We start from the raw sequence: 71,640 nt of genomic DNA on the forward strand, positions 1-71,640 counted from the left end.
TTTAACCTCTTGGATTTTATACTTATTTATTGCATTTTATATCTGTAATTGTTTTTATAGATGTTACTTATTATTATAGTCTTGATTTTATTGTAAACCGCCCAGAGTCCTTTTGGGGGAGATGGGCGGTAGCAAAATTTGAATAAATAAAATAAATAAACAAACATGAAAGGGTAATACATCATTCATGTGGTACATTTGTATTCCTCGGGCTACACAATCTGGATGACAAGTAAATGGCAGCAGAGAGATACAGAAAATGCTAAGATTACCAGTGATAATTAGTAGGGCTGCTCAATACTGCCTTCTTGCCCATTCCATATGGGGGAGTCTTAAATAAAAGACCCCACATTGCTATGTAGCCAAGTTAGGAAGAAATAAGAATGCATTAGACAATCATCAAGAGAAACTAGCTAATTAACACCTTTTTTCACACTGCCTCCTTACTGCTGTGACACCCAACTTTTTAATCTCAAGTTGTGGCTTTTCTAAGGTTAAGCATGTTGTTCAAACAAAGAATATCATTTCCTGCCAGCAGTACTTGCAATAAATAGGCTTCAAGGTGCTACTTTGGAATGGTGGCCACTCTGTATTCAGACAGTTAATTTAATCACAGAAAAGCCACTAAATGTTGACAAGGAACCACACACAACAGTGGCAAGGAGATGGTGTGCTCATTCATTGTGACCACTAGAGTGGTTTAGCATACTGGACAAGCTTCAGCTGTGGCTTCAAAAAGAGCCTAAAGTTCAAAAAAAATCAGTCCAGACTTAAGTACACAATAGCACTTTTATTGCAACAATTGCTTCCGAGTTAAAATGTGGTTGGCAATTTTATGAGATACATAAAGACTTGCTTGTGTGGGAAGCAACTTTTGAAAGTCCAATATTTGGCTATGTGAATGTTCATCTTACAGATTAGACGTAAATTTCCAAATAGAATTGAGTAATGTAAGGGAAAGTATGAAAAGTGCAGCAAAGCAAACAAATTTTATACTGGAATACTGGATCTTAATGACTTGATCTTCTCTAACAGCAATGCTTTCTCATAAAAGACCAGTGTTAGGTGTCTTTTTAAATTGAAAAGCGATGCCCCATTTCAGATCCAGATTAAAAATGTAACATTTGGGCAATAGTCAGCAAGAAAGCCACACTGAGGACTATCTTGCTACCTACTGTAATGGGACTATCATTGCACAAATTCCATGTGCAGCACCTGAATCTGAAGTTCCTCTGTTCCAAAGAAGTCCGAATATAGTCTGTATTACAGTCAGAATACTTCCAGCAGTCAGAAACATTTCTTCCCGCTTAAAAAGAAAAACCAAAATTATAAAGTTAGGTCCTATCCTGTTTCATTAAAAAAAGAGTTTTTGGTGTGTATAGGTAGAAAAGGTAGTCTGTTCAACAATTTCACAGTCTTTTTATAAGTTAAAAACAAGAACCCCTTAAAAGATATTGTAGAACTATTTATACCTTACCTTTCTATATAAAATCACAAAATAAGAGTTTTTTAAAAAGCTGGTTTAAAGATTTTGCATTGGCCCAAATCTTAATCTGCACATCAGAGACAACCTATTTCACTGGAAGGTTTTACCACCACTTATTCTATCACTCGTCTATTCCAATATTTGATAACAGCCTCAGGCCAAACAAGACAGAAAAACTAAGAGACACTCATTTTTTTTTCCACCAAAAAAAGGGAGAAAGTAAAATAAGCAATGATTTCTTAGCTTCCCACTAAGCTTTAAGTCATAGTTTGCATTATTAAGCACTTGTTTTAGTAAACAAGTGTTTACTAGTATAAATATTAAGTAGCATAATCCTAACTGTTCTTAGAATTAGAGAACAAAAAAAAGGTGAAAACAAAAAATACCAGAGGAAGAATAGCTGTGGTCAGCTGAACTCAATTCACAAAATGAAGTCACACACTTGATCTGGGTTTTGTCTCAGGACAGGATGATACCACCTGTCCATCATGGTTAAATTACTCCCTGATTGCTTTTTGGCTTGCTGGTGCCACCAACAAGTCTGTGAATCCTGACAAAACGGGCAGCATTGGTACTGTTAGCATATCCACCTGGCCACAGATCCAGGTACTTCCTGCTTCGTTAGGGCCACCTGGGAGGTGACATGCACATGCTTTGCTAACTGCACTGGTACCAGTTCGCTTCCAGGTGCAATTCAAGGTGCTGACTGTCACATTTAAAGCCCTACATGGTCTATAGCCTAGTTGTTTGAGGGACTCTTTCTCTCCTATGGTTTCTGCCCATCCTGTAAGATCTGACAGAGTTGGCTTGTTCCAGATCCCTTTTTGTCTGTTGTTACCTCTGCTAGTGAGAGAGAGCCAGTTTGGTGTAGTGGTTAAGGCTCCAGGCTAGAAACCAGGAAACCGTGAGTTCTAGTCCCACCTTAGGCATGAAGCCAGCTGGGTGACCTTGGGCCAGTCACTCTCTCTCTGCCCTAGGAAGGAGGCAATGGCAAACCACTTCTGAAATCTTGCCAAGAAAACTGCAGGGACTTGTCCAGGCAGTCGCCAGGAGTCAAAAACTTACTTGAAGGCACACACACACAAACAGTGGGGGAGAGAGTTTTGTTATTGTTCCCTCCAGGTGACACTATATATTGGAGTTCTATTGATTTCATTGTCTGTGTACATATTAAGCTGCTCGGGATCACTGGAACCAGGCAGTCTAAAAAAAAATCTCATTAATAAATTTGTGTATTTCTTCCTAAACTAAATACGAGATAAATATACTTACCAAGATATATTATTATGCAAGAATCCTTGTTGTCTGTGCAGGTCACATTTCTGTCACAGTTAAAACCATCACACTTGTAACATACTAAAGTGCTTCCTAAATAAACAAGGAAAAAAAAGTTGCCTAAGCACAATTTTCCTTCCTGAAACAGAGTCCCTGTTAGAAAACAGGCTACAAGTAGTCCTTACTTACCGAGTGCCTCATTCAAAGTTTTAACAATGTTAAAAAAAAAAAGCTTTGGGACCAATCCTCCTATTTCCAACTGCTGCAGTGTCCCACAAACATGAAATCACCATTCACATGCTTCACAACTGGCTCCCAACAAGCAGAGTTAATGGAGAACACAGAAATGAAATCTCAAGTCACAGTCACATGATGTCTCACTTAATGACTGCAGTGATTACTTAATGACCAAAGCAGAAGTGAGGTTGTAAGCCCATCGTGGCCACGTGTTTTGCTTAGTGACCGTGGCACTTAGCAACCAGTTGGGACCTGCAGCTCTGTCGTTAAGCAAGGACTACCTGTACACTGTTAGTCTAGCAATAATAAAAAGATTACATTTAATTATTTCATCAGTTGTATTACCACCAGGTGTCACTAGTTTCATATAAACACACAATAATTATGCAGTCATCTGAAAGAGGCACCATACCATTCAGCTGAACAGAATCAAATGAGTAGGATTAGGACTGGTGCCGTCTCTCTTAACCCAGTGACGAGTTCTAACTTAATCTGAAAACTTAAGCCCAACTACCAGTGTTAGGAAAGGGGAAATAGTGAGCCTAGCCGTTGGCTACACCTCCAAAAGAGACGTAAGATGTTACAGCAATTCCTTGAGGCATCTGTGGTTGTATGACTATGAACGAGGGATCTGTTGCATTCTTCTGCATTGCTGCCAAGTTACTGTCAAGTGTTTATCCCAACGTTCTCAATATTAGAGCAGAAGTTAAAAACCAAGAGCCTATTGCACAAGTTAACGCAACAAGGATCCTGTGCCCTTACATTCTAATAGGAAAGTTCAAAGGCCCAGCACCACATTACAATGAATTTGCACTGCTGACAATACCCAGGTTGTTGCTATAGAACAGGAGACAGCCATTCCTAATTTTTACTTTCTGGCTTGAGCACTGTGTGAAACCCTGGTGGTGGCTGCCCATGAAAAAGCTGTGAATCTGCTGTAGAATGACACATTCCATAACACTGATAAAACATAGGAACCCCCTCCCCCATATTTAAATGAGCAGACGAACTAAGCAACAGTAGTTTTACAGCTACCTATCTGGCTTTGCAGAGACAACTATTCCCCAACTGAAAACTACCTTTAGAGTGGACCAAGGAACAAATTCCAGCCAATACTGAATTAGATGATCTGGATGGATTCCTGAAATCACTTGGGAAGCTTCAACCTAGCATTCTAACATGCTATCTTTCTCTGGCAAGAGCTCCTTCAGCTCCTTAATTCACCAGCAAATTGAAAGCAATTGAAGCAGGATAAACAACTGGAAGAACGCAGGTGGATTACCAGCAAAATGCAAACCAAGTTAATCAGCTCTTTTGTCAGCAAAGAGTTTTCCCAGAAGCTACAATCTGATGAGACCCAGCTTAGTGTAGTGGTTAAAGGCACTGGGCTACAAATGGGGAGATTGCCTTAGGCATGAAAACCAGCTGGGTGACCTTGGGCCAGTCACTCTCTCTCAGCCCTAAGGCAGCGGCAATGGCAAACCACTTCCAAAAATCTTGCCAAGAAAAATGCAGGGACTTATTCATGTAATCGCCAGGAGTCAAGACAGACTGAAAGACACACAGAAAATAAACTAAAAAGTCCTGTGAAGATGTAAATGCTGTGGACTTCAAACCTTGATAAGTACCTTATAGATAAGAATCTCATTAAAGGTACATTGCATAAACTGTTGTCTGAATTTGTGAGCATGTCTAGGTCTCTAATTCTAGATTCTTTCCTCATTTAGAGGTCCAAGAATGTCAACACATAGTCTTGAAAGGGTATCATATTTGCCTTTTCCTATCATAGAAATGAATCACAAAGAACTGGTTAAATAAAGGAAGTAATAAACATTTTCTTGCAAGAACATTTTACTCACATCACCTTAAAGCTGGATCTCTAGGAATGCTCCAGCAATTTGTCTGGTTATAAAAGACTTTCATAGAATTCCAACCAAGAATCTATCATTCATAGGGTATATTTTTTTATATCGTTTTATTCAGAACACCACCAATATAATTCTAAGCCATCAAACTCAAGTTAAAATTGAGCTGTTCAGTCACCCCTTTGAATTATGAGCCGGCTTCAAGTCCCTACTCTTCTGGCCTCTGCATTGCTCTCATTCTGTTGCCATTTACTGTTGTGTTCAGTTCACGCTTTATTACGGTCACAGACCAATACAATAGTATTATTCCATAAGAAACAGTCATGCTTAAAGTATTAAAAACATACAATAAAAGACACAGATTCAGGTAAAATACACTAATTATCTAACTCTATATGTAAAATTAACCGTAATAAAGCGTGAACTGTACTGTTGTGTTTACTTACCTGAATGCAGGAACAAAGCCAGAACAAAGGCAGTAACAACAGCAGTGACGAAATGTGATTTCATCTTGCTTGTGTCTCCTATTCAACCTACGGAACAAGAAAATAATTTGAGTCATATCAGATGTTCAGAAGTAAACACAGAGGTATTTGTATCACAAGCCTCAACTTCATTAAAAGACCAATTTTTATGCCATTATGCCAGCCTTATATAAAGCTTTTATGACTGCTAAATAGGAATATAATCTTTTCTGGGCATGTGACAAAGAATATTCATGGAAGACAATGATACTGAGACCAAGGCAAAGACCTGTTAAATTATTAGCCTCTAAACTGAAACTATTACAGTGAAATATTATTTCTACTAAACTTGAATGTACTTTTAGACTGCATGCCAAAAATTTGAAATTTATCACAATATGAAGAAAGTGTTATCTTTACCTACTTCATTCACCACTCCATCCCACTGTTTCCTAAAACCACCCTTGCTGGAGATCTCTCTCACCATTAGCTATAACGCTGTATCATTTAAATTGATTTTACAGTATAACCATGTGGGACTGTTGTCAGTCTGTAACACATCAGAATGATTGCAGGTGCTTTGTGATAAACCAACAGCAATTAAACGGCACACACAGTCACATCATTCTTGGGGTGGGGGGTAAACAACTAATGCAGAGTGCAGAAAAGAAAAGAAAAAAAATGAGAATAAAAACAGACAGCCAAAACTAGTTACCACCAACACTAATAACTATCCCTCTCCATACATTTCCATCCTTTTCGCTATCACATTCATATACTGCTTCACACATGGCTTGTTCTTGAAGCTTCTCACCTCTCTTGAGGGGATGCATTAACTCCTTCCAGACACAACACTCTCAATCCTCTCTATAGACATCCTTAAAGTGTTAACAGTAAATGGTACACGTAGCATGGGTCTGACTGAAGCTGGTAACCGAGCTGTCAGCTGTTCTACTTTATTAGAAAGCGTTACACGAAAGCAGTTAAAAGTACAGCATGTCTGCGCTACAGTACCAGATTTAGGCATAAGCTAAACAAGCTACAGCTTAGGGCCTCACAATCCACAGGGCCTCATAAAATCTCAGAATTGTTCTGCTTTTAGAATTTTATGTGGCTTTTTATGCACACTGTAGTTTTTAAAATCTTGTGTAGCAAATTTTTATGTGCAGTTTTCAAATAGCAATAAGCTGCACAGCATTTCATTTGAGCACATAATTCATGATTTTGTTTTTGAGAAATCAAGGAGGAAAATGTTTTAAGCTGTATCTGATATGTTTTCTGATTTTGCAAACGAGTTCATTCAGTTCCTATTTTTCCACTTTAAATACCTTGCTAATAATTAAAAGGCATATATATTTTTTCAATTTTTTGTGGCAACCCATCCTGTTTTGGTACACAGCTTTGTGAGACTCCTGGTGTAATTTAGGGGCCTCACCAGGTCTAAATCCAGCACAGCTGTCCTATCTTTGTTCTATTTTTTTTTGTTTTGTTTCATTTATGACTTTGAGTTTTTGACCCCTGGCAACTACCTGGACAAGTCCCTGCAGTTTTCTTGGCAAGATTTTCCTAAGTGGGTTGCCCTTCCTCCCTCTTCCTGGTGCTGAGAGAGAGTGCATGGCCCAAGATCCCCCAGCTGGCTTCATGCCCAAAGAGCAGGACTAGAACTCACAGTCTCCCCTTTCTAGCCTGATGCCTTAGCCCAGTCTTTCTAAACCTTCTGGCCCTGGAGGAACCCCTGAAATACATCAAATATAGGCCAGAAGCTACAACATTATATTCGTTTCATATGTAGGCCTGTATATATGCATTCAGTGTTCTTAAACTAAAAATAAAGAATGAAACTTAGCTCTTAAAAGAAGTTGCCCAAATCTGAATTTTTTTTAATAAATCGTGATCTCCCAGGGACCCCCTAGTGACTTTTCCTGGAACCCTAGGCTTCCACGGAACCTTGCCTGAGAAACCCTGCCTTAACCACTACACCAAACTGGCTCTTCTATTTCGTCTAGTGTTCATATATTCCGTTGTACACCACCCTAATTTTTTTTAACAGTCGCTGCTGCTACTGCAGTCTGAATTAACGAAGACGTGCAAACAGCTCCGTCAACAGAGTGTTCAAAATACCTACGCTATCTTAATTGAGAACCACCAGTAGCGAGGTGCCGGCCCCAACCGCATCGCGCATCAAAAGATAACTTGGACGGGGTTTAACCAGAGTTCCAGGACAGAGAAAACCGCACTTCCGAAGGCTTATCTAGCTGCCAGAGCCTCCTACACCTACATACCTCCAGCGATCAAAGCCCTGACTACATGATCACAGCCACGATACAACCGTGGACCGCACGTGGCGATAGGGCGTTACCACGAAAAAGACGGAGCTGCTTTAAAGAGCTGAATACAGCTGTTGGGTTCGCGCGTCCCTTAATACAGCCAAAGCTGGCTGGGGAATTCTGGGAGTTGAAGTCCGCACAGCTTAGAGTTGCCAAGGTTGAGGAACCCTGCCTTTTTTGGATCCGGGTCCAAAATATTGCACGCTTCTACCCTTCAGCTTTGGCTTGGAGGAGGCCACCCACTTTCCCTAACTTTCTGCAGTAATTGACGGAAGCGGGAACTGGAGAGAAGAGACCCTTACCCCGAGGAGAAAGATTAAATTTGGATTTCTAACGAAAATAAAGCAAACTAGACAACGCCAATCCAACGCAAACCTAAGTGTGTGTGTGCGCGCATATATATATATATTTGCCTCGTCCACCATTCCCTTTGGGCCTCCTTTTAGCCAATCCCTCCCTAAATCGCAAGCTAAGACCAGAGAACAGCTGGGTTCACGCTCCAAGCTCCCTCCCCGTCGCTGAGCGTGCTGCGTCAAGCTAGCGGATAAAAAAAGAAAGCGCTTAAAGAAACCAAATAAAAAGCAAAAGCCTCATTTTCAAACGAGAGAAAACAGCGAAGACTTATAAGGCAAGGCTTATACAACACAGAAACCAAAAAACAGGAAAAGACGACTCACCACCACGTACCTCCACACCCAGCACTCCCGTTTCGGGGAGTCACAGTACGATATATGGAATCAGGGGAGGCGGGGCCAAGCATATGTTAATTTTCATTGGTCAATTACAGGCTTGCCGATCCCTGATTGGCTGCAGGTCATCGAGGCCGACGGCTAGACAGATCTGTAAGTCAGTTCTTTGCTGTCAGTAAAGAGCCAAGTGGGGCTTTTGTAAGATTAATCACAAAGACGGAGGCGAGTAAGCGATCGTAGGAATATCGGCTTGAGGCGGGGGGGCGGTATATTTCAATACATTTTAACTGCTTTATTGCAGGCTGTGCATGCACGACAGTTAGAGTATAGCACTAGAAATTGGAGCTCAAGATTCTTGCTCGTTTGTGCGGCCCTCGAAGGTACTTGGTAATCGCCAGTTCGTGATCCGGAAGCCATCCCGTGAAATGCTCCAGCACCGCACTGGGGGCGCCCAAGTGCTTGAGTAAACTATATATTTAAGAGGCGTGTAGAACATATAGCGGACTCGGGCCACATCCTGAAGTAGGCTTATCGATATGTGTCTGATCAGATGCAGTACTGATGACCCAAACAGAAATGAGCCATACACACCAATTTTTTTCAAGATACTTTATTTTGCATACAATGAATGTGAATTAGACAATGGGAAATGTGAATTTCCAGTACTGCTTTAAGTAGGAACATTTTAACCTCAAATGTCACAGCATATGCTGCATAAAACTTAAAAGGTATAAAAACACTGTTAAAGAAGAGTTTTCAAGTAGCAAAAAAGTATGTTTAGCATACTGTATTTCCACTTTCTATCTTGGATCCACCTAATGCCAGAAATCACAAACATTATTTAAAGGGAGAAAGCAGCAGCGTAAACTATTAATTGAACTTAATAGCATGTTGTGGTATGAAAGAATAGCACCATTATGCAAAACTGCAAGCAAAAAAGAACTATATTCCTTTCTATTTGTTAACTGGATAATGTTCAGCTTTGTATCAATCAAAGCTTTGTATCTCCAATAAATGAACCACATTTTAATTAATTTATTTATTTATCAAATTTATCATTGCCCATCTCCCCCACAAGGAGACTCTGGGTGGTTCACAATAAAAACACAATATAATATAAATAACATACAATAATATCAATAACATAAAAATATAAATATGTTAAAATATAATAAAATCCAGATGGCTAAGATAGTCTTTCTGTCCACAAGCAAAACAGGGCAATGCTACCAAGCTAACCATCCCCAAGAGAAACTATTTTCTTTGCCACCCCAGGCATGTTGACAGACCCAGGTTTTTAATTTTTTTCAGAAGTCCAGGAGCAAGAGGACCTGCCTCAACTCTGGGGGGAGAATGTTCCAAAGGGCAGGCGCTATTGCAGAGAAGGCCCACTTCCACGATCCCGCCAAATGAAACTCTTTAACAGATGGGATCCGTAGCATGCCCTCTCTGCATGCCCAGGTGGGACGGGTCAATGTGATGGTGACAAGATGGAAGAGGTGAATGCCTTGTTTACATGCCACCATAATCCATGATTTAACCAGGATTTACTGAATTAATCCAGTTGGCATTTTACCCAATGCACACTGAACCCTAAAGTAGCCAAACACATTGTAGCCTATCAAGCTATAGAAACTCAGCCCCATATATACCCTTTGGTATTTCATAATTAAAGGTATCATTTGCCAGATTCACACCTTACGCTAACTCGGGTCTATTTTAAGCTTCTGTGTTTTGATCATTAATTTGTAACCTTAATAATCTTGTATTTCCTTGGTGCTTGATTATAAACACACACAGTTTGAATGAAAACTTCTACCTGTTAAGTTCTACCTTAAGGACTAAAGAAAACAATGGCTGGTTGGCACACTATAGCAGGGTAAAATATGATTGCTTACTTTGTGACTCAGGTCAGGGTGTGAACTCAGCCAGGATAGTTGTATGTTTTCAATGTGTCATGTATATCTAAGCAACTGGGTTAAATCAGTACAGACACAAGAACAGTTCTTTTCTTTTTAATTTCTCAGCAAGTGTCCCTATTCTTTCCCGATTCAGGGTCATTGCATTCACATATGGTGCTAATCTGTTTAACAAGCCCCAATCATTGGGTTGATTCAATAACTATTGAATAGTATTTGTTGCAGAAAATTAGATTTCTGTTTTCTTTTGGGTTTCTCTGTCAGTTCTAAATGAGTGTGCATACAGATTCTACTAATCGCTTTATTTAATCAGTGGGGAAAAGTGAATAATCTTTGCCCATCAGCTTTGCCTTCTTGGGCCATGTTAGTTCCCACTGAAATAAATTACAATACTGTTATAGGCTGTTAATCTTAAGATACAAAGTCATAGGACTTATATATACCAAAGCAAAGCCAGGGCTCTCTCAGGAGCCTTTATACATATCGTGTAAGTAGAATGCATTGCATATAGTTGTTCTAATACTTTTAAGATACCAACTGTTCTAGACATGTGGGAAAATCTGCAAAACAATGTTAACAATTGGCCATATATAGTATACTCTTAAAATGGCATGCTGTGGCTTATCATAGGAAGGACACTGTTAAGTAATGCTTTTTTAGAGTTTCTCTATTGGATAAAGTCTTCCCAGAACAGTGTAATGAAAAAGGGGAAGGCCAACATTTATTAGATTGCACTTTTAAATTAAGCTCCATTGATACAAAGATCTGTGAGTAAATGTGCTAGGGATTCAGAAATAAGGGTTGGAAGAGCAAGACTGTGTAGTTACTCAGTGTACCGCAAAAAGTGCCACATACAGTATATATGAGTTCTCTGCAGATCAGTTAGCTTAACACCTGGATAATTGGTCAAGATTGGTATAATGTTATAAAACAGATAGGACAAATCTGGCAATGGAGGACTAAAGATGGTGGGATCCTGCAACCATTTGTCTTGGTAACCTCTTAAACTTATTTATAATGAGCTTGAGTTATAACTCACTTATACAAGTGAGTTGTAGAATAAAATAGCCATGTTTGCTGATAACATGCTGCTGTTGATGGTGATAAAGAAAAAAAAAGAATCAGCTTTGGTACAAAACAGTTTAAACAATTTCTCTCCCATGAATACAGATTAACCAGAGATTAAATATTAAGGAGTAGGCTCAATTGTCAAAGAGCATCGACATGCACTGAGTGAGAATACTATCTTTTAAGGATATATTTTCCCATTTTTTTCTGGCTTAGCTTTAACTCTCTTCTGGTCAAAAACAAGCTGCTTCTTCAAATAGCTTTAGTTGTTGCAGTAATGTGCTTGTATGTCTGGGGAGAATAGGGATATGCAGAGAAGATATTACTTCAAATCTCCATGTTACGAGGACATCATCCAAACCACAATCACTGCAGAAATACCAAGGAGAGCTGTACTGACGAGGAGGCTTGAACTCTTATTGCAGAAATCTCTTTGGCAGCAAAGGTGTCTAAAACTGTCAACACTAAACTCCCGGGCTACAACATCTTTGCTGCATTTTGACATTTTCCAGCACTTGTAAGTTCTCAAATGTACTGCAAACAAAATCAAAACATAAATCAAAATTCTTATAATGGAGATCTATATTATTTCTGATTAAATTCAAGCAAGAGCCGCATTTTAAATGACCACGCTAAGCAAAATCAGCTATTTTGCCACTTAAAAATATAACATGGAACATTGTTTAAAATGGCAGTTTAAAAAACCAATCATTTTTCCTTGTTTTGCATTATCTTCCCTTTGCAATATTTGCCTTATCATATGTAGATCCAGAGAATATCATACTTCTCAGAGAAGTCCATAAATGTTTCTCAGAAGGGCTGCAATCCAGTAGAGGCTGCTATAGGAAGAAGAGGTCAGAGGCAATTTTCATTGCCACTTATACCACTTTCCTTACTGTTCTGGAAGGTTTCAAAGTGCTCTGGGCAGATCTTGAGGAAAAAAGAGGAATCAGTAATAGTAACTTTTTTCTTTCCCCCAGTCTTTCTCCAGTGGAGGCATCTCATAAAAATGTGTCTTGCTCTGGATCTAAGTCAGAAGACTATGATGATCTATGCATTATGATACAAAATCCATAGTTGGATAATGCCTCTGCTGTACTGGAACCACTCAAAATGACTTGCTGGTTATATAATATCTTTTGCTTTTAAAGCACAAGTGTAAAAAGTTACTATCTCTGCTGCTCGAGTTAGGAACTCTGCACAAAGTAGATGCCTCTAACTTTAGTGCTTGGCTATAAACCTTGACTAATTGCAAGAAGGGCATTTTAACTTTATTATCCATAGATTGAGAAAACGCTGTGTGGAGCACTGGCATATACAGTACATGCATTATAGGGCTGGTCATGCTTCAAAAAGGATTCAGAAGGACTTCAGACCTCAAATGAGCATAATGCTTCTCTGATATTCATTAAATCAGCCTGTCTTCTGTGTAAGCTTGAAAAGAGTTGCAGCTCCTTTAAGAATTACATTATGAGTCAACTACAACTTCTTCCAAATAAAAATACTCTTACAAATCATTTTCAGAACAAGCACAGCCAAAATATGTTTTTGTTTTTGCATTTTCTGTAATTTATAGTTTTAAGCTATTTGTTCCTTTTAGACCACAAATCTATGCTTACAGGTTCAAGACAGAGGAAGGAAGGAAGGTCCTTGAATGTCATGATTGAGGGTTTCTTTGAAACTGGCTAGGCTGGCAAATCTTAAAGGAGAAAAAAAGGTGACCAAGGCTAGGAAAGAGCCTGATAGAGCAAATCCTGTTCAGAGTGCTAGAAGCTCTATAGTTGCGGCTTTTCCCAATTCCCCAAAAAGACCAGAAATAATTTTGAGTAAACTTTCAGAGAGTTTTTCTAGGCAGGAAACTCTAGGAAGCAGTTCTCAATAAAACTGCTATAGCTAATCCTAGAGAAAAACCAGCCGACTGATTCTTTAAAAACTACAGTAATGTAGAAGGAGCTACCTTTGATCGTGTGTGTGACAAACTCCAAAGCTGCCAGTCAGGGCTGAAGGTACATGAGGAAAAAGGCCTCTAGAGACTGAGCTAAGCTTCTATTGCTGTGATTATGACCTAACTGAAAGAAAAGCTGTGTTACCAGTCTATGAGTCACTGCTTTCTGGTGCCTCTCCCCATGGAAAAGAGAGACTATGGCACCTATGTCTTGCACAATGATTTTACATAATTTGTTCTTTATTTCCCATGGAAGCTTGCAGGTGCTCTTTCTACAGATCTTCACTCTTTTACTTTGTTCATATGCACTTTTCTATTGTTGGCATCACATTTCTGGAGAGACTCAAGCTGTCATTCAGCTCTTAGAGATCCATTTCCCAGAGACAGAAGCAGAACTGAGGCCTAAGGAGTGATACTGATGAAGTGGTCAGTTGTAGTACTTCGAATCCAAAGGTCTGTCCAACCCTCTTCGATCCCTGGGCCCACCCTAGTTGAAAAGGCCAAGGAGTGAGGTTCAGCTTTGGGGGATAGGATGAGTTGGGGAATGGAAAATTCATACAAAGACAAAAGAAGACTGTGTAATTTTCAGGAAACCAAGGATGGAGGTCCAAGAATCTGAGCTTTACTGTTGAATCAGGTCAGGTTTCCTAATGCTTCTTTACCACCTTCCTATAAGCGTATGACTGGATTAGCTAACAATAATTTCGTTGACATTGTAGGAGGACAAACATATTATTCTATGGTAGCAAAAAATCAGGAGTCTAGTGGTGTCTATTCCAACTAACACATTTTACTAAAAGGCATAAGTTTTCATGAGCTGCAGCTTATGAAAGATTACTGTATGCCTTTTAGTAAAAACGTGTTGGTCAGAAAAAGTGCTGCCAGACTCCTCCTAGTAATTTTGTTAAAAATCTTAATGAGACACGGAGCCTGATGGGGCACCAAGGGAAGTGTTTGGGTGGGAGTGTTGATTAAACAATTTAAGCAATTAAGCAATTCACAAGAGTGCTTTTGTCTATTGCTTAGGATAGTTTCCAGCTTCTGCAAATTACTCATTCCACTGACAATGATCAACAATCATGAGTGTTACAATTTATGATCGTTCTTGAAAAAGCATTGTATTGTTATCCTTTAGTTTTGGAATGTTCCCATTGGCAAATGCTCCAAACAAGCCTCCAAGTAGCATTTTGCAGTTTCTCTGTGTGTCAGGACAGCTTGACTTACCAGGATTTGACCATGAACTTGTGCTCTTTTCTTAATTGGTCAAAATAGCATTTCACAACCTAACTTTTTTTTTTTAGGTTTTAAGGCTTAAAAACAGTGTTGGAACCTGAGAGAAAAACATTTACAGCAACAACCTCATACCGACTAATGAGAGAACAAATCACAACTAACTCAGTGGAGCTTAACTTCTCAGAATGCCCTGCAGAACGTATTTGTATCAACTGAGTCCAAAGTCAGTTTATTCTTGCAGAGCATACATACTCATCCTAATTTGCAAGCAAGCATCTTCTTCATCAGAGCAGGTGAGGTTGGTTCTACAGAGCATAGGACTTTGTTCACAGTAATAACATCGAAGTGCATAGCCTGAAACATAAAACAGTATTTTTTTAATCTGCCAGATTTATGTAGCACAACCATTCAACTATTTCACATGTATTATTTCGGTAATGTAACAACCTTGTTTGGTAGACTAAGTCTATTATCTGATCAATATCCTTTGTTTATATGCATGTGTATATGCGAGGACTGGCAGAATATTTGCTTCTTAAAGCTGCTTAATATTTGTATCTAAACTGAGATTTGTCCTGAAGAAATTTGCAGCTTAATTTCATAGTCCCAATTATGCCAATGTTCAGTACAAAGTTTTAGCAAGAGGGAAATTCTGAAAGTGACCCAAATTAAGATAAAGAAATAAGCTGAATCTGCTGAAATCTTTTTCTGTTCCTCCAGAGATCTTATTTTATTCCTACTAATTTTTTTGTTCAATTGGCCATTCAAACAAAACAACTTTTTTACCCCTCCTGTTTTTTAAGGAAACACTTAGTGCCTGAATTTAGGAGATGAGAAGAGAGCTACAGCAACCTAGCAAAGAACAGTGTGGTAAGCAGCCTTTGTTTCTACTGATAATCTAGATTTTTTTTTAAAAATTGGAGCTTGGGCACATCTAACTCTCTGACCTTTGCACATTGTGAAGTAGACATTTGACAAAAATGTTTGTATACAAAAAGCCACATATGAGAAGGAAGTCCAACTGCTTTCTTTGCCACCTAGTATAATCCCTACTTCCGCCTACCATACTGAGGCATGCCTATCACATCCTGCTTGTGGGAAAATGAATGATCAGTTTTTGCTACCTCCTTAGCATTACTGACATGTGTGCAGACCATTACTCATGGTAGAATCAATACTGGTTGCTTAGTATTTCTATAGCCTTTCCTGTTTAAAGTTTCAATCCTGTTCAGCCAAATGCATCTTATATACTTTATTTATAAGACACGGCAGCATCATATTTTTGAATAGCACTTAAATAACAAATCAAATCTCTACAGACTTTTATCCAAAAAGCATATTAATGGACTGCAGTACAATAATGGTAAGTATTCTCGGATCTGTCCTATACTCTTTCCAGTGAGTATCGTTGTCTACTGCTTTACTACATCCCAAAGTGGCTTGGCCCATTCTCTTTACTGTAACTGCAGAAACACCACAGTACTTACCAGAATTGCAGGATGTGGTCAGAATAATGAACGCTGTTAGGAGAATGCAGTTCATTTTGTCCATGTCTAGAAGTAGAAACATACGTGAGACCATGAATAGAGAAGGTGGCTCAGATTAAAAGGGTAGAAGAAAATCTGATCTGTCAGTCCAAGTAAATGAAGCCCATGAAAACCAAAGCCTGAAAAGCCAGGAGAAGGGAGATTCCCTCCAGATGGGTTTTTTAAAAGGGGGCAGGCAGCTCCTTTTGGGCTTTGTTCCTACAGAGTGCTTTCTCCAGAGCTGGCGGAAACGTCTAGCTCATAAATCTGGGTTAGAGATCAGAGAAATAATATAGCAGTCCAAGGACTAATAGAGCTAGTTGGAGGATAGATTTGGTTTTACTTAATAGATAGTGACCTAAGCTGATGGTATTTTTCTTTTGTCCGTGTGCATTTGTGTTGTTGGAATGGCTGGCTGAATTCAGCCCCGTCAAAATAAACTTTCTCCTTTTCTTTCTTACAGCTCCCTTCCAGTTTTATAACCATGATTTACATAATAAAACCTGGAATTCTTAATGAATTAGGGATGCCCATTCTGAAAAAGAGGCTAGACTTTTGCACATGTTGTTCCTGCCCAGTTAACTACTGATGGAAGAAAGACTGCCACTTGCCTGGAGAGGAATTTGTCCAGAATAAAGTGGGTGGTGGCAGCATTCATGATGAAGCATTCCCTAAGGATGCAGCAGGATTGTGCCTGGAAGGTTCAGACAGCCTTCATGGGAGCCAGCGGACCCAAACCTTTGCATCCCATGCATCATGTAGCAAGGCAATATGCTTTGTGGAAGGGATTCCTCCATGCACTGTTTTGCCCATTAAAATCTATCACCAGAAACCAGATAACTAAAGTTGCCTTTCCCAGTCTGGTGTTTTCCCATAGTTCTCAGTCGGCATAGCTGACAGGTATTCTTTAGTTTGCATGAAATTACCTATTAATAACTGGTTTCATCCTTTAGCATAAATATTAAGGCTACAATATTACTTAGCTGGCTATAAGACCCATTCAGTTCAACTTTGGCTTAGGAATGCATTGGATTGTGCTCTAAGCGGTTTTGGCTTCAGTGTAGGGTTAGGGAGCACCAGTATGCTCAACAGAATTCTGAATTTGCAGAAAGACAGGAATGAATGAATACACACACACACACACACACACACACATCACAATTAAAAACTCATGGAAAAACAGCCCAACAAGTACTCTGCATGGTTGGAAGTTAAATGTAGTTTGGGGAAAAACTAGGAAAAAGGGAGGGTAAAGAAGTTGCCATAGCTCCAGCTTCTGTGTTTCAGAGCCAATACCAACAGTTGCAATAACCCAGCATCCTGATTTTGTGGAAGGTGGGATGTAAACGACAATATATTGGCCTGCAAGGTAAGAGATCCGACCTTGTATAGAATAGCATAAGCATGCCAAAACTGAGTGGTAATGTCCTTATCATTAGCAGGAAATGCTACATGTGGCATGGGTATGACTAAGGTAATGAGACCTAATCAACATCTTCTCTGCCTTATTGATCTGCCTGCACAATGATTACATACAAGGAAAATTTCTTGCACCTTGCAACGGAATGTGCTTGTACATGAGATCCACATATTTCTTTGCTGAAAACTTCAGTAATATACCTCATTGCCTCCTCATTCTGTTAACAGGGTATTAACAAAGGTACTATATTTAGAGTACAATTTAAACTAGCCAGAACTAGCTAAAGGGCCCCTGTCATGAGTAAGGATGGCGAGCAGGGGGCTCCCATCCAGACTGTCAAGCGCATGCGTAGCACTGAGGAATTGGTCAGCCATTCAAAGAGACACAGATTGGGACCACCTTAACCCTTGGGGTTTATATGTCTGGGTTTTCCCACGCTTCTTCAGTTTGTTAGGATTCCTGTTAAGTACTAGCAATAAATATTAGAGACCAGTTCCTTGTCTCAGTGTGTTTCCTGGCTGTTAGGACATCAATCCTAACAAACTCTTACTCCCATCGAAAGAGGGAGGAACAAGCAATTAAGGAGATATGTTTGGAATGTCTTCAGAAAACCAAGAAATGCTGCTCGCCATCCTTACACATGACATCCCCTGAATGCAAGATGAGTGCCCTCTGCTACTGGAAAGAAGGATCTATTGCTGGGACACCATTTACATCATCATCTGTGGAAACTCTACAAATGGAGAGTTTGCACTAGCAATGTTCTGTGAGCTGTGACTGGGGGAAAGGGATGTGTCAGGGGCTGCTGAGGATTTGCCTACCTGTTTCATTAATTGTAAGGGGAGGGAGTGGATAGAAAGGAAGTTGTCTTGCACTTGTTATATTCAGTGCATCAAGTCAGAACGGTATAAGAGTTACGGATCCACTACAGAATTGTCCTCCAGTCCCCGTGCCCAGGATAGACTAACCGTTCATGCATTAGCAGAAAAGTAGAGGTGTCTCTATTGAAAAAGAGGGTACTTATTTTCATCAAAAATTCTGCCCACAAATTCATAGGTGTAGATGCAAATTTAGAAATAATGGTTATAAACTAAGCAGGCAATCAGTGGTGTAGATCTTACTCTAGTGAAAAGACTAAGGAGACACTGACCTCATTTGGCCACAGTTTCAGACATTCAGCTCCTATAGAACAGCGGTTCTCAACCTTTTTGGCACCAGGGACTGGTTTCGTGGAAGACAATTTTTCCACGGACTGGGGGGTGGGGGGTGGTTTTGGGATGATTCAAGCACTTCTTCTTTTTCCCCGGCCTTTTATTCTTTTTTCTTCTCGACGTTTGGAGATAGCAGCCAATGGGCTTGCTTTCTCTGACAGGAGGCGGAGCTCAGGCGGTAACGCAAGCTATGGGGAGCAGCTGTAAATACTCAGGCTGTAAATTCACTCACTCACTGCTCACCTCCTGCTGTGTGGCCTGGTTCCTAACAGGCCATGGACCGGTACCGGTCCGTGGCCCGGGGGTTGGGGACCCCTGCTATAGAAGGACTGCACTACTATTTAGCAATTTAATTAAGAGGGATTCCTTTCTCACCTTTTCATCACTCAAATAGCAGATAACTTTGATAGTAAGGCTGTACACACATGCATATAATACACATAAGCTAAATCGAAGTCCTTTTAATTATTACTTTTAACTGGCTGTGTTCTAGTTTGTTAAAACGGTCCAAAAGATCTGTATACAAAATTGGACAGGAGTACTTCATGTGGCCTACAATTCTGTTAGGGGTGATGGTGGTGGTGGGGACTTCAATTCTCTGCTGACAAGGAAGGAAAAAAAGAGAACGAGTGAGAATATATAGTTTTTTTAAAGATATGTTGAGGAGTGACTGACTACAAGATGGAGCATCCTCTATCTAGCAGTAAGGCTCCGAAGAGAGAACAAACATTAATTTCTGTGTTCCTGGCTAGATATAATTTCAGCCCATAATATAAAGAATTAGTCAAGTCATAGTCAGCACCATTTAGGAAGGCAGATCCATGCAAAGAGGCAAGACCTCCTCCAGGAGAGGACATTCTGTAGGCCTATTGTCCTTCAGTGGTACACGCAGGGCAAAAATTCAGTGTGTCTCTTGGTGAAAACAACAGAAGAGTCCCCAGATATCTTATATAGGCAGAAAAAAAAAAGACATTAGATGTTAAAGAGTGGATTCAAGAGATCTCTGCCACTCTTTGAAATATCCTTATGCTGTAGAAATGGAAAGGTGGAACACTGGTCTAGATTTAATAACATACTAAAGGACCGAGCTTGTTCTATATTAATATTCCTCACTGGGTCTTGTAATATGAATCTTATTTTTTTCTTCTTATGATGATGGTGATGATGATGATGATGATGATAATTTAACTGTATGATCATTGCATTGTTTTTGTCTCTTAATTATAAAATCATGAACATTTTATATATGTTTGTAGAAATAAAGGGTCACCAAATGCAGCAAGGCTGCACATTACATTTAAAGCCTGCTTCCGGAAACCAATCCCAACTAAAGGGTGATAAATTTGATAGATAGATAGATAGATAGATAGATAAGAAAGAGCCTCTGGTCAGGAAGAAGGCTAAACGCTTCTGAAGGGCGTCCTGCTCATCAGAAAACCGGGAGGACAGGCATCTAAAATGTAACCGTATCCTCTCAGATTCTCCTTCCACGCAGTGACCAGCACTTAAGGCAAAACACGAAGCATTCCTATCCAAACGCTGCAGGTGCCATTTCTAATCCCGCAGCTAAAGGCACAAGGGCCCGTTTTTGCCGATGTAAAAGGCCCCTCCGGACCGGGCCTTGCCCCGTTAGCTTTCAGCCCGGCAAATACAGCCCCGAAGCATCGCAACGAGCCCAGCGCCTGTAAAATTGGCCGGCTTCTCCCTCTGAGCGCTTTCCTTTCGCCTCCACCCGCAGCAGCAAGCGCGCCCCACAAACTGCTCTGCGGATGCCCCTTCCCACATGCAGCCGGACTTAGAAAGAGATTGGCGGCAAGCTCCTTTCGCGACCGAACGAATCGGCCCTGAGGGCCACGCGAACCTGCACCCCACCAACCGTCGCTCACCCGGACTGCCGCTTCGAAGCTGCGCCGCACCGCGCCGCTTAGACGCAATCCCGCTAACCTTGAGCGGCTCCCTTCGCTCATGGGGCACCAGCAGGCTCCGCCTTCGGTTCCCTTCTGTCGGTCTGCGGCAAAGCAACTGTCAGCCTGTTTTGAGCGGCCAAAAAGCGAAGAAAGAAAGAGAAAGAAAGAAAGAGAGAAAGAAAGCCGGAGGGAGCAAGAGCTGGTGTTGGCCTTCCCTCGGTAGAGAATTAGGGAAATCTCCTGTCAGCCTCAGCACTATCCTGGGTCAATCCTCTCAATAAAAAGGGGGAAAGGAGAGACTCCACCTACATTTATCAGCAGTTGGACTATTTCTGCAACCAGCAAAACGATATTCCACATACTTCTAATGTACTCCAGACATTGGAACACTGTCACAATTGGAAACTGGGGAACCACATCAACCCCCACCCCTGGGAAATTATGGTGATAGATGTTTGCACTTCTGAATTCTGTGAGATCTCTGGGTTTTGCACCTGGCTCCCCTGGGAGATTTTTCTTATTTCACTTACTTACTTACTCTACTTAAAAGCTATCCCACCGAACTAGGACAAGGCGGCAAATGACACAACCAGTATTGTTGTTGTTGTTTATTCGTTTAGTCGCTTCCGACTCTTCGTGACTTCATGGACCAGCCCACGCCAGAGTTTCCCGTCGGTCGTCAACATCCCCAGCTCCCCCAGGGACGAGTCCGTCACCTCTAGAATATCATCCATCCACCTTGCCCTTGGTCGGCCCCTCTTCCTTTTGCCTCCCACTCTCCCTAGCATCAGCATCTTCTCCAGGGTGTCCTGTCTTCTCATTATGTGGCCAAAGTATTTCAGTTTTGCCTTTAATACCATTCCCTCAAGTGAGCAGTCTGGCTTTATTTCCTGGAGGATGGACTGGTTTGATCTTCTTGCAGTCCAAGGCACTCTCAGAATTTTCCTCCAACACCACAGTTCAAAAGCATCGATCTTCCTTTGCTCAGCCTTCCTTATGGTCCAGCTCTCGCAGCCATATGTTACTACGGGGAACACCATTGCTTTAACGATGCGGACCTTTGTTGTCAGTGTGATGTCTCTGCTCTTAACTATTTTATCGAGATTTGTCATTGCTCTTCTCCCAAGGATTAAGCGTCTTCTGATTTCCTGACTGCAGTCAGCATCTGCAGTAATCTTTGCACCTAGAAATACAAAGTCTTTCACTGCTTCTACATTTTCTCCCTCTATTTGCCAGTTATCAATCAAGCTGGTTGCCATAATCTTGGTTTTTTTGAGGTTTAGCTGCAAGCCAGCTTTTGCACTTTCTTCTTTCACCTTCATCATAAGGCTCCTCAGTTCCTCTTCGCTTTCAGCCATCAAAGTGGTATCATCTGCATATCTGAGATTGTTAATGTTTCTTCCAGAGATTTTAACTCCAGCCTTGGATTCCTCAAGGCCAGCTTGTCGCATGATGTGTTCTGCATACAAGTTGAATAGGTAGGGTGAGAGTATACAGCCCTGCCGTACTCCTTTCCCAATCTTAAACCAGTCCGTTGTTCCATGGTCTGTTCTTACTGTTGCTACTTGGTCGTTATACAGATTCTTCAGGAGGCAGACAAGATGACTTGGTATCCCCATACCACTAAGAACTTGCCACAATTTGTTATGGTCCACACAGTCAAAGGCTTTAGAATAGTCAATAAAACAGAAATAGATGTTTTTCTGAAACTCCCTGGCTTTTTCCACTATCCAGTGGATATTGGCAATTTGGTCCCTAGTTCCTCTGCCTTTTCTAAACCCAGCTTGTACATCTGGCAATTCTCGCTCCATGAACTGCTGAAGTCTACCTTGCAGGATCTTGAGCATTACCTTACTGGCATGTGAGATGAGTGCCACTGTTCGATAGTTTGAACAGTCTTTAGTGTTTCCCTTTTTTGGTATGGGGATATAAGTTGATTTTTTCCAATCTGATGGCCATTCTTGTGTTTTCCAAATTTGCTGGCATATAGCATGCATTACCTTGACAGCATCATCTTGCAAGATTTGGAACAGTTCAGCTGGGATGTCGTCGTCTCCTGCTGCCTTGTTATTAGCAATGCTTCTTAAGGCCCACTCAACCTCACTCTTCAGGATGTCTGGCTCTAGCTCACTGACCACACTGTCAAAGCTATCCCCGATATTGTTATCCTTGCTATACAGGTCTTCTGTATATTCTTGCCACCTTTTCTTGATCTCTTCTTCTTCTGTTAGGTCCTTGCCATCTTTGTTTTTGATCATGCCCATTTTTGCCTGGAATTTACCTCCAATGTTTCTAATTTTCTGGAAGAGGTCTCTTGTCCTTCCTATTCTATTGTCTTCTTCCACTTCCACGCATTGCTTGTTTAAAAATAATTCCTTATCTCTTCTGGCTAACCTCTGGAATTTTGCATTTAATTGGGCATATCTCCCCCTATCACTGTTGCCTTTTGATTTCCTTCTTTCTTGGGCTACTTCTAGTGTCTCAGCAGACAGCCATTTTGCCTTCTTGGTTTTCTCTTTCTTTGGGATGTATTTTGTTGCCTCCTCCTGAACAATGCTGCCAACTTCTGTCCAGAGTTCTTCCGGGACCCTATCTACTAAGTCCAGTCCCTTAAATCTATTCTTCACCTCCACTGCATATTCCTGAGGAATATTAGTGAGCTCATATCTAGCTGATCTGTGGGTCTTCCCTAATCTCTTTAGTCTGATCCTAAATTGTGCAAAAAGAAGTTTGTGATCTGAACTACAGTCAGCTCCAGGTCTTGTTTTTACCGACTGTATAGATGACCGCCACCTTTGGCTGCAAAGGATGTAGTCAATCTGATTTCGATGTTGTCCATCTGGTGAAGTCCATGTATAAAGCCGTCTCTTAGGTTGCTGGAAGAGAGTGTTTGTTATGCACATTGAGTTGTCTTGGCAAAATTCTATCAGCCTATGTCCTGCTTCATTTTGTTCTCTACTTACCTGTAATTCCAGGTGTCATTTGACTGCCCACCTTAGCATTCCAGTCTCCTGTGATGAAAATAACATCTCTTTTAGGCGTGTTGTCCAGTAGGTGCTGCAGATCCTCATAGAACTGCTCTATTTCAGCTTCTTCAGCATTTGTGGTTGGGGCGTATATTTGGATCACTGTGATGTTAGATGGCTTGCCCTGAATTCGAATTGAGATCATTCTGTCATTTTTTGGGTTGTATCCAAGCACTGCTTTAGCCACTTTACTATTAATTATGAAGGCTACTCCATTTCTTCTGTGGTCCTCTTGTCCACAGTAGTAGATCTGGTGGTCATCTGATGTGAAGTGGCCCATTCCAGTCCATTTCAGTTCACTGACTCCCAAAATGTCGATCTTTAATCTTGACATCTCACCAATAACCACATCCAATTTGCCCTGGCTCATAGATCTTATATTCCAGGTTCCAATGGTGTGTTGATCCTTAGAACATCGGATTCGCCGTTCACCACCAGCACCGTCGGCCGCTAGCCGTCCTTTCGGCTTTGAGCTAGCTGTGTCATCACGTCTGGGGCTAGTTGAGCTCATCCTCTGTTCCTCCCCAGTAGCATTTTGACCATCTTCCGACCTGGGGGTCTCATCTTCCGATGGTATACCGACATATCTCTGGTTGTACTGATCCATTTAGTTTTCACGGCAAGAATACTGGGGTGGGTTGCCATTACCTTCCCCAGGGATCGCATTTAGTCTGACCTCTCTGTCATGACCTTCCCGTCTTGGGTGGCCCTTCACGGTTTAGCTCATGGCATCATTGAGGTGCTCAAGCTCCAGCACCATGACAAAGTAACGATCCTTTGCTGAAGACAACCAGTATACACACGTAAAACCATAATATAAAATCGAAACAAAAAGAAACATGAAATAAACAAGAGGCGCCAGGACAAACTAGGGTCTGAACACAAGGACAGAGGGGGCCATCCTCACTTCCCAGGGCAACATCTCCAGGGACCAGGGACTTGTCTTCCTTTTGTAACCCTCCTGTCTTTTGCTATCACTTCTTTCACTGTGTTGCATTTACAAAAAGCCCTCTTTGGAGCAGATATAATAGGAGTTGGTGATGGAGAACATTGTCATCAATATTTTGCTTGTTCAGGCCATTTCTGGTTCCCGTAGACATTTTCAGCACACTGAAACTCCACAGGGTTGACGACATGGTTAAGAATGTCCAGCACCCGGCACCTGGGTGTTCTAAGGTGCTTGGGAAGTTTTGCACTGATATTGTGGGCAGTTCAAGCATGCATTTCACTGACCTCTGGAACTTGAAAGCAACAAGGGCACTGGATGAGATTGTCCCCATCCACTCCAGATCCAGATAAGCTCCTTGATTTATCCAGGACATTTGAGAAATGAAACAAAGAATGAATGCAATAATTCATTGTTACATATCCATGGAGTATACTATACAGTAATAAAAGTGGCAATATTTGCTTACTTCACTGCATCAGTAGGCTTGTTTCATTTTCTAGGGAAAAGCAAGAATGAATAAGCTCCTGCTGGCTGCTGTGTGATATTTGTGAGGGTTCTTTGCAGATTAAAAATCACGTGTGATGGGGGAAAATTCCCTATGATCCAATTTGCAAGTGGAGACCACATGATCTGCTTGAGCCAAGTTTATCTGAACAGTGCTGGGGACAGACCACAAAGTTCTGCCCACTGAAGGAGGGTACAACCAACCTTTATGTAGTTGTATAATAAATGCTGACCAGTAATGATGTGAAATGCCAATCATCTTATTTTTGATAACATGGGTTAGATTTTCTGCTTATACCTCGAATACAGTTAATAACATGGAGGTTGGCACAAATCAGCTTTTGTTAGTTACTTCCTGGTGCCAGATTAAAAATATAAGTGCTGATTTAAGAACTCATGAGCCAGCATCTGCAAATGCCTAAGCAAGCTATTAAGGAGGCTTACACTCAGGACCAGAAATATTGGAACAAGGATAACTGTTTTGGCATTTGGCTTCTCTACATCACCACACTGAAGTTGAAAGGAAACACACTCAGATGGGAGTGAAGTCAGGACTTTCAGCTGTAATTCAAGGGGTCTGACAAAAGTGGGGCACTAACCATTCAGGAAGTACAGCCAGTGGCATACACCCCCCCATCGTTGGTGGCTCATAAGTAATGGAACGAATGGCTGACAAACAGCCACATGGCCAGGTATGCCCTGTTTCCTGGGTATCCCATGACCAATCAAGCAGATAAAAGGCTGGGAGGTGGTTCTGAGTGTTACATTTGCATTTGGTAGCTGTTCACTGGAGCTCTCAACATGAGGTCCAAAGAGGTGTCCATGCGAGTGAAGGAGGCCATCATTAGACTGAGAAAACAAAATAAACCCATCAGAGAGATAGCAAAAACATTGGGAGTGGCCAATATAACAGTTTGGAACGTCCTGAAAAAAATTAACTGGCAAGCTCAGCAACAGCAAAAGGCCTGGAAGACCATGGAAGACAACTAAAGTGGATGGCCGCAGAATTCTGCTCATGGTGAAGAGGAACCCTTTCAAAACATCTAGCCAGGTCAAGAATGCTCTTGCGGAGGTAGGCATGTCATTGTCAACATCTACAGTCAAGAGACGGCTTTATGAATGTAAATACAGAGGCTTCACAACAAGGTGCAAACCACTGATAACGCTCAAGAACAGAAAGGCCAGATTAGACTTTGCCAGCAAACACCTAAAAAAGCCTGCCCAGTTCTGGAATAAGATTCGTTGGACTGATGAAACCAAGATTAACTTGCACCAGAATGATGGGAAGAGAAAACTGGAGAAGGAAAGGAACAGCTCAAGATCAAAACCATACCACATCATCTGTCAAACATGGTGGAGGCAGTGTTATGGCATGGGCATGGATGGCTGCCAGTGGAACTGGGTCACTGGTATTTATTGATGACCTGACTGCTGATAAAAGCAGCAGGATGAATTCTGAAGTGTATAGGGTTAGACTTTCTGCTCAGATTCAGCCAAATGCTGCTTCATATTGCAGGTGGATAATGACCCAAAACATACAGCAAAAGCTACCCAAGAGTTTCTCAAGACAAAGAAGTGGGATGTTCTTCAATGGCCATGTCAGTCACCTGATCTCAATCCAATAAAGCATGCTTTTCACTTACTGAAGACAAGACTGAAGGCAGAAAGACCCACAAACCAGCAGCAGCTGAAGGCAGCTGCAGTAAAGGCCTGGCAAAGCATCTTGAGGGAGGAAACTCAGCATTTGGTCATGTCCATGGGTTCCAGACTTCAGGCAGTCATTGACTGTAAAGGATTTTCATCCAGGTATTAAAGGTGATCCTTATGTTTGTAATGATGTTGGTTTGTTCCATTACTTATGAGCCACTGATGGGTGTGTGTGTATGCCACTGGCTGTACTTCCTGAATGGTTAGTGCTCCACTTTTGTCAGACCCCTTGAATTACAGCTGAAGGTCCTGACTTCGCTCCCATCTGGGTGTGTTTCCTTTCAACTTCAATGTGGTGGTGTACAGAGGCCAAATGCCAAAACAGTTATCCTTGTTTCAATATTTCTGGTCCTGACTATACTTGAGTTCAGGGGCCTTGGTAGTTCGGAGGTCTTGGTTCAGGAATTTATTTTACTCCTTCACTTGCATTTGCTCAGAACTGGATTCCACTTGGACAAGGTCTAGTAAAGTGACTTGGGCAACATCTTGCAAAGTGATCTGATTCTTCTGTATTTGTAGGGCCCTCTTTGGCATTGACTCTGTCACCTACAGGCTGGATCAAAGCAGTGGTACATCCCTTTTAAAAGAGGCAGTTTCTCGAACAGTCATTTAGAGAGCATGAAGTCCTGAAGGTAAAGTGGAATATAAACCTAACCAACAAATAAGCAAACTAATAGCCATCTCCAAATTCTTGGGTAAGAAAAGGTGGCAGGGCTTCAGTTGCAAAGGAACAGAAGGAAATGGATCCTTTCCTGGCAGGTTTCAGGCCTGTTCAAGGGAAGGAAACAGCATTAGTTACTGTGATAGGTCATCTTTCTTAGATTCTGGGTGAAATGTATCCTTCAGTCGTATTAGACCTTTAGTGGCATTCAATACCATTAATCATGGTACCCTTCTGGAGTACCAATGAGAATTGGGGAGACACAGTTCTGCAGCAGTTCCACATCTTCCTTAGCAGGTGCCTTCAGCTGAGGGAAGAATGATTTAGTGGATGATCCAATGGGGGGACACTGCAGGCCCGCTCCCTTATGCTATTCAACATCTACATGAAGCTATCAGGAAAGATCATTGTTTGGACTGAGGTATCATCCATATGCTGATGATACTCAACTACACATTGTCAGCCCAGGCTGAGCCAGGGATATAATCAAAATCCTGACATGGTGTTTGGAGGCTGCAGGGCCTAGATGTATCCAAGTAAGCTCAGATTAAATTCTTGCAAGACAGAGTGGTGGTTTATCAGTGATAGATCTGGCTCTATCCTGATTCCAGCTTTAACTATTGGTGACGTCACACTCCCCCTTAAGGAAGTCCACAGTTTGGGAGTCCTAGACTTGCAGCTCCAGTTGGAATAGGAGGTGAAAGCTGTAGCCGGGCGCTTTGCCTATTGTGTGATAAGATTAGGAAGTCCCAACTATGGAGATTCATATTTGTCACCTCAATTAAGCTACTGCAGTGTACTCTACATGGGGGTGCCTTAGAAGATGACTGGAAGTGCAGCAGTCAATCTGCTAAAAGGAGGGAGCAGTTACAATATAGCCTAAGAACAGCTATACTAGTCATGGCAATGGCTGCTGATTTATTTCTGGATCCAATTCAGAGTTCTGGTTGTCACCCGTAAAACCCCATATAGCTTGGCTTCCAGATATCTTGTAGCTGTCTCTCCCATCAAGATCTGGCCCACCTTGTGCCTTCCTGCAGAAGAGACTGAGTCTCCATCCCATGGGAGGTTAAGGAAGACAACATGCCTTTTCTGTGGTTGTCCCCATGCTGTAGAACACCTTGCCCCCTGAATTATGGAATGCGCCAAATCTCATTTTTCACAGATCACTTAAGACCTAGCTGTTCTGTTGAGGATCTGGGGCCTAATTGTATGCAGGCTGCCTTTTAGATAGTTTGTTCCTGTTTTTATTATATAGATTTCCTCATTTTTTTTGTAAAACACCTTGAGTTGCATAGAAATGGACAGTGGAAAAAACCATGTAATAAATTAATTGAGCAATGTCAAGCACATAGCTCCAATGTAAGAACCATATCATCAAATACAAGCAAGGTAATATATTTAATAATGCTATTTTGCACCAGAACAGAATATTGAGCTGTATGTGATATAATGGCAACTTGTAAGGCAACATACTTGGAGGAGAGAGTATGACTTCAAGTATTCCCCTTTTTGGGAGAGATGGGCGGTGATAGAAATTTGAAAAATAAATAAACAAATAAATAAATAAAATATTCATAATCAATACTCTTAATAATTTTTTAATCTATACTAGCAATAATAGTACAAGCCCAGTAAGTCTAAAAGTGTCTTGTACACAAATGAAGCACTAGGCTAGAAGCTATGCGACAGCATCATAGAAAATACCCTGCTGTAATAATCAACCCTAAGCCCTAGGGGCACTTGTACATACAAACCAATTTTTTGGTACTCTCCCAGATTTCCTTTTTGAGTGCAAAAAGGAACTGTAGTGTAAGTCTTACATTAGGCTTAACAGAGTCTTTAAAGACCTTGAAGTATAAAATTACATGCCACATGTAATTTTAAGGGAAGAAACCACCCAAATCTTGGCTCTATCACTATGCACGATATAGCCCCATTCATTTTACACAATCACCACTGCCTTCATCTGTACAAAAACGTTAAGTGTACTTTGGCCATTAAAAGTTTGCTCCAGCCCTCCTGAAAGAAATGGGCTAGAAGCCTCGGGTACAAACAGTTTCCTCCCTCAATTTCCCCAAAACATTTTACATTAAACTTTTAGGATTATTGTCTTAAGGTTTAATTTTGGCTTCAGTAAATAGAAGAATGACTAACAACTAATTCAGCTGATACAAAAAAAAGTTATGAAGAAATTTCTAATTATGAATTTTTATCCTACACATTCTTATCTAATTACTCTTTTAAGTGAATGATAACCTTGGTCCTTTTATACTACATTGCTTTTCCAATTTCTTAGGGAAGCTAACTTTTTCCTATCTTCAAACAAAAGATAGTTCGTAGTTCTTTTAATTCCATGGCATGGCAATTTACTTCCATCTACCTCAAATCTGAAACTGGGGTCTGTACAGATTTCCCACTATTAAGGGTTTGACATTCAATCGTATTACGTGTCTATGCAAAAGCTTTACTGAAGTCAATTATATTATAACTAACTTCCAGGTAATTATAAACAATTGCAGCTTGAAAGTATGTTTCCACTACTTCATTTTTCCTGTATCTTTTCAGTATTTTATAATGGCACAAGGTTGTATTAATGTTGCATTCCAACTATCCAATAACTACACATAAAACTCTTGACGCAGATTCTCAGCTATGACTAATTCTCAAATGGTTTGTTTTTAGAAATTATAAAAATCCATATATCATTCAGGAAAGACAGAAGGTTTATCTTTAAATCAAAATTCTAATTACTTATTACAATAGATAAACGGCATTTGAAGGATGGAAAACAAACTCTTTACATATTTATATTATATAATAGATGAGAAAATGCAATAGGCAAGATGGTACATCCCACATTTCAGGAGGCAAACATTTCATAATCTGGGCCAGCTCAACCAAAGTGAAGAAAAGCTGCAGAAGACTTATATATTATCAGAGAATGAATGCAGGATTAAAAACATGACCAGCTTTTTTCTAATCATTTTAGTTTCCTGCTATATATCCTAATTTTAACACATACAAGAATACCCAATTTAACCTAAAGGTTATAGATATAAACTTCAAATATTTCATTCACTTATGACAGAGGTAACAATACAAAACTGTTGCAAAAATGGCATGCCTATTATTACTATTTTATTTGCCATTACAGTTTTATATAAAAAAGAATACCAAGCACCATTCTACATTTAAATAACTTTTATATGTACAGTACTAAAGCACTCCCAAATGTAAAGTTTTTTGGAATAATAAAGCTTCCCATGCTACTGCATTTCCATCTTTACCTCACAAATTCATCTTCAAAAACAAATAAAAGATAAAAATCTTTTTTGTATACCTGATCAGGTACAAGCCAGAACCAGTACCAGCATTCATATTAGTTGCTCCGCTGTGAAATATTTTTTATTTATTTATCAGATACATACACACACAGGTGTGTATATTTATATATATGTATGTGTGTGCATACATACACACATATACAATCATCTATCCACAGAACCCCAAACATTATTTTAAACGTTTGATCAGGTCTGACGTGGACAACGCCCAGAAGGAATGGGAATGTCTAGAATTCTGTGTCTATCTTCATATTCGTCTGTATCCGTTGAGTCTTCATCCTCATCCATAGCACAATCATTATGGTTGGTTTCCTAAACACAAGAAAAGAAGCAACATAATTCAGATTTTCAGTTTCTTTGCAAAACCACTCTAAGACTGATAAAGCTTTTTATTTATTTATTTGGTGCCTTTGAGTCAGTGTTGACTCCTGCTGACTGCCTGGAGTAGTCCTTGCAGTTCTGGCAAGGTTTTCAGAAGTGGTTTGCCATTGCTTCCTTCTTAGGGCTGAGAAAGATTGACTGGCTCAAGATCACCCAGCTGGCTTTGTACGTAGAACTCATAGTCTCCCAAACTGGCTCTCTAATGCTTATGTTACCATCTCAATAAAAATGCAAAAACGGAACCATAAAGAAGTTAATACATTAACATCTCATTTTTGCTTTTTGTGATATCTTATTTCATCTTGTTTTCACAATTGGCTGGCTAAATTCTCACTACTGTCATACTCTACTTATCAAAGAATAAATCTAAACAGAACATTTGTTTTTAATAGATATACTAAACAAACTAATTTACAGAACTGTTGAAAAATGTACTAGAAATCACTACTCAGTTATGTACAATGTTTCATAGTCAATTATGTAAAATGACTAAATCAGTGGGCACTGCAGCATTGTTAAGTAGGCCATGCAAGTAAATAGAAACAAAACATGAATTCTTGACAGAATAGGATATGAAATTGAATCTAAATCTAGTATTCTGTGTTTTAAATCAGCTAATTCAAGTTTTGTATAAGGTTCAATGAATGAAATATTTACCCACATTGTTTTTATTAAAACACTGTATCTTTTATTGTTTTCTTGGAATGCTTCTAAATGCTTAATGAACCCTACCCTGAATAATTTGTGGAGAATGATGTTAACAAATTTTTTAAACACAGTATATCAAGACAAGATCTGCTTCTTTTTCATTTATACCATTATAGAGTACCTAAATTAATATAAACAATAATTGTTACTAGCAATGTAGTCCAAAGTAATCCTTCTGTCAAAAAAATATTTAATTCAGTTACTAATCATATAAATAGCATTGTAATTATATATTAATCCTTTATCTAAAGTTCATCTTACGGAATTCTAAATATTTTTAAAAGAAATTACATAGCCCTTAAAGATCTTCCACCCTGTATGTTTAACTCACATTTAGTATCAGAAAGCAAGCTAGATTGTTGAACAAAGTATTCAAAGATTATGACTCATTGTTTCTAAAAGCTATGAATTGTATCGAACTATGACCATCCTCTGATGGAACAGGAAGGGTGGAGGTGAGTTTGATGAAAGCAATGAGAAGTCTGTTCATATAGGACATAGCCGTGCTTGATCATTTTTATGCAAAAAGAATACTATTTTAAAAATACAAGTCTACTAGTTTAGGAACCATATTTAAAAATTATTGCCTAAATCCAGTTGCTTCAACTTACCATACGTGCTATGGATACTTTGAATGTTGGGCAAACCATGTGAAATCTAGGAATGGTAACATTAAAAAATCTATCTTTGTAGTACAGACAGTGGAATGTATAGTATCCTTCCATGTATCCTGATGTAGTAGCAAATGTAGTACAACTAGTATACTCATAGACTCGACCAGGACTAATTATTGGAAATTCTCCTGCAGAAATAAAATGATCAGAGAACTTTAGAATCAAGTACATCTAAATTAAGGCCAAATTATATCTTAGGAGTAAATATGAATTACTTAAAAATGTGATTCAATAGCTTATATTTATTTTGAAAAAAATAAGATGTCATGGACCTTTTATGGATCTCCTGGTAGCTATATGACAATCAGAATACTGAAATTTAAATTTAATCTGAATATGGATGTACAGAGTGTGAAATAAATTCTGGACAGAGGTACCACAGCTGCTTATGTTTTTTCCTTTAAACTCAATGGCCAATTTAATCAAACATCTTCATTATTTTGAGCAAAGTAACTAACCATTTCTTCACGTGGTCAACATTTTGAAATAATATCCCTTACCTACTACTCCAGGACCCTGAACCTCCTCCACATCACCTTTGGCATTTGTTATTCTCCAATACCGGCTGTCTAATTGACAAGCCTTCTCTGGAAGTGCATCTTTGGACATCTCAATTCTAATAAATTACACAAAACACTCCTTTTAGAAACATGTCACTTACATAGCATAGCAGCACATAACATTGCCCAGAAATATTAATTTTGGGGTTCTGGTGGAAATATTTTAGTAAAGGAAGCAGAACTTATACATTACGTGTCGGCTTATGAATGCAATGCAAGAAAAGGAATGCATTTAAAAAAAGAAATAACCATTTTTTAAAAAGGAGAAAATAAACAGCAGGTATTCCACTTTTCATATATACAGCATCACATCATATTCTCCAATGATACAGTAAAAAAGCACGGAGCATTTTTTTTAAAGAAAAGCCTAAAAAGTATCATCTAAGAAAAATATATTAATGAAATAGCCAGAAGATAGCCATATGTTTCCTATCATGAACATTCTGTGATAACTGGCTGTGATATTTGTAGAACCATATTACATAATCATATATTACAAGGGGCAATAATGCAACATTTTCCTATGGAGAAAGATACGTAAGTTTGACTGTATAGGAAAAGCAAGTAAAAAGTGTAAGAAATAGTACACCAAGGAAACAAATCTGACACTTGTGATTATTATTGGAATAGTTTTCAGACAAAGGTCTATGTTCTACATTGCAAAACAATCCAAAAAAATTGCTTTGGGTTCTCAAAGGGCTCCTGTAGAAATCAATATTTGCACATTTTTTTCTATTATGTTTAAAACTACTTGTACTTTAAATATTTTAAAATATTGTTAGTGATTAAACAAACATGTAGCAGCATACTGGTAAATTGAGTAACATGGTTTTACTATTCTTACCTGATTCTGTAAGTGAAGAAGTAATGAGGCGGATGTACAGAACTGAGTTCAGGCAGGAAAGATGTGGAAACTGAGACAGTAATATCTCCTGTTTTTGCTACACAGTCTTTTTCATGAACATATCTACCAAAGGAAAAAGTAAAATTTTCTTATCTGATATTTCAAGGAATAACTAAATATTGAAAGATTAAATTAAAGCCAACATTTCCAAATGTCTCCAAACAGGAGAGCCAGTTTGGTCCAGTGGTTAAGGCACCAGGCTAGAAACCAGGAGACTGTGAATTCTAGTCCTGCCTGAGGCATGAAAGCCACTTGATGACTTTGGGCCAGTCGCGCGCTCTCAGCCCAACTCACCTCACAGGGTTGTTGTTGTGGGGAAAATAGGAGGAGGAAGGAGTATTAGGTATGTTCGCTGCCTTGATTTAATAATAAAGGCGGGACAGTAAGTAAGTAAGTAAGTAAGTAAGTAAATAAATAATATTTTCATATTTTATACTTTAACCAAACCTGTATAAATGCAGATTGGTTAGACAAAATCTGAGAAAACTTTGTTTAGCATAACCTTTGTTTAGCATAAAACAATACATTAGAAAAATATTTTTCCTAACAACCTGCCTTTTTTTTTTTTGCATTAGGGAGAAGTGATAACAAATGGCTTTTTCATTAAAAAAGATTCTAATATTCTTTAAAGAATGTTAGAACCATTTTTAAAAATAAACACAGTAAGACATATTTCTCTCAATAGTTTTGCACCTGTTATTAATAACTTTTAGAAGACTATGAGGCTTTATTTCTGTAATCTGTAGTACAAAAACCTTTGTTCTGTCCTTTTCATATGCATTATCTGTAATACTAGCAATATTCACATTTATACAGGTTTCAGTTGGTTTCCCTTAATTGCAATACGGTATAATACTGCATACTGTATTGTAACAGTACTGTACTATAAACTAAAACTATAATACCTGAAAATCTGGTCTCGGATGATTGGATAGCCACCTGTTATTACATTGTTTACATAGGAGGTGAACCATTCCAAATAAGAATTACCTAAATGTTGAAGAGGGAGAAACAGTTTACAAGAAAAAAATAGAAAATCAATTGATTAGAAATGCTGTAAAACTCAGGTCTACCTCTGGAATGGATAAATATGTTGTCTTGTTTGATGTACAAGGGCAACTATAAACAAATTAGGTATCTGATTAAGCTGATATGATATTAATTTATAATTTATAAACATCAGAATGACACAGTAAAGACTGAATAGCTCACTCTTTATGTGGAGGTACAGAATCATGAGGCTTTTGAATGTCACAGTAAAAGACATCACTGGGGCAGAAAGATGGATTGGTAGTTAGTTTCCAAAGGCTCATAACAACCTGGACTAAGTTTTAGGGTAGGGAATACATGTTATATTATATATTAGCTATATAATTTATTTCCTCCCACTGTGTTTAAACAGCTGCAAACCAACTTTCTCCAATCAGATGAGTTCCAGTTATATTAGACTATAATCCCTCTCATCTGTAGTTGATCCAGTGGTTGGCTCACTTTACTTACTAGGAGGGAAGCTACTATAAACTGAAAGGCACATAGTAATAAATCAGATATGTTGAGAATTTGTTGAGAATAAGCATGTACACGTAGCTCATCATTCTAATTAGCTTCTTCCCTTTACTCCCCCTGAAAATGTTTCCCCATCAGAGTTTCAAAAATATATTTACCTGTGATAAACATATCAATTGCAGATGGATTACGGGCCATTTGATCCTTCAAATAAAAAGAAACAGGTTATTTGTATCCTAAACATGTATTTTTAAAAGGCAAGACATGTACTACATAGATAACAGTAAGATTTCTGTCAAGATTCTCTAGAGTTTTAGTCCTGTCCTCTGTTTAAAAAAAAAATTACATGTCTTTTGTGCAAATAGATTGTTTCCTACTCACATTTGTACTAATTTAGCAAACTAAACTGGAAAACTTAATTTTGTTGAAATTATATTATCAAGAACATAGTTTGAAAAATAACTATAAATATTACATGAATTAAAGTCTTTAAATTCGTAACTTTTTAAATATTGTTATTCTAGTTTAAAGCAAATTAAGATATTCTGTTAGGATACAGCTTTTTACAATGAAGTTTCAGTCCTAAAACAAGCAAAGAACACTGTTATATTTTAATTTAGAATATGCTACTGAGTTGTACTATTTTATGTAACTTTACACTCAGTTTCAGGATTTATAGTTTAAAATACTAATGCAAAATTCAATCAGTTACAAGAAGAAAATTAATGCTTTGGTATTATACAGATGCAGAAGTTACATTACAGTATGTTTGAAATAAATGTCCAAATATGTTCCAGGAATGAGTGCAAGGTGGGAAAAAGCTTCCTTTTAGGGGAACTAAAAACAGGATGTAATGGCAAGCAGACCAGATGTGATTTCCAATTTCTATTTAAAAAGAAGTTACTGGAAATTTACCTTGAATAAATTCAAAATATAAGAACATGATAAATGAACATTTTTTCTACCATTAAGAAAAACCCTACTATGTTATCAGGGCTGTAAGAACAATCTGATATGTAAATGACAGAACTGACTTTCATGTCTTACCACAATAAAAAGACGCTATAGTTTGCTTTTTTATTGTATTGCCAAACAATGTATTACTACAGGTAAACCTTTGTGTTGATATTTTTAAAATCAGCAGAGCAGTTTCAATAGTCTACGAATTAATTTTTCAAGTTATTTATATATCCAAACATTTCCAAAAGTATGGACTTTCTTAATAATATACTGAAAAAAAACTACAGCTATCATTCCATTTCAGTGACTTGCAGTCAAATTTGTCAGTCTACTCCTAATCACCATGCAGTATTTTATTTCTGCTCATTTCCCACTCACAGGTTCTCATCTAGCAGCTTCTCTGACTGTTGATTCTTGATGCAAAGGTCTTCTTTCAACAGCTTAATTAATTTTCACTTTTCTTAGAGCCCTTGCTATCAACTCAAACTTGTTTCCTCTCCACCAGTTAGAACTTCTAAACATTCCTGTGACCTTTTGCCAATGATGGAAGGGGGGGATCACAGATGAAAAAAACAGCTGACTTCAAATATTCTACACAGTCAGATTATGCCTATCATATACTGCATCAATATCATGAACTGCAGCATTATTGCTATCTAAAGATCTATTTACAAGTCTTTCTTACTGGACATTGGTAGAAGATTTCATAATTATTGCGACCCTCCACGCTCTCCAGAGCCATATACTGACTCAATCCAGTGTGAATGCAAAAGGTTAAGGGAAGGCATTGCTTCAGTCCTAGTCGCTGCTGAAAACCCCCAGCTGCCGTGTCAATGTCCAACAAATCTTCAGAGCGATAGTGATTGGAGAGTGCCATGCTTCCCATCAACCTTTGTATAAAAAAAATGTTTAAAAATATGCTTATAAGAACATTAACATACATAATTTTAGAAAAATATTTAAAATATGCATATTCTTGTGTATGTAATTAATTACCAAAGAGCAATTACAATTAATTTTAATATCTCACCCTGGAACAACTAGCTTCTGACCATTATGGATTCGAAATGAACATCGATAATCATCAGGTAATTTGCAACCAATCTGTGCCTCCACAGCATCTAGATCGTCTTCCTGAACGCTCTCTGTGATATTGAGAAGTTACAAGTTTTCATACATGACTTCACACAATATAAACAAGAAACTATCTAAGACCCAATGCTAAACTGCTCAGCAAGTCCCATGGAAGTCAGCAATTCTGACAATTGTGTTAGGTTCATCTTCAGAATTTACTCTTTCTAGAATGGATATTCTTACATATTTCTTATATAATAGTGTAAAAAACAATGAGGCTGAGCAAAGCGCTTTGTAACCTATGGGAGCATAAACAGAGCATCTCTATTGAAATGTTTAAAGCAGATGCTTCTTGGGAAAGACTCACATGGAAGCTTCTAAGGCTATCTCTGTATTTATGTGCACTACAGCTTCCCTTCACACTGAAGGAGTTGCAGCTGCATGAATGATTTGAAGAGAATTGCTTCATTTGTGCTCCTGAACATTGCAGAACACCTCTTTGGAATGCTTTGCACATTGCTACAAAATAACAACTAGAAGTCAATAAATTATTTTACTTCCAAAGCAACTACAGGTAGTTCTTGGGTTACAATGGCAATTGGGATAGGGATTGCTATTGCTAAATGATGCAGTAATAAAGCATGATGTCACGTGACTGCATCGCTTAGTGACAGCAATCTCGGCAGTCCCTGCTGCCGTCATAACCCCAGGACCATGAGGGTTGTTAAATGGGAAGTGGTGGGAGTCCCAAATAAGAAGTGGGGGGGAGGGTGCTGTGGGGGGGGGGGTGCTGTGGAGTGCAGGCAGGTCAGCATGGGCAGCAGACAGGCGCTGGGGAGTGTGGGTGGGCTGGCCAGGGCTGCAGGCAGGTGCTGGGGAGTGCAGGCAGGCCAGCGAAGGCAACAGGCAGGCACTGGGCGGCGCAGGCAGGCCAGTAGTGGGGCTCCTTGGGAGAAAAAGCAGCGAGAGCAACTTATGGGAGTGACTTGCAGCTTTCCCTGCCGGCTCTCCCATTGACTTTGCTTGTGGGAAGCCAGCAGGGAAGGGCACAAATGGTGATCATGTGACTGCAGGGATGTTACGACAGCTGCAACTTCATGGACTAGTTGTAAGTCCCCCTCATACAGCGCCACTGTAATTTTGAATGGTTGCTGAACGAGTGGTTGTAAGCTGAGGACTATGTGTAAACAGGATCAAATTATTTTAAAGCTCAAAGGCAAACTGAAAGCCTTTGAGGTAGATTCAGTCCTTGGAGTAATTCTGCCTACTCCACTCCAGTCCTAATACATACTAAAATGGGTCTCAAAATTTTTCCAAGAAAACATTTTAAACATCAAGGTTGCTGCTTCAGTGTTTAAAAACTCACTAGTGGTTTGCCAAGATCAGATCTATAGATAAAAAGTTCTGAAGAAATTAAATACTACGCTCCAAACCAGCTGCCAATTTCATTTAACACTCAGCAGCTATCTTCCAAATTTTCTCATGCAATTCAACAGTTTTTTCTTCTTAGTTCCTCTACTCAAATTGGACTGTTATAAACAGTGCAACTCCAAAAACTTTGACTATGTTGCTAGAAAATCATATTTATTTCTTTACTTAAAAAAACAAACAAACCACCAAGCAATTTTGGTTTCATGCAAAATGGGAAATTAGGATATTAAAAAGAGGCAAATTTCTGTAAATACACCCACACAGAAACAATAAACTCTGTTAGGGAAGTACAGAGCTCTAGATTTAAAGAGCAAAATATGATTTTATTTGTATATCTGTAGGAAACATCTTAAAGCTACTGCATCTTTTCCTGAGATCATGTGGCTGCCCTCTGCAGCTGGCACACAATCCTTGGAAAAAAGGCATTTAGTTTAAGATGTTGCAGACAGGTGCTATGTGTAACCCATGGGCACTCTGAATTGCATTTTGCTCTTCAAATCTGGATCACTAAAGAGCCCAAAATTCCATCTCTAATCAAAGCCCAAAATTAGTAGCACAGGTCAGGCCTGGGGAAAAAATAGGCACAATTTACAATGTTGTACAGACCTTCCACAATAAATGAATCAATAATGTTAATTTTAAATAGAAGGGTTACCACAGGAGCTATCCCAATCACTATATTAAATGGCATGTAAATGTTGATAAAAATTCTGGGACATCTAAGGCATACACTCTGTCCATACTCTTCTGAAGTTTATAAATCTAATATTTAACAACTTTTTATAAGATATAACCAGAACCATTCTTTTTCTTAGCTCTTCCCATTCTAAACCCTTATGTCAAACCATCGGATTAGCATTTCTTCCATACAAGAGATTGAAACAACACTCAGCTTTGTTTATTTGTCAGCTTAACAAATAAACTAAGCATGCAGCATTTATTTATTGTTGTTGTTTTGCAGTATTTATATAGAGTGGTCACTTGCTAATATTTGTTATTGAGTTTCTTATATGTAAAATGGCAAAGGTAAGTTCAAAATTTGGAAAGAAAAATGTCAAATATACTAACAATACCTTTCAAAGAACTAATCATCCGAGGACAATGCTGCAACAAATATTTTTCCAAATCATCCCAGGCTTTTTTAAGTGTAGCATAATACTGAATGTATCTTCCTAAATCAGCATACATATCTATGAAAATTGCTTTCCAGCTCTTATTTCTTCGAGACTTCTCAGCTCTAAAAAATCAAACATACGCATACATTTTAAAAGCAGAAAATGGTAATACAAATGCCACATTTATACATTATGTACACTGACACTGTAGATAAGATTAGAAAGCTATTTCAAAATTGACATTCATTAATCTGAGCCTGAAATGGGTTATTCCTTGCTCAAAATGTTTTGAATTCAAAACTTTCTACACTCCATTAATTAATGAAACATAGTTTACAAAGATAAGTGAGATCAGCCCAGATCTATTGACCACCAAACCACCTATTCTACTTTGGCAAATTTGAGCTACTCTAGTACACCTGCAGAAGAACCAATTAATATTTTAGAAGCTATTCTTGAAAAATAAATATTATGTCAAACTGACATTTAGAAGCATTTCCAGCTACCTGAAAATGAACAAAAACCCAACTCTTAATTCAATACTTTAAAATCTCACTCTCTCTCCATATACATACTCATTCTCTTACAACCCATACTGAGCTTAAGGAATTAACATAACAAAGAGAACAAAAACTCTGTGCAATCTAAATATGAACTACTACAGTAAGTATAGATATAATTTATAAAGATATTTATAAATAATTACTAATAATTCAAGTAGTAATACCAAGTAACTCAGATGGTTACACCTAGAGGCAATTTCAAAGGCTCATTCTTCCTTCTTACAGTTATGAACTTAGGATAGGATAAAAATTATAAGCCATTTTTATTTTATGAAAAATCAAATACTATCCATACTTACTCAGACAAAAGCCAGTATTTCTTACAATGCCTCTTCCACAATGGATCATGGACTGAAAGTTGATTTAATCTACGACTTACAAAACAGCAACTGCAATACAGATGTATCAGATTAAATTTGTCTACAGTCATAATGATGCCAGGATAGTTTGTATTACACAGTAGAGAATGGAGATGAAAACCTCCTACATTAGAAATTAAAACTAACATGTTTTATGCAGATCTTTAATATTTTTAAAGGATCACACATTCAATTATTTAGAAGTAGAAACTGTAGATGTACATTTATTTGAATTCACTTATTTTCCTTCTTTTAAGCTTTCAGGATACAATGTTTTAAAGAACTTGCCACAGTTGTTCTGGATAGATGGAATGAATGACAAGGAACCATGAGAATCATTGGAAAAGAAAGAAAATGGTAAAAACCTCACCTTCCAACCACTGGAAATTGTATTCATTACTTTCTTACTTTTCAATAAATAATGCAAATATATAACCCTTAGTGAATTTCCATTTATAAATTGGAATCTAAAGATGTCAAACTTAAAACATTTTATTCAAAACTCTGTCACTGCATGGAATACATGCTATACACTCAAGGAACACTCTGTATAGTGTTCTCGTTAACATTTAGAAATAATAAACCACCATTGCAGGAACTATCAGGCTGTGACCCTGCTGGCCTTTTGGAAGGCCCTTAAAAACTAGTTATTTCCTGAGCTTGGGAGGGCAGGAGAGTTTGTGATGTTCTGATTGATTGGTTTCCTCAATTGACACTTCTAGGTTGTTCTATTTTGTTCTTATTCTTTTACCTTGCTGTGGTTTTGTATTGATTTTTAAACTTTGTTGGTCACCCAGAGTCACATTTCAGTTCTTCCTTTCACAAGTGTTTTAACTTTCAAAAGACATTTCTTTCTCTCTTACAGTTTTAGAAAGGGATTAACTATTACAGGTAAGTGCGGAGAGACACAGGACTGAAAAAAGTAGTCCTTTTAATACAGTGCATAGTTAAATTATGAAATTTATTCTGTCAGATTAGCTCATAGCAACTAATTGAAAGCTTAAAGAGAGACTGACAAATCAAAATCTGTTGAAATGAAATGTCAAAACATTTATCCTATAATTTTGATCAGATGTTCACTATGCAATTCACTATTAAGTCAGTTATTGGCCCAACTAACCACTGAGGGACCTCACTTTCAATTTCTCTTGGCATTGCTTTCCTTAAATAAACACTAGACATTAACTGGAAGATATGTATTTTTATTTTAACTTCTTTTTCACTATTTAAGCTGTCTCAATATGCTCTGCATGTGATAGGAATATGGCAGAGAATGCCAACTTAAATTGTTCTTTTCTGGACATTTCAATGGAAGTTGTTCCCCTGCTATTGTGGAGGGGGAAGCAATTCTCACAGTAGGAAAAAAAAAGCCTAAGCAGCTCTTCCTCTCTCCAATATACTGTAGTAGCTGATATCATCATGTTTTTCCTTAAATAAAAAAAGGTGGTTCATTTTAAACTTTTCAATAGGAAGTTACATCAGGACCTGGCACTAAACCTGTTCTTCTGAATCAAGTTCAGGAATTTCAGCTGCATCTTACAGTGGAAAGATCAATCCCCACGCTAATAATTCTATGAATCGATTTTTCTTTTGCAGCAAAGCCTTTAATGCCCCGCAAGAGAGTATCACTAGGGTAGGCCGGTTTTAAAACAGTGCATAATGCAACCACCTGTTGATACATGCAAGCCTGATGAAAGAAACCTGTCCATCAGCAAAGGGAGGTGCTTGGAGGGTTTTTGATGCCCTGGGACTTGGCAGGAAAGTCTTAAGCTCTGCAAGGCAGAACAGCCCAGAACGTCAGAAATAAATGCTTCTCCACACATCGAGGCCTCTGCCCAGCTTCCTGCCCCACGGAAAAGCCATTTACCCCAGTTCGCTTGACCTCAAGGAAACACCACCCTCCTTTTGCCACCGATCCCCATTTCCAGCCTGCCCGGAGTCCCTCGAGATATCCCTCCCTCCATAAGCCAAGCCTTCCGACCCCCATACATGGGGGGAGGCGAAGCCACTTCGCTCGCTTCTCCCCCCACCATCTCCTGAGAAAACACCACCGCCCTTCTTTCCCCTCCTTTTCCAATGGCTTGAGCTTCAGGGGAAAGGAAAGGGCGGGCCAACCATGTCCCGGCCTCGGCTGTAGCTCCCCATTGCCGGCGGCGCCCCACCTCATAAGGTCCTTGTAATCCAGGAAGCTTAGGATGAGCAAGAGCGGGTCAGTGGGCAGTTGCTCCAGGCAGAGGGGCGGCAACTCCTGTTCAGCGATGGCCGCCATCTTGCCGCCTGCCCTGCTGGCTCTCCGTTCCCGGCCGGAGGCTCCGCCCTTACTTCGCTCTGATTGAGTCAGGCTGAGGGAAGCCCGCCCACAGCCTATTACCTGCGTCGGGGAGGCGCGTGCTTCTTCCCTTCTCACGCGGGTTTGTTATCAAAACAAGGTGGAAAGGAGGGAGGCTCGCGCTGAAAGGCCTGGTCTGGGAGAAGAGAGGCTGGGAACCTCGGTTTCAGGCTTTCCTGCGGTGCGGGAGCCCCTGACCTTCCTGAGAGTGCCACTGTTCCCTTCGGCGCTTGGTGGTATTTTATTGATGATTTCGAGACCCAGTTTTCCGCCTGGCGCTGATAGCTTATCAAGGATGAGCAGTTTGCGTGCATTTTTATCTTACTCAGCCTTGTGTCCCTTTTTAAGGCGGTGCCCCGGACTGAAATTGAGGCTGAGTTCGTCCTTCGCGCTAAACTGTGCTTTCTATAACCTCTACAAAAGCTTTCTAATTTCTGTAATTAGACACTAAGCCGCAACTGGCTAGGTCCTGATGTCGTCGTAAAGCGTAACAGACACATTTATTACGATGTGCACGAACCCAACCCTGTAGCCGGTTTTTAGCTGGGAACATTTGAGATGCAGCTTTTGATCTCTTAACCACATTTGCTCAAGACAGGAGTCCCTCTCTTTTAATGCAAATTCAAGTATTTTAGCAGGGAGTGTGTAATTATATAGTGAGGTGACCAGGGACACCCATTCCGTTTATTGCACAGCTGTGAAATTTGGATATCATAACTTAAAATACTATAGAGCCAAACACAACTCTTCTCTTAAATAAGCTGGCAATTTATTTGTACCTTGCCTCTGATGATAAACATAGTAGTGAATTTTGTTTTGGTAATACCATGGGCAAGAGGTTCTCCTGGATGTATCAGTAGTTCAGCCTTAGTTGCTGGACTAAATGGGCTTCCCTAAGGTAAAGACAGCTATCAAATAATTGGGACCATTTTTATTTTTACTAACTGAAACTGGACTTAAAATGAACTGAACAATTAAGATTTAGTTTTAGTATTTGCTATTTTATCTGGGCTCAGATGTAGGATTGATAAAATAATAATAGGGAGAGTACTTTTCATATGTACCAATGTACACATTCTTATTACAGACTATTATTTCAATTCTAGTATTTTGTTAAAAGTCCTTATCCTTCAAGACCCTGTCTTTGTCATTTCCTTCCTCTCTAACATCATCTCCATTATGCTATCTATCTTTATCTATTTCTGAGCCTAAAATGAAAGAAAACAAAACACTTCTTTGTGATCAAGTATAAATTTAGTAAGCATGAAGATTGACACTGTATACTTAATATTTACATTAACAAGGAATTTTGACTAAAGCGAGATTGTCTGAATATTTCAAATTGTTAGTAGTTTGACCTCCAATTTTGATTCCAGCTATCATTTTTTCCTGCTATTCTTAGAACACAGGGAGTTTTGGAATTGCAAATTAAAAAAACTACCTTAATCATGGTAATTGAGCTCTGTGTTTTGAATATTATTAATCTTAAGAATTGATTTTCTGTCTGCTTTATTTTCTTTGCAGAGGCACAAGGGTTATATACACCGTATTTTTGAAATTATTTGTTGTTGAATACAATTTTGAAATGAACTTCTTTATAATTGTGTATCTAGTTTATAAAATCTTTACAATTATCCATCAAAATTCATTATTATGTGAAAAAAGTCAATAGTTCTGTTATTTCCTATGTTAATGTGCACATCATAGATCAGGTATTTTAACACAATTGAAATGGACAAAAATCTCATTGCTGTGCAGAGTATAACAAGTCACCTATTGATCATAACAAACTATTATCAGATTTTATTAGAGATCGATTGATGTTGGTTACCAATACTTGGGTTCATTTTCTCTGGGAAATACACATGGGTCTCTAGCACTTCCACCAGCATGGCATGTTATGGTTTATGCATAGTTTTGGGAGTGTATGTAAAAATGTTAGTGAAGTTAGTGTACTCATTTGATTCTAATTGTACAATTGGGGCAGTTAACAAAAATAGTAAGAAAGTAAATAAATAAATACATTTGATAATAAACTGATAGCTAATACACTCAGTACTACCAAGGAAGAACAAGTCACTGAAGTTCCTTCTGCCATTTCTTGGAAAACAAAATTCCCAATGCCTCTTCTTGAATTTTGGACTGGTGTGCATAATGATTGTAAAGAATTAAACAAGAAATCTAGTGATCCTGTTGCAATATTCTGTTTGTGTGAATCATATTGTTTCTTGTTGCTGCTATAAAGACCCAATGTTGATCAAAAATAAACAGAATGAGAACTTAGAGCAACTGTCTTGGAAATGAAACTCAGATTTCGAGAATTATGTAAAAGCAAGCAAGCTGATGCTTCATATAAAAACTATGTTTTTTTATATTTTAATTTTTTAAAATTTATTTCCAATGAAGTTGTAAGTTTCTACCAATGTTTTACTAGATATATAGATTTTTTAATCCGTTCAGTCGTGTCCCATTCTTGGAGACTGCCTGGACAAGTCCCTGCAGTTTTCTTGGCAAGCTTTTTTGGAAGTGGTTTGCCCTTGCCTCCTTCCTAGGCTGAGAGAAAGTGATGGGTCCAAGGTCCCCCAGCTGGCTTCATGCCTAAGGCAGGACTAGAATTCAGAGTCTCCCGGTTTCTAGCCCAGTGCCTTAACCACTACACCAAACTGGCTCTCATTTCATAGTATATTTATTTAATTATACTTAAATAATTTGTCAGGGGTGGTGGTGGTGGTGAGATTACAGTATCACAAAGTTTAAGAGCCTTTGTTACAATATATTCACTATATAATTTTAAAGATATGTATCCTTTCCTTATTTCTCTCAATTCCAAACCACTGTTTCTCCAAATTCAGTTCTTACAGAACCTTCTTTTTCATAATAAGATTCCTCAGAAGTATGATCAGCTGTTCCAGCACAGTCATGAAGCCAGCATTCTTTGTGGGGTCTCCCCTCCTCTGAAACAGCTTACCCTGCAAGGCAAGAATAGCCCTTATTCTCCTGGCCTCCTGGAAGCTTGTAAAAACTCAGCTGTTCCAGAATGCCCTTGGTACCTGAGTGCTGTAGAGTTCCCAGTGTCAAGAATATTATATTAACTGTATTTCCCCATAATTATAGATGGTATTTATATTGTTATATATTGTTGTTATTGTTGCTTTTGTGCACTGCTTAGAGTCAATTTGAATGAAGTGATTTAAAAATTCATAAATTAAAAAAAACTAGTTCTCACAGCATCTAATTAGATACCTTTGGAAAACCCTCAAGTAGAACATTAGGCAGTAACATCTCAATCCTTCTTGTGTTTCTCAACAGCTAATACTGAGAAGCATATTGCTTTTGATATCTTCGTTCTTCTTTTAGTGTTTGTGCTGCATAACTGCAAGATCCCCTTGATTTTGCACTGTGCCGTTCTAGTTCTTACAGTGAAGCTATCAATGCATGATGTGATGAGTTCTGTTTAATATTTAGCTTGCCACACAGCCTGATGCCAATTGTGGCTGAGTGGGAGTAACCCAGCTGCCTTCTGGGATTAAGAGGGGGACTAAAACCTTGGTCTCCCTGCTCCTGGTCCAGCACTTTAACCATTGCACCATGTTGTGCCTCAAATTGCTTTTGATACTTGTGGTAATATATAGCCATCATAACGATTACTCATTAATACTTCTTCCCAGTGATTTTTGCTAATCCTCTTTAAAATGTCCTAATTGGCATTCATTATTACATCTTGTGGGTATGAATTCCATAATTGTGCAATGTTTGAAAAGATGCTTTGTTTTATTAAGAGATCTACCTCTATGAGCCCCTGAAAGTCTTGGATACAGCCTCCAGAACCCCTCTGAAACTTGCTGCCATTTTATGATTTTAATTTGCTGGAAGGGAGAATTATTACATTCAAGGACAGTTCCATATTAATATTAATATTAATCATATTAATAATGAAGATACCATAGATTAAGCAAATTTAATAAAAACATTTCAGTCCTTGCTGAGAAAAAAGCTCTAGAGGGAAATTCTGGGGAATGATAGCTATAGAGTTACAAGTGGAGCTCTATTGTTAAATCATATCCATTATATCATTTCTTCCCAGATATTTTTGAACTTCTGCGATTTGTATCAGGCACTGCTGAAGCACTTCTAGCTTATCTCTAGAATCTTAATTACAAGCTTGTCTCGGAGGCTGGGGAGAATTGGAGACTTTCACAATGTTTAATTTTGAACTGGAACCACAAGTTGGAGGGTATTCAGGGTGGATGTTCAAGTACAGCTTTAGCTATGGGACCTCATTCTCTCTTGGCCCAATCTACTTCACTGGATTGCTTTTGTGAGGGTAAAAGGTGATGCATTTTTTTTTTAAGGTTAATAAAAGAACCCCAAGCAGCTAACAATCTTGCAAAGTAGAAGTGTGAACCAAAAAGAAACTTACACATTAAGCTTAATTATGTTCAGAAAAGAATTCAGTCTTCACACAGTAGTTAGATGAAGAGAAAAAAAAGGTAGCTTACATTTATTCAGTAGATCTGGATACAATCAGCTTCACAGTAGAAAACACTTATTCATCACTGGTTCTTTGTAGACACATTTCTATGTGGAATAGAAGTGTCTGCATGCAAGCAAGACGAAAGGACAAGGGCTGCATTCTACAGCACCTACTGCTTGCAGGTGTGCCCAAGAGGTAAAATGGAGATTGTTAATCCCCAAACCCAAGGAGGAGGAGGAAGTGGAAATCAGGTGACCCATGTGACATCCCACAAGCACAATAGAGATGTGTTTACTAGAAAGACCCCTTATGCTTATGAGACAATGCTGAGTTGACCTCTGATAATTCCAACAAAAGGAAGGGTGTTCCTAATGTAAACAGCCTTTAGCTATTGGAGGAAGGTGGGATAAATAAAAAAGAAAATTACGCAGGGAATCACAACCCTGCCATATAATGGAGGATTCCCATAAGCCAATCACTTAATCCTCCTTGCTCTCTTAATAGTGAACAAATTGGGCTCAAATATAATTGTGGCCCTTCCCCCAAAGCCAGTAACAGGGACCAAATTATACTTCCTCCTTTACTGATTCAATATTCAGTAACCACTTAGGGCAGCCCTCCCCAGCCTGATGCCCTCCAGATGCTATGGATCACAACTACCATAAACCCTAGCAAGCACATCCAAGATCCTGGCTGTGGATGATAGCAGTTGGAAATCTGGTTATGGAAATCTGAACTAAGATTGAATAATGCAACCTGAAAAGCAAGCAGTATATATCAGCAATTGGTTTGGATTGAATGTCTGGAACTCCTTTGAGCAAGAAAAACTGAAGGCACCGGTAAAAATCTCAGATTATTTTTTTCTCATCAACAGCAATAACATTCAGCAAGCAGTTATAGTAGCTTTATCTATTTAAAATCAATTGGAATTTTATATGTATTAAAACATCTGAAATTATAAAGCAATGAGCCTTAAGGTTCCTTTCAAAATGACCAGAACAATATATCTTAAAGAGAAAGAACATTTATTTATAGGTCTTTTAGACACATGAAATAGTAGTTTGTAGGACAAAACAAATCTGGTTTAGCACAATGTGCAAGCCTAGTTTTTGTAAACCTAACCTTAATTAAGTTTATTCCATAATAAAAATACTGTATATAGTCAGTATAATAAACCTCTGCCTAAAATATTTTTTCACTAATTATTGCATAAACTATTTCTGTTACAGAGCAGGTATGAAATATTTCATTTTGTTACAGAGTAAACAGAAAAAAATGAGTTGCCCATTTGATTTCCTTCCTGCATTGCAGCCAGCATTTGCTAAAAAGGTATTAAACTAACATATATGAAGATGCCAAGTATACATTGTTATACTATGCTAGCATTTTTGTAGATTACTTTGTGAATGCATATGTCTTGAAGTGACTCATTATTATGGATTATAATTCATTGTAACCAATTATCAGACTTACTGGACTGTTTTCTTTTTAGACTTAAATCAGGACAATCTCTATGTATCCTTGCATATATTTGTAAGCTTAAGATTTAGAAATGAAAACTTAACTTGTATATTAATGGATAATGATTCAGGAACAGGAAGATAACATGCATAGCATCCAAAGTGTTTTTAATTTATGAATCTATATTACTAGAGTGGCAGTTATATAAATTAATATTATTCTTTTCCAAGTACTGTATGCTATGGATTTGGCAGATTGTGTTAAGTTTTGTGTTGTATGCAGAATTTAAATAATTTGATCTTAGGCTACAATGATGTTGAGAACTCAGTGTTATCTTGAGAAAAGAAACAGGGATGCAGAGACAACTATTTTAGCCAGCATTAATCATTGCTCTTCATTTATGCTCTCTACTTAAAAAATTATGTTTCAGTATGGTACATTTTCTCCAACCAAGGACACAGAAGAAAAAGTAATACTGCAAGTAATGCTCTCATCTTCAAAGCATGACATTGAATAATGGGGACAATAAAAAAAATGATAGGCTTTTAAAACCTGTATTGAATTCAGCCAAAATACAATGTAATTCAATATCCATGTCCATTTCACTGTTAACTAATTTCATTTAGCTGTTCAATTAGCTGTTTAATGAAATTTTAAAAAATGAAATTTGTCCAAAATATCTTTGTTGTGATACAGTAGTGCTTCTTTTATAAATATTGTTTTCATATTATCTCTGGAAATAAATTAATGATTCATCATGGCTTTGCAATAAAAAGTATATAGAGGAGTGCAATTCATGTTAATTTTAATATGCTCAATAATTTCCTCAGAGATATGTGAGGATGGCTAGCCCTTGAGAAAATCTTATTTTTTTTCCCTAGAAAATTTGCTTACCATATTCACACAAATGAAGATGACCCCCTGCCAAGGAAGAGTGTGCACATACACATACACACATACACAAACAAAAAGAAACAAAAAACCCTGCAACATCCCAGCTTCCCTTTCTTTTCAACCTAGGCTTTCTAGCTCTGGCCGAAACCAATCCTAGATTTTGCCCACCACAATTCTTAAGCTGTGCAGGTGATACCCTTATCTGTTATCAATCCATACTTCAAAAATGGAGAGGCCCAGGATAAAAAAAAATGAATAGCATTAAAATTAGTTGCCTATTTATAAAATTCCCATTAGTATATCTCAAACAGTCTCCTGCTGCTGCATAAACCACACTTCTCTCTTTCTAGTAAAAACAGTAAGGAAAAAGAATAGATATGAGAAGAAGAGACAAATATACTTAAAAAGGACAGAAAGTGAAACAGGAACAAAACTGGATGAAGACAAAGAGGGGGGTTGTGGTAACTGAACAAGAAGAGAGAGAGAAGCCTATTGTGGAATTACAAAAGGATTAAAATTCACAAGGGAAGCATCCCCTCTGAACCAATGTATAATTTTCAAGAGCCCACCCTTTTCAGCAGATGTATCTGCAACCATCTCTACATTCCAACTATTCATTTCTTTTCAGAAATTTATATCTTGTCAGCTAATCTAAACCCAATTTACAGGTAATTTTTGGAGGAGGGGAACCCCTTTTATCTGGTAAATAAGGTATTTCTGCAGAATATAGAATGCAGAATGCAGAACTTCCTTTGTCATGGTTTCCTTTCTCCAAGGATATATGGGGTATTGGAACTTTCTTTAGATCTGCGGGCAAGATTACTTGGCGGACACCCTCTTAGATGTTAAAAGGACAGATAATAAATGCACTACTGTGGAGGTTTATGAGAGCAATATGAAAGTAGGCCATGCTGGCTAAAGTACGTGAAAAGATAGTAAAAACGTACATGGGAGAATTAAAACAATTTAAAGGAAACTTTAACAAAACAAGAAAAACTGATGACAAGCACACCAGCTGAACCATACAGAATATGATTACAAAATATTGGAAGGAATCAGAAAATAAAGCAGTGATACCTGTCTGCCTTCATCAGGGTTTGCCAAAGTGGTCAATATGAATCCCCAAGGGTCAGTGGGATTATCCAAGGGGTTGGTCAGTAACTGTCTGGGGGTAAATAGTTGATAAACGAGAGAAGGTCAATTGGGGTCAGTTAATCTTTTGGGTCTCTATAGAGCTCCATACCAGTCCCTACTCCTGAAGATGAGGTGCTGCAAGACAGCGTTACCCAGAATTGGATGGTCTGCCGCCAGCAAGAGCAGCCTTGAATTGTTCCTATTATTATTATTCATAGTACTATTAGGTAAAGTAGTATGTATTAAGTTATTTTCATACAATAAATGTTTGGGGGTCAATGAACAATCTGAAACTTCATGAAGGGGTCCATGAGCTGAACAGTTTGGGGACCCCTGGCCTACACCATAGAATTGTTTGTTTAGTGGAATTGTTCTCAACTACAACTGAGAAACGTTTTTAGTACAGAAGTAAATGGTGACAGATTGGCAGGCAACAACTAGATCAGATAAATTGTTTGTGGTCTCAGGTGGCAGATTTTACAAATTTAAGTAAAATGCCCCAAAGATTTCAGATTGAAATCTGAATCTATATTTCAGTTCTACTCTTCTGTTCAGTTTTGTTTTGTTGTCTCACGGTGAAAACTACACCCCGTCAACCCTATCCATTGTTTCTCTGAGCTATGGATAGAGCTTCCGCTCTGCAGTAAATGTACCAAATTTGTTGGAAATTCAGATTTTTATCATGACTTATTAATCAGCATGAATTCTGCTAGAACTGAAGGTTTCTGCCTATACAAACTTAGTGGCAAGATTACACCAGAGTTTCTTTAGAGCTCATTCAGAGGATTATACTAAATGAGTGACTGAATTGCATGTAGCCTTTGTGCAAAAGTCACTTGAGTTTGTTTCAAGAAAATAGCAAGTTATCCACTCTGGATGTGATGAATTAAGAGATGGTTAGCAAAGTGGCATTAGCTCTTCATAATTTTGAAGGTTACTTTTAAAGAATGAATAAAGAAAAACATAGATTACAATCCTAAGTATACTTTGTAGGAAATATAGTCTCACTGAATACCAAAAGACTTAATTCTGCATCAACATGCGTAATAAGGCTGCTCTGAAAAGATGTGTAAAAGCTGATGTGCATAGCTGCATGTCAGGGATCACTCTGTAGATGTTTCTGTTCTTGAAAGGCAAGAATAATATCAGAGTTGTAGCTAAAAGCATTTTAATAATCTCCTAAAACAATCTTAGATGGCATATGTATGGAGCATAGAGGAATAAAAAATTCATGACTAGTCACATCATGAATTAATGTGAGAGGCACCTATGACACTTACTACAATGCATATAGCAATCAACAGGACAAATAATGGCTGCATTGCCTTGGGAAATCAATATTTTCTATTATTAGGAAGACTTAAATTCTCTCCTTTGAATGTAGCTGACAAAGTGAGATTAACATATAATGTAGTTAACTCTGTCCAAAACAAAAGCATAGCTCAAAGGAAGATACTCTGTGCACATTAAATGAGCCATATAATAGCTACATTTATTGCACTAAAAACAATCAAAAAAGCTGCCAGTGTATTGAATGAAAAATATCACAACTCTTAGATCAAGTCTGTTTAATTAAGTCTGCAGTATCTTACTACATACAACAGTGTATTCACATTTCCTAATAAAATAATTGAAGAACTTTAAAAAAATATGATTGTATAGAAAGGAGTGGTGGAATTCCTCACCTTCAAACAATGTTAACAGAAGGTAGCTATCCATCTTCATTATCTGAAATAATGACTTACTATTTAAGGCTGCAGTCCTCCCTCCCTCCCCAGTTACATGCCGTTAACTCTCATGGATTTCACAGGGATTTAAGTATATCTGATAATGTGTCATCTTTTGGACTGTAACAAAAGTTGTACTTTCATTCTCAAAAGGAACTATCATTAAAAAGGGGGGTTGCACTTATTTGGAAGCCCCTTCCTCTCCAGACGTACAAGTCTCCTGATGCTCTTGCATTTAATATTAATGCTGGGATTATAGTCTAGATAGAATAAATAGATATGACATAAGCAAAATTTAATTGAACAATTTTGTCTGCAAGTGTTAAGGCCACCTTTGAAGCTGGTGTGTGCCAGAAGTCTTAGGACAATTGCTAGTTTTCTGGGGACTTGTAGTCTCAATTCATCTGAAAAGTACCAGGTTAGAGAAGGTCAATCAACAATCATACTTCAATTTAAAAGAATCCATTGTTACTTTGTATTGGTTCCCTAGTTTCCATCATTATCTCCAATAATGTCAGTTTATCATCAAAGCATATTTGCTAAAAGAAATAAATTTGTCTGCTATTATGCCAGTCTCCAATCATCACTTGTACATGATGCGATGCCTGTGCATCCTGTTCCATTGCCCCCTTCCTTAGAGAAAGCATATAGATGTGAGCAATAACCTCACCATAGCTAAATATATATGTCACTCATGAAATGTATTTTGGAGACTATGAGGCACAAGTGAATTATATCATCCCATTGATCTTAGTCCACTCGTAGATGTCCTGCTCACATACTATATCTGAGTTTATGAGAAGGTATCTGTCACCAACACAAAAATGTTTCTGGCAAGCAGCACACTTGAAGCATTCCAGATGGTACACTTTATCCTTTACTCTCATGGTCATCTCATAGGCTCGGATTCTCTTCTCACAGGAGGAACAGAGACCATCTTGGCCAAAAAGCCTTTTGGGGAAAGAAAGTCCAAGGTTAATGTTCTGAAATCCATTTTAAATGAAAGCTAAGCTAAATGTATTTATTTGACTTTATTTTATTAGAGCTTTAAGCAGACATGTAGATACTCTGAAGTTCTGAGAGCGGGGAAAGAAAGGACAAAGAGGGAACAAACTATACAGGTAGTCGTTGTTTAGCGACTGTCCCGTTTAGTGGCCATTCGCCATTACAGCAGTAATGAAAAAGTAACTTTACAACCAATTCTCACATTTACAACCTTTCCAGGTCTGTAAAGCGAAGGAAAGTTGAAGTAAGGTCATAAACACAGTCACAATTTCACTTAGTGACTGCTTCACTTAACAACCAAGCTGCTAGTCCCAATTGTGGTCACTAAATGAGGACTACCTGTACTGCCATGATAACTCTAAGGGCATGTCATATTCTCACTGTTTTTATTCCCCAACCCTTCAAAAGCAGTTTGAAAGCTGTCCATAATTACCTTCACTTCCACTGTTGTGAATTGCTGAGAACAAGGAGCAAAAATCACTACCTTGTTCCAAGTTGCTGCAGATCCTGCAGCAACCAAAAGGGGAAAAAAAATAAAAAAGGAGAGAAATCACTTCCTCCAGCTAAAGAGAAGACTACTAGTAACTAAATACATACCAGTTTTACCCCCTGCAGCTTTAATGTACCTTACCAAATAGGAGCTGCCAAGCTATATTTCCTTTTCAGGACCTGAAAGGCAGGAGCTGAGAGGACAGGAAATAGGACCATAGCATCCAGTGGAGAAATATAGCCATAACATCTTTAAAAAGCAAGCAAGCAAGCAAGCAAACAAAAAGCTTTGCAGAATTTTCAACTGCACTGCAGCTAACTGTGCCAGAAATAAATCAGCTCAGCTCTCCAATATTGAAGTAGGACTTCAGAGGTGTTCGGAATTTGGAAATATTTTCTATTCTTGTTTTGCCTTCTTCCTTCTTAAACTGACCCATAGAAATCCTCTGTAGGTCAGCTGATGTTGAATAATCCAAATTAAAACAGTCTAAACTGTTAAAGGAGTGCATATTTGAGTTTGATTCTGAATCAGACATTCATAGGAACATTCTTATTAAGTGGAAAGAAAGTGGGTTTGGTGTACAGATTTCTTAGGGTTGAGCTTCACATCAGTACCACATTAACTATGGTCATTATGGTGGGTCTTAAAGTATTATTTTTACAAATAGTGCTTAGCATAATGTGCCATGTTCCTGTGCATGTCAGAGGGACTGTGAGGTTCTTAATGCTTCTTATAATTACTGGTTATATGTTAACATAAGCAGAGTACATAATATCCTTGTATTATATTCCAACAGGCATGTTTTATTATATCAGTAAGATATGCTCTGTGTTAACATGATTAATTTTGGAACAAGTTTATTAATTTCAAATATTGCTGTAAAATTAGGACAATAATCCTCAGGACGAAAATGATACATGTTTCTCCCTTGTCTTCCAAGAGATGTCACTGTTCACTTGTCCAAAGCAATAGTACTAGACCTGCTCCATATGGGTATTTTTCTAAGTGTCATCTTTTAGTTTGCAATATAACACATGAAGAGATTGCTAATATTGGCTTAAAAAGTGAGAGACAGAGCAATTTAATATATATTTTTAGCCAATGTAGGCTTTTCTGTTTGAATTACAAATGAGGGTAATTAAAAAAAAAACATGGTTGAGCAGCCTACATCTATGAAATACTTCATTAGCTGACACAGATAATTAACATACAGTATACTGTGAAAAGCCAAAACATACCCAATTATGAGTTATGGAAAATGCATTAACTTAACAGTCCAGAATTTCTGCCATCTCAAAAAATATTTAGCTAGTGAAAATAGGTCAGAATCCTCTGAGGGTGTTGCATTATTTTGGAAATTTGCTGCAAATTATGTTATGTAAAACTAGTCCTTCTATTCAAACAGGACAGTTACTGGAAAAAAAAATCTCTAAAATAGGGTATACTGCTTTGAGATGTCTAATGATGAGAAGTGGTACACAAATATACAAATAAGTAGGTAGGTTAGCACTTGTATTCTTATTCCTCTACCCTGAATTAATTATTAAAGGGAATAAAATCTCTTGATGCTGTGATGCTATTTTAGGATGTAATTAAGTATCAGTTAACTCTCTGAAATGTGTTAATGTTATGAATACTGTTCTGTTCATTTAGCCTTAGTTTTCAACCATTCAGTTCAGGAAGTACAGGCAGGGCCTTTTAAAGTCTAAGAGAGGCCCAGTGGCATAATGTTCATTGGAAGTTCCCCCTCCACACAGACTCAGGATTTATTTACCCTATACTCTGTACCAGGGCATATTTTTCCTGCTGAAGTCAGTGGCCCAGTAAACAGGACTGTGTGGGGAGCACCAAATTAATAGAGATAATTGAGATTGTATAAGGACAACTGATTAGTTGTTCTGCCTTGAATTAATATTATTGAGCCATTTTATCAGTTTGAAATCCTGAACCATACTTTTTGTAAGGCCCAAAGCAAGAGCTTTCACTATTCTTCCCCCACCCTTGTGCCCTGAACTTAGTTTGCTATTTAGTAAATCTTTGACTCGTCCCTCTGCAACGTTCTGCCTCCTTTCCTCTTTGTGTTGGTCACATAGTCATTCTAGCATCACTGCTCAAGGTGGATCTTTTTTCGGCCTCACTCCCTAAGGTCATCTCCAGACTTTGCTGAAAAAGTCCCACTGCTCAGGCTAACCTGGCAAGGGGCTTACCCAAGTTGGGTTTTGAGACTAGTTCCTTGCAAACAACCATGCATGTTATTTTTGCCCAGGCTGAACCCAACCTGTAGCTGATGTGCTGTAATTCTGTGAGTGAATCCTAGCTTTGTTCTAAAGCAACGTTTGTCAACCTCAGCAACTTTAAGATGCATGGACTTCAACTCTGGCCTGAGGAATTCTGGGAGTCCATGCATCTTAAAGTTACTGAGGTTAAGAAACACTGTTCTAAAGAGTTGTGAGAGAAAACTATCAGCAACTATCAGCAAGAGGTGAGAGGAGAGTAGCCTACCTGAGATAGTCTCTTCGACAGAGCTTTCTGCCCAGTTTATAATACAGCCTCCTTCCCACTTCTCCAAGTCGGCACCCACATAAGTCACAGCTGAGACAATCTTCATGCCAGTACTGATCAATGGCTTTAAGGAAATAGCGATCCCCAATGTTTTGCTGACAACCTCCACATGTTAACAGGGAAGGGGGGATTTGGAGCACCTCATCCACTGGCTCCCTGGTGGAAAGAAACAAACCAAAGCAATCATTCCAACCTGCAGAGAGTCTAATTATGACAGAAATTCTATCCTGATCACTGACAAGAGAGAACTGGGTATAGAAGACTCAGATATTTTCTACAATAACAGATGATAGCTTTGGGCATAGAATTCAGAATTGTGACAATTTCAGCTTCCATTTTTGTAAAAGTGGGATTGTATTCCTTCAGGCCTCACATTCAGAGATGTAGAGTGATGGTGGTGGTGAAAAAGGACTAGAGAGGAAAAACTAAATAAACTCTCCAATGGTGGTAGACCTAAAATGACTTGCATGATCTTTAGCCATTCCTCATGACTGCAGAAGCAGGATAAATTAAGTAAGCAAATACATTTTTTTTAAAAGAAAAGCTAAATTTATATAGTTTTGTACAAGTAGTAAAACCCAATCTTCTAACTACAAATATTTTTGTACTTCAGTGCAAGATATACATTGGCTATAACATGCTTCATAGTTAAAAGCATAATATTTAAAAGGTGAACAAGAATGGAAAAAGCATTTGTTGATAAACAAGTTATTTGTATTGTATCAGTTCAATATCAGGAACACATCTTGTTAATTTTTTGTGACTAATAAAAATGCAGATATTTTAGTCAACTACTTATGGTTTCTATTAAATAAGATTTTGTTTTCTTATAAGTCTTTGTTCTGAGCTGGGTGTGAAAATAGGTATGAAAATAAGTGTTTCCCCATATAGTCTTGTTCTCTGATAATTTGTGGATTGTATAAAGAAAACTCTTAGAACTAAAGACAATCTTATTTTTAAATCTTATTTTAAAGACAATCTTATTTTATACTGAATATTTTAATTAGTTATTTAATGAGAAATGGTAGTAAGCAAAGCATGGCATTTTGGTCACTGCACTTTATTATTTTAATGTGGAAAATTATTTATACTCTCAGTCTTATCTGTCCTTAAAATAATCATGTTAACCTTTATATCTATTTTACTGACTAACAAGCATAACATAGAAAGATTTCACAAGGTATATTTAGTGCATTTAGGATGACTTTTATTTACTAAGAGTGTAGTTTAAGCCCTCTATAGATTTATTTGTAAAAAGCCCTTAAACTTATTAATAAACATGTTAAAGGAAGAAAATGTGAACAGGGTTGCATTCTGTCATTCTTAGAAGGCTCATTCTGTAAGGGTGGAGTCCTGCAAATCCTTTTTCTTTGGAACTTTAATGTTACAGCCAATATTCTGCCTAACTAGAATAAAAAGAAAATTAAACAACTTCATAGTCCTTCTTCATATTATGGAATTACATTAATCACTGCTCCTCACAGCAAATTCAGGAAATAAAAACCAACTGAACAGAATCCAGAACTGGGTCACTAAGAAAGGAGAGGAAGAGTTTATGTTTAATGAAATTTTAAAACTTGAAACATTAAAATAATAGTTAAAGGCAAATCTAAAGGGCTATGTCTTTGGAAAAGTTCAGTGAAGCAGCGGTGGAATACTGAATATTTGATGATAAAATACAGAAAAACTGCATGTGAAAAAGGATGGAATATCCCACTCTGGTCTCATAAAAACATAGTGTATCCTGAGTAACAATATGGTATACAGTACTCTGCCTTGTTAGCCAGAATCAAGGTTATGAACATGTTAGTTATTTATACAATTATTTAAACACTGTCCACTTCAACAAGGATTCAAGGTGGTTTACAGTCAAATGAAATAATTGAAAGAAAACTAAATCAAATTTAACTAACAGTTCTTACTCCATGAACACCTATATGCCTTGTGAAATCATACATTTTCTAAGCCTTCATAAAGCCTGGGAGGTTGGGGGCATTTCTAATCTCACACACTTTCCCTGAGTGATAGCACAAGGTGGGTAGGCTGAGCCTTGGTGGGAAATACAGTCTTGTAGGTTGGTATCTAGGCCCCACACTGCAAGGCCTATTGATAACCAGCACCTTGAATCCAGAAGCAAATGAAGCCAGCATACTGCCTGCAGCATAGGTCTACAGTGCTAAATCTACAACTTCCAGTTGACAGAGAGGGTGCTGCATTTTAGGCTAAGCTTCTGAATTATCTTCAAAGGCAGCCCCATATACAATATGTTAGCGTAGTTTATGGATGATGATATAATACAACATTTTATAAGAAATCCCACTTTTCCTTCAAATCATTTTACACACAATTAGGAGTCTTCAAAAATTTTGGACTGTTGGGCATGGAATTTTGAGAGGTCATCATATGTATTTTTATAAAACAGCTATGATAGTGGGCATGGCCACTTCCAAAGCATCTGCTTACCAGAAAGCAAAATGATATTGACCCTACTGCTCTATCTCGTCTCTTAAAATCCCAAGGCAGGATTTTCTGGTATACAATATATCTAATCTGTTTAAGTGAATGGATGTAAAAAAAAATTACTAAGTATAAATCCTGCATGCATATTTGCAAATCTATGCAGTATTCAGAGCCAAGAATTGTAAGTGGTGGCTTACATTATTAGAAGAAACCTTAGATAATGAGGAAAACTTCCTTACAAAACATTTGAAGCTGTACTTTTATGAACGTATTTTAAGAAATACATTATCTTGGATTCAAATAGAGCTGCGTGCTCATGAAAGTGTATAGGATTGAGGAACATATAATTAAAGTCACAACTTAAATGGAAAAGGTTCAGTCCACTGATTTCTGAGTAAATATATTCAGGATTCTGTCTGGAAAGCTAATCCAAGCATGATGAAAAATAGGCTCTTCCAGTCAGCATGGCTTTATACCTTCTTAATCCTTACTAGTTGTGATTATTTACAATAAGGAACTGTATATTTTGCCTTTGTTTATATTACCAAGAGTATTTTTAAAGTACTGCAGCTGCACCCTAATCCAATTTCATATTAAAGCTTCATGCAGTCAGCATCGTCCCCAAGGTTTCAAATCAATCCTTTTCCTCATGCCTTCCCTGATTTTAATAAACATCAAAATTAGGCCAGCTATACATTTAAGAGGTATTGTAAAGTACTGTAAACAGAGGGTTTGATCCCATATATTTATGACTGCAGTTCTTTCTTATGTATTATTAACATGTACTAATTTCCTCATATGAAAGTGAAATATCACTATAAACAGACTCACTTTGGACCCTAAATAGTACCTTCATCATAAGAAGGAAGAATAAGCAAATCTTGCAATGTGCAAAAGTCCTTTCCCCAAAAACTTTCTTAGTGATCCTGAAACCATTGAAACATTTCACTAAAGGGTCTTACATTTCACTGAAGGGTACTCCTGGTACTCCCTCCCTCAAGTCAGTGTAGACTCCTGGCAAATGCCTGGACAAGTCCCTGCAGTTTTCTTGGCAAGATTTTCAGAGGTGGCTTGCCATTGCCTCCTTCCTAGGACTGAGGGAGTGTACCTGGCCCAAAGTCACCCAGCTGGCTTTGTACCCAGGGCAGGACTAGAACACATAGTCTCCTGGTTTCTAGCCTGGTGCCTTAACCACTACATCAAACTGGCTCTCATTATTACTACTACTACTACTATTATTCTGCTGTTCCTCCCAAATGAGCTGAAAGCAGTGTACAAAGGAGCAATAGTAAAAAAACTATTTGGTAGAACAATCATAATACAGGAGAAGCCTACTTGTAAGCAGCAGTTCCTTTCCCCAGCAAGCTGAAACAAGAGCTAAAATCATGATTAAATAAGAGAGAGGAAAAAGACATTTTAATGTTACTCTATTATCTTGCTGATACCTGCTTTGCTCCTTTGATATTCTGTTGTACAACTGCGATTGGGAATTAACTCCCAAGTGAAACACTGACAGCCTGCACAATCAGCAGCTCAAAGTATTTTAACACACACTTTAGCTCATAAACCTGAAGGAGAAAAAGGCTCAGATTTTTAAAATTAATGACATGAAGTAATGATTTACGTTCTAGTCAGACTATTAATAACATTCTCCCCACGCTTTGGCTAGATTGCTAAATACAGTTTTCATACTAAATAAGCACTAAATAAGCTTATTTCTAGACTCTTACACACCATTTTTACCACATGTAAATGATTGTGAAAATTAATTGGGAGGTTTGCTAGATGTCTTCAAGAGACGCTGGATAGATAATTGTCAGGGTTGCTTTAATTTAAATCAAAATTAATTTGTGCACTGAGTAGGGAATTGGTTTTAATGTACTGAACAGAAAAGTGGCTAAATAGGCCCTTCCAACTATAATTTTATAGCTCTATGAAAAAAAATACACTTTTCCAAAACCTTTTAAAAAAGAACTTCTACTTTAATCAGGAAATAAATGATGAACGAAGTACTGAGAGATGCTCAAGTTTCCAGATACTTCATATTAAAATACTCATTGATATTATAAAGACAAATATGCTATTTTATTCCAAACTTATAAGCAACCCGTTTCTATATTATGTGGTTTATTATTATTAAATCCTGCTAGCCTCTTACAGAGGAGAGTGTCTATGAAATGTTCATTTTCTAAAAGGTTAAAACTAAAATTCTCAATATTTGGGCCTTATTCGCTTATCTAATACTGTACACAATTTTTTTTTTAAAATTGCTCCGTTAGGATAGTGCCCATGGACTTAAAAATAAATATGGAAGCAAGCAAATCATTTCAATGAAATCAGTAACACAGAAGCTATCAGTATTTCTTGGAGGCCCATATAAATAGCCGAAGAACAAAGAAGTGAGAGGCTTTTAACATTTCTTAGTTTACCTCCCACTATCTTAAGCTGATACCTTTTTGTTTGCTAAGCTCTTTAAAACCACTTTCATGCACTTTTATCCCTAACTTTGAAAAATGAAATGCTCATATTTTTCAATGTTTTGGACTGTAGGTGCTACAGTAATAAGTTTCTCATTTTGGTTATTTATAACACTTATCAAATTAACACTTCAGTTCTAGACACTTCTCCTTAACAATAAAGTCTCATTCAATTTCATGGGCTTAATCCTGATTATAGAATTGCAGCCTGAACATTGAAGTACATGGGAAGATGGGAAACAGGAATAATAATAGCATATACAAAAAGGGTTTGTTAATTTTCTACAGTGCATACATTTATATAATTTTTTTTTAAATTCAAATGATGTGAACTACTGATCTCATCAAACTGCCTCCAGGGTAAATCCAGCTGAAATCAGCAAAACTTATTTCTCCAAACAGATGGCTAGGATTTGGTTTCTAAGGTTTCCTGCCCCCTCTCTCCAAGTCCCCCCCCCATGTTACTTTGAATAACCAAAGGCAAAAACATATTCTTTATCTATCTCACTGAAACAGTTGATCATCTCTTTAAAAAGTATATTCAAGTAAAGCAGGATTTTGAATGTTAGAACAAATTTTCCAACCCAGAGGTTAATAAAATGGCAATTATCTAGTAAGAAGAGCCATATAACTTGAATCCTATCCATGTATATATACTTAGCAGTAATTCTCAAGTCAGTGTGAAAAGCATTGCAGCTTTAAAATCCAAGTTCAGTGCCAGTGATTTGGTAGCTAACAATCATGGTAACTGCAGGTATCAGCATGCCTTTGGAAATACAGCAGGATCCTTGTAAGAAATTCACCAGAAAACCTTACTTCATTTTGCAATACTGTGAGCATTTTATAACTTCTATGCTAATCTGAGGGAGAGGGGACTTTCTCGCCCGTGCTCGGCTCTTTCGGAGACACTTTTTTCTTGACCTGTCGTAGTTTCAAAGCGGTGGTTTGCATTTTGACAATGCAGCGCTGACAGCCTCGACCCCTCTAGTCTAATCAGACCATTAAGCTGGTCAGGCAGCGAGGACAGAGAGAGAAAGGAACGGCGCAGCCTCTCACCAAGTATCCGGTTCCTCATCCCTGTCTCTGAAATCGCTTTCAGCCGCCGCCAGCCTCCCTTAAACCCCCAGGTCAGAGGAAACTGCATCCATCATCCTACCGGCCGCCGGTCCCCTTCCGACTCTCACTCTCAAAGGGAGCTTGGTAGCGAATCTGAGGACTCGGGCAATTTATCTCCCGAGTCAAAATGGGGAACTTCGGCGCATCTCTGGGCTTTGGCCGCCCTGCCGAGGCGGCGCAAAGCCCCAGGCAGGCACTGCTAGACCGAGCTCAAGAGGTCCAGCAAGGGTAGGGCCACACTGCCCACTCCGTCGCAAGAGGGCGAGGGCGGCGGCGGGGCAGGCGCTCCTTCGAAAGCGGAGGAAGAGACCAAGCGGCAGCCCCTTTGTGTTGCCCTCCGACGCCCTGGCTCTTCAGCCCCAGCAGCGCCTGACGCTGCCCGTTCCAGGGCTCTCCTCCTCCCTCCTGCCCTAGTCCCGCACACCGCGATCGCGTCTCCCTCCGGGAAAGTTGGCGCTGAGTGGGGGAGCCCCGAAGATCGGCGGCGGGGCCGGAGGGCGGGCACCACTTACTCGGAGGGCTCGAGGCTCTTCCTTTCGATGGCTGAGGACATTGGCAGGGCTCGCTCCTTTGTAGCGGCGACGGACGTCGTGACTCTCGGCTTGCCTGCGACGCGGTCTGCCCCCACAAAGGCTGCCAGCTCCCGAATGCCTTTTCAGCGGCGGCGGCGGGGGCGGCGGCGAGCAGAGTGGCACATCCACCCTCAATGACATTCACAGGGTGGCCGCCTGTAACGCCGAAGGAGGGCGGGCGGGCGCGTGGGCAAGGGCGAGATGGACCGCGGCCGCCTTGCCGCACGCGCGCCTAAGCTGTCTGGGCAGGCGAGCCGAGCCGTTCGGACCTAGGCGCCCATCCTCGGAACGCTCCTCCCGCTCGCGCTGCGCGACTGGCCGCTGGGCAGAGCCCGCTGCTGGGGGCGCTCAGGGCCGGCGCTCAGCTGTCACCCCTGTGTGTATCCCGGAGTCTCCTCGCTGCCTGGATTAGGCTGTCTGCCTGGAGAGGGCTTCCTGCACTGCGGAGGTAGCGTCGAGCATCCCCAGCTCCTCCGCCGTCATTATGACCGGGGCCGCCGCTGCTGTTATTGCTAATATACGATTATTGAAGCCAACCCTATGGTCCCTCCTGTGAGCCTCTCTGATTTCACATCCTCTTTCCTGATCACGATTCAAATACAATAGGAGGAAATGACATTTAAAGAGACAGCTGTCAATTTCTTAACTGGACACTTGGGAATTTAAGCAAGCCGCAGCAGCATCTCTCACGACTGAGCTGGTATCTTAAAGGGCCAGTCTTCGCCTAGCACGCACCCATAGCTTGGGAAAGCTGTCTCATGAGTACCTGTTAGTGCTTTTTAATTTAACTCCATAGTCATCTGTGGATAACACGTGGTTAAGTGGCAAGGTATCCAGACAGAAGGTTGCCTTATACAGTTTTACATGTCGAGGATTTCTTAATGGCAGAATATAAAAACTAAGACTTCTTAATTCAGCTCTGAATATATTGTGCTTTGCTGGCATCTGCCCACTTCCCTGCCTGTATCTTGAACATGGATAATCACTGAACAAATTCAGCTTTTGCATATGACTAAAACAATGCAATGGGAAATAGTCTTAAAGAGAAATAAGTAATGAAAACCAGCAGCTTGTCCCATCATTTCTCCCACTGCCTTGCCCTACCCCAACCTCTAACCACCACCAAGACGGGGATACTGCGTACAGCGCAGTCACTTAGCTTTGTTGCTAAAATTATGCTTCTGTTTAGAAGTGCAGTGTGAGAATTGGATTAGAAAGGGTTCCTCTTAATTTGAGGGGCTATGCTCTTTAATTTCCATAGACGTTCAGCTAAATAAATATCCAAGCCACAGAGTATTTGAGGTATACTGGATAGTCTCACTGCCTGTATTTATTTATTTAATGAAAACATTTAATGTGTGGTCCTCCCAGAAGTGGCCCAGTGGTGGGCGAAGTTCTGCTGTGGGCTTCAGTGGGCCTTCAGCCTGGCTGCTAGTACCATTTTTCAAAACAGATCATCAGGAAACAGCTACATTTTCTGAACTGGAGGGTCTTATCTGTTACTTCCAGACATTTGATGTCCATGGTGCAAACTCAGCAGTGAGGGAAAGAGCGCTGACATGCTTTAACTTGCTATCATCCACTTCATGTAACTAAGAAGTCCATCCAAAAGTCATTTATAAATTCAACTTTTTTGCACTGTGGTTGAAAAACAATTACAAAACTGCTGGGGAATGAGAGAGGGGAGAGGTATGTTTATGAGTTCATAACCAATCACGAGGGTGCTTTGCTAGTTTTTCCATAATGTGCTGAAAATATTTTAAACTTTTTTTTTTTTAGTATTCTATTAAGATAGGAAAAAATAGACCTTTTTGGAGTCAGCCACAAAGCAATGGAGTACTCTTAAAATGTTATGTTTACTTCCACATCAGAGCTTGCAGATACAGTCATATCTGTATTTAAAGGTTATATGAATGCTACTCCCCGAAATTGTTACAGGAAATAGAGCATTAGGAGTCATCCCGAGTTAAGGAGAAATTGGTTTAAATTATTCTAGAGGAAGGGTCACCAAGGAACTACTTCTTTATATTTTACACCACTTTATTGTGCCTATAATCTCTAATATAAATAGAGAACTATACCTAGGAAATTGGCTTTTTCAGGTGACAAGACCCATATAAGTAAAAATAGGCTACGCAGCTGAGCACATCCTTATTTAATATTTAAACAAGAATCCTAAGACAGGAACAAGCAGGGAGTTCAGCCTGTAGTACGGATTTTATCCAGAAAAGTCCACAACATGTTGTTAGAGAAGTTAAAGAGCTTATCCCAGTAGTTAAAGAGATCAGAGACTGGTGTGATTCCACTACAAATAAAATAGTAAAAGAAGCTCAATCCCACAAGGAATTAGTAAAATATATACTCTCAGTATATATTGTTATCTTATTAAATCAAAGGTGTTAATTTTTAGTAGTTACAGGTAGTCCTTGTTGAGCGACCACAATTGGGACCGGCAACTCGGTCCTTAAGTGAAGTCATTGCTAAATGAAACTGCGACTGTGCTTATGATCTTACTTCAGCTTTCTTTTGCTTTACAGACCTGTGAGGGTTGTAAATGCAAAGATTGGTCGTAAAAGTACTTTTTCATCACTGTCGTAACTGCAAACAGTTGCTAAGTGAGGCAGTTGCTAAATGATGACTACCTGTATTCCTTCCAGGTAATGCTAGGAGTAGGACTAAAGAATTCTTGAGTCTCCCAACTGTAGAACCTGAATAGATATTAACTGTGAATGTTTGAAATTATCTGGTATAAGTGGCTTCTTCCTCGGTGTGTGTGTGTATGTATGTGTATATGTCTATGTCTGTGTGTGTACACACACACACACACATATAATTACAGTCTTAACACTGCTACCAAGTGTTCTTCCAGATTTTTGCAACTCAGATATGGTAGCCCTATCTTATGAAAATTTCTTAATAGAATACCAGTTTAATTTTAAAAGATCATCCAAGACATAAATTAGGATTTCTCTTTCTTTTGGAAAACAAATTACAATGCCTTACAATTACTTGTGATTGTTGTCAGTGGAACTTTGCCCTTCTATCTGGTATCTGTAATATTTTCTTGAATGTAGTTCATGTGGCTACATCGTTAACCAGAGGAACACCATAGTTTTCAATATATTGGTCTTGATCCATGTGTTCAGTAATACTTAGTTACTAAAGCCAGTATGGAGTCCCCCCAGCCCTACCAGTCACATGAAAAGCTCAGCTTCATTCTTCTTTTCCTCCTCATACCCCATGTGCACTTAATTATAAATAAAAGTGTTTTTGCTGCTTTCCCCATTGTTTCAAACAAAGCTTTGGATGCAAATTAAAAACAATCAGATGATCAACATCCTGTTAAACAAATTTTCAATGCCTTAAAAGTCTATTAAAACAAAACGAAACCAGTCTGAAACGTTGCTAAAAACAGCAGACATGAGTTCTGGAATGGAGACAAGGGTGAGCAACTTGGGACTCTGCTATAAACCAACATTTATTATTTATTTAACAGAGGTTGTAGCCTGTCCCAAACATCAGGGAGTCTGGATGGCAAACAACAAAGCACAAAAGATTTTTAAAAATTCGAAAGCAAATACAACCACAATTTCCTATTATGGGTACCCAATCAACTAGGGCTAAAGGAATCTTAGAACAGTAGAGATTTTACTTGCTTGTGAAATTCAAGAAGGGTTGGACTTACATATACCTCTGGGGGAAGAGTGTTCCAGAGAGTGGTAGCTGCTACAGAGAAGGCCTGTTGTTAATCCATGACCTGTGTATCTCTCTGGGGTGTGGGGAGGTAGAATTCTGTGTTCCCTGATATATTCCAGTCCTAGTGCTGTGCTATATAGGATTTTAATGGTAATGACCAGCACTTTGAACTGGACTTTTGGCCCAGACTCAAAAGCTACTGGTTATCAGTACAGCAACATTAAAATTGTGGTATTCTAATGGCCAGGGTTGTCCCACCAGCAATCTAGTTGTCACTTTTTATACCAGCTGCAGTTTCCAAGTTGTTTCCAAAGGCAACCCCACATAGAGAGCTTTACAGTAGTCCAATCATGTAGTGACCAGGGTGTGAGTAACCATCATCAGAGAATTCCAATCCAGGGTTGTGATTGATACACCAATTGAAGCCCGGCAAAGGCACTTCTGGCCTCCCTTCTACCTGTTGCTTGAGTGGGAGCTGAAAGTCCAGGAAGATCCCAAGAAATGAAGCACCTCCTTCAGAATAATTAAGGGCTGATGGTGTCCTATGGCCTAGTTGTTTATTAACAACAGCTTGGTCTTGTTAGGGTTTAATATGAGCTTGTTTCACTCCAACCAGATCCACATAGCCTCTAGACCTTGGACTAGGATTTCTATGGCCAAATAGAAACAAATATGATTGTCATGGAAAAAAAAAAACTTCCTGGCTCCATTAGGCATCTGAGATGAACCACTGCCTGTGCGGAAGTCCAGAGGATCTATCATCTGCAGTTTGGCAAGGAAGTAATCTGACCAAGGCAAAGAAGAGAAATCAATGTGCTCCATTTTCAAATAATGTCTTAACTTCTAAGTAAAGATCAGAACTACTGTGTGCCCTCCCACTGTTTTGGGCCTGCGATTACTTGTGACAAGCCCATAGTCACCATGGAGAATATGAACTCATGAGCTATACCAGACCTCTCTCCCAGCACATGGAGATTGAATTCACCCAAGAATAAAAGTCTCAAGGACTTCAACACCTGCCCTAAGACAAGATCCAGGAGCTTGGGGAGGTTGCTGTCAGGCAGCTAGCAAGAGCCATACCTTGTTGTTGGGCCCAGTTCCAAGCAAAGGCACTCATTCCAGTCTCTTCCAGAATAGTGCTCACTGTCATTATGAGAGTTTTCACCATCACAGCTACTTCTTTTTTCTGCTCTTGTTAGGTCAGGTGGCCTAGGACCTAAAACCTGGTCAGACAGAGTTATGACAGAGCTATATCCCTGTTACTACCCAGCCAGGTGTCAGCAATACATGCCAGATCTGGAAATAACCAACAGCAATAAGCAGATGAAGTTGCTTGATTATTCAGTCACTCAGGTCCAGTACATGGGCAACTGGCTTAGAGAAAGGGACCTACATCAATACACTAGTTCCTATTGTCCTGCAATGGCCTATCTAGTGTTCCCCACCTACATCCCTCTACACATTATGGTCCTAATTTGAGCCCCCAGAGGCCCACATGCTCCTACTCACTCACCTTAACCAGCATTGACCTAGCTTAGTACATGCGTACCATCACACACGTACAACTCCTACCTCAATCCTCCAACACTGGAACAACCTAATAAATTTCTAGTCACACCACTTACATCTACTTACTATGTTTGAGCTACTTTAACCTTTCTTGGGAACCTTACAAAATTCCAGCATAAACACCTTATCTGTTAAAAAAAAAACCCTCAACCCTTCCTCTTGCCTGTTCTCTCACTCCAGGATGGGAAGCATCCTCAGTCCAATCTGGCTTTCACCGAGGTAGTACATTCTTATAATCCAAATCACTCCACTTCAGTCTAGTAGGTTGTCCAGCTTGGTTTCATGACAGTTTCTATGGCTATTTCCAGGTCTTGGTGAAATGTCACGCCAGTGACATTTCACTCTCCATTTCTGTCACCTATAAATGTTGAATCTTTTCTCCAAAGGAAGCAGATCTCTCTCTCCTGATACTGGTGAAGACCAGCTCACTAATCTCAGCTGTGCCAGCTTACCTAGAATTCCAGAGTTCAAATCTTGTCCCCAGCTACACAGCTAAGAATGATTGCAGCACGATTTTTCTGACCTCTGTTGTTCCATCCTGCCAAAGGCACCAACAACATAGCTTACCTCCAGTCAAAACTCCAGTCATTCTGGGAGTTGAAGTCCACACATCTGAAAGTTGCCAAGGTTGAGAAACACTGGTCTATAGGAACCAATCATCCCCAACGATAGAAGGATATGCAAGACAGCTCTGCTGTGAGCTCAGCAGCAAAACCAATACTGGCCCAAATGATCTCCATCCAAAATCTTCTGTGATTCTCTTCCTTTCACATTCCTTCTCCTCACTTTCAGTAACAATTTCCCTTTCCTATTTATGGCTAACAATTTACTATCCTGCAAAGTAAAACCTGTGCTACCATTCCTAATTAATTAATATTGGAGGTAAGTAACCAAACAACTAAACTAAGATTCATCAGGATTCTCAAGCAGGAGCTGTCCCTCTTTAGAGAATACAGTGGCTTCTATCTGCTGCTGCTTTCATGTAGTTCCATTTGATAAATTTTAATCTAATTTTCCCACTTTTTTGCATTCAAACATTTGTAATGATGAATTAGATTAGGGTTCTGTTTGCACAAATGCTTACTCATGGTTAACTTAATATGATTTACTCAATTAACCTAATGTGGCGGGTTCACATGACCCACATAACAAAAAATTATTTGCAGAGGCTGAGTTTACATAATATGCTAAGCTAAAATGTGACTGAGAGTGCCCTGTGAACAAAGCCAAGACATCTTGACACTTTGGCTGGTCAAGAATTTTGAGCCAATTACAGAAGTTTAAACAATTTCACTAGCTGCTGGTGTGTTCCTGGACACAGTCAGAGTGCTGGTTAGGACTTGTAAAGTTGTATACAACTTGAGACTAAGCCAGGAACATCTGATGGGGAGGAGGAGTCCAGAAGTCAAGATGGCAGCTAAGCCTGTGGAATCAAAGCCTGCCTCTTTTTTACATGTGACCCTCTCCATGGACACTTGTGGACTAAGCTATCTGAAAAACAGGAGAGGTCTTTATAGAGTCAAAAACCCATAGAATTGGAAAGGCCCACTGAGTTCAATCATAAGTTTGGAAGGAAGATGAGACAAGGTGTAGTGGTAGTTCCCAGGCTTTAGAACTTTCTGTCAAGGGAGATCCATGAGGCTAAATCCATTTCTTATTTTCCACTGACAGACAGGAACATTAGCAAGTCTCTTTGGTGTTTTAGCTTCTGGGCTGCAGTGGCTCTGAGTTAATTTTTTTTATAATTGAGTTTTCAGTGATGATTTAATTATAGCTTTAATACCTTTTTAATTAAATGGGTGTTTTTAATTTTTTGATCATTTTGAGTATTGTTTGTTGATGGTGAGATAAATAAACAAGTAAACAATGACAAAGTTCACAATTTGATTCTAAGATAAGTAGCAAACACTTGGAACAAGCTACTGTATATTACTGAAGTGTTTTTTTGAGTTTCCTGCTTAGCAGCTGCCCATAATAAATCTCCTAAGTGGTTTCAAAATGAGTTTGAACAACAGAATTTTCGGGACGGGGTGAAGAATTGCTTAGAGAAAGTGGGAACAAGATAGAAACAGTGAATTGTATTGATGCAATAAACACTTAGTCTTATTTTTCTCCTACCTGTTCAAATTGGGCATCTAATGTTTATCAGTCCCTCTTGTAAGTATTCTTTTTCCCATTCAAGTTGCTCCTTAGAGCTAGGAACAGCCTGATATGGTGTAGAAGACTACAATAGGTAGAAGACAATTAGGGAAAAGTTGGCACTCTAATTACACAGGCTTTCTACTAAAGTAAAGCCACCATGAGATACAATAGCGCACACATATTAGAAGCAATTTTTTCTGTAGACATTTCTAACATATCTTAAATTTTTAAAACCCAAAATAGTTTTAAAGATAATTTGGGAATTAAGCTGAGGAATTTGTTAAATGGGTAACTCACAAAAGAACCCAAGATTACACTCTTCAAGCTACTTACAATATAGTACCAAGCAAACACAGTGATTTTGCAGTTTAAGAGAAAGTATAACATAAACATTTTTGATGGGTTCTAGAAAAGAGATTAAAAGGATGACAACACCACACACAAACTATTGTTGAGAATACTGATTAACAACTATTTTAAAAACAAAAAGGCAAATGATTTCTGTTTTTACTGATGATGAAAGTTACAGGA

General features: G+C 38.8%; 4 protein-coding genes across 6 annotated transcripts; all 4 read right to left on the reverse strand.

Annotated features, from left to right (window-relative positions):
• Positions 1-211: 211 nt before the first annotated feature.
• Positions 212-7,705, reverse strand: LOC134487667 (CD59 glycoprotein-like). 2 transcript variants are annotated; one of them, XM_063289601.1, is made up of 4 exons: positions 7,687-7,705; positions 5,310-5,396; positions 2,759-2,854; positions 212-1,306 (listed from the first exon to the last, which is right to left on the reverse strand). In XM_063289601.1, exons 2-4 carry the CDS (start codon positions 5,371-5,373, stop codon positions 1,110-1,112), a joined length of 357 nt encoding a protein of 118 aa, XP_063145671.1. In that variant the 5' UTR covers positions 5,374-5,396; positions 7,687-7,705; the 3' UTR covers positions 212-1,109. The 2 variants fall into 2 exon arrangements, with proteins under 2 accessions (XP_063145671.1, XP_063145670.1); XM_063289600.1 differs by lacking the exon at positions 7,687-7,705 and having other exon boundaries at positions 5,310-5,867.
• A 3,705-nt stretch (positions 7,706-11,410) lies between these two features.
• On the reverse strand, positions 11,411-16,104 carry LOC134487668 (CD59 glycoprotein-like). Its single transcript, XM_063289602.1, has 3 exons — positions 15,996-16,104; positions 14,761-14,862; positions 11,411-11,864 (listed from the first exon to the last, which is right to left on the reverse strand). Exons 1-3 carry the CDS (start codon positions 16,087-16,089, stop codon positions 11,671-11,673), a joined length of 390 nt encoding a protein of 129 aa, XP_063145672.1. The 5' UTR covers positions 16,090-16,104; the 3' UTR covers positions 11,411-11,670.
• Positions 16,105-30,127: 14,023 nt separating this feature from the next.
• On the reverse strand, positions 30,128-43,561 carry FBXO3 (F-box protein 3). 2 transcript variants are annotated; one of them, XM_063289603.1, is made up of 11 exons: positions 43,164-43,561; positions 40,942-41,031; positions 40,038-40,201; positions 37,490-37,604; positions 37,145-37,349; positions 35,658-35,703; positions 34,899-34,983; positions 33,934-34,056; positions 33,030-33,145; positions 32,467-32,657; positions 30,128-31,078 (listed from the first exon to the last, which is right to left on the reverse strand). In XM_063289603.1, the coding sequence occupies exons 1-11, from the start codon at positions 43,268-43,270 to the stop codon at positions 30,953-30,955; spliced, it is 1,368 nt and encodes a 455-aa protein (XP_063145673.1). In that variant the 5' UTR covers positions 43,271-43,561; the 3' UTR covers positions 30,128-30,952. The 2 variants fall into 2 exon arrangements, with proteins under 2 accessions (XP_063145673.1, XP_063145674.1); XM_063289604.1 differs by having other exon boundaries at positions 43,373-43,556.
• A 9,956-nt stretch (positions 43,562-53,517) lies between these two features.
• Positions 53,518-63,903, reverse strand: LMO2 (LIM domain only 2). Its single transcript, XM_063289625.1, has 3 exons — positions 63,643-63,903; positions 57,018-57,233; positions 53,518-53,971 (listed from the first exon to the last, which is right to left on the reverse strand). Exons 1-3 carry the CDS (start codon positions 63,681-63,683, stop codon positions 53,752-53,754), a joined length of 477 nt encoding a protein of 158 aa, XP_063145695.1. The 5' UTR covers positions 63,684-63,903; the 3' UTR covers positions 53,518-53,751.
• Between the last annotated feature and the right edge of the window lie 7,737 nt (positions 63,904-71,640).

This window comes from Candoia aspera, chromosome 1 (genome assembly GCF_035149785.1).
Source record: "Candoia aspera isolate rCanAsp1 chromosome 1, rCanAsp1.hap2, whole genome shotgun sequence".
Taxonomy (NCBI): Eukaryota; Metazoa; Chordata; class Lepidosauria; order Squamata; family Boidae; genus Candoia; species Candoia aspera.

Coding starts and splice junctions, on each gene's coding strand:
- LMO2 (XM_063289625.1), bottom strand. CDS start 63,683: ATGTCCTCAGCCATCGAAAGGAAGAGCCTCGAGCCCTCCGA. Junction 57,234..63,642: donor AAGAGCCTCGAGCCCTCCGA/GTAAGTGGTGCC, acceptor TCTTTCCACCAG/GGAGCCAGTGGATGAGGTGC. Junction 53,972..57,017: donor TGTCGAAGAGACTATCTCAG/GTAGGCTACTCT, acceptor TTTCCCCAAAAG/GCTTTTTGGCCAAGATGGTC.
- LOC134487667 (XM_063289601.1), bottom strand. CDS start 5,373: ATGAAATCACATTTCGTCACTGCTGTTGTTACTGCCTTTGTTCTGGCT. Junction 2,855..5,309: donor GGCTTTGTTCCTGCATTCAG/GTAAGTAAACAC, acceptor TTGTTTATTTAG/GAAGCACTTTAGTATGTTAC. Junction 1,307..2,758: donor TTGCATAATAATATATCTTG/GTAAGTATATTT, acceptor TTTCTTTTTAAG/CGGGAAGAAATGTTTCTGAC.
- FBXO3 (XM_063289603.1), bottom strand. CDS start 43,270: ATGGCGGCCATCGCTGAACAGGAGTTGCCGCCCCTCTGCCTGGAGCAA. Junction 35,704..37,144: donor AAATCTTCTACCAATGTCCA/GTAAGAAAGACT, acceptor TTTTATTTGAAG/GATCAAATGGCCCGTAATCC. Junction 32,658..33,029: donor TCAGGGTCCTGGAGTAGTAG/GTAAGGGATATT, acceptor TTATTTCTGCAG/GAGAATTTCCAATAATTAGT.
- LOC134487668 (XM_063289602.1), bottom strand. CDS start 16,089: ATGGTCTCACGTATGTTTCTACTTCTAGACATGGACAAAATGAACTGC. Junction 14,863..15,995: donor GACCACATCCTGCAATTCTG/GTAAGTACTGTG, acceptor TTTATGTTTCAG/GCTATGCACTTCGATGTTAT. Junction 11,865..14,760: donor TTGCTTGCAAATTAGGATGA/GTATGTATGCTC, acceptor TTTTGTTTGCAG/TACATTTGAGAACTTACAAG.